The sequence below is a fragment of the Trachypithecus francoisi genome, unplaced genomic scaffold, assembly GCF_009764315.1.
Source record: "Trachypithecus francoisi isolate TF-2019V2 unplaced genomic scaffold, Tfra_2.0 Lachesis_group6, whole genome shotgun sequence".
Lineage (NCBI taxonomy): Eukaryota > Metazoa > Chordata > Mammalia > Primates > Cercopithecidae > Trachypithecus > Trachypithecus francoisi.
This window is the reverse complement of record NW_022681471.1, coordinates 32014769-32086857: the sequence shown is the minus strand read 5'-3', so window position 1 is coordinate 32086857 and position 72089 is coordinate 32014769. Positions and strand designations below refer to the sequence as shown.

General features: G+C 40.9%; 1 protein-coding gene and 1 pseudogene across 1 annotated transcript; one reads left to right on the top strand and one right to left on the bottom strand.

Annotated features, from left to right (window-relative positions):
• Positions 1-39779: 39779 nt before the first annotated feature.
• Positions 39780-40574, bottom strand: LOC117077273 (eukaryotic translation initiation factor 4E-binding protein 1-like). The gene is given in 2 exon segments (XM_033200923.1): positions 39780-40335; positions 40337-40574. Coding segments are annotated over 2 exon segments (348 nt in total). The 5' UTR covers positions 40537-40574; the 3' UTR covers positions 39780-40187.
• Positions 40535-58724, top strand: LOC117077674 (annotated as a pseudogene).
• The last annotated feature ends 13365 nt before the right edge of the window (positions 58725-72089 follow it).

The window sequence follows — 72089 nt, the reverse complement described above, 5'->3', positions numbered from 1 at the left end:
CTAGTCTTTTTCTATTACACACAATGCTCTAGCAAACATCCTTGCATCTGACTCTATGCCTCATGTCTTCAAACTTCTTTGTATAACTTGTCATCAGAAATGTGAATCTAGGACTTCAGGTAGTACCAAGACTGCTATGAATATTAGTTTTTTGGACTATGGCTATATTCCAATAAACTAATTACTTAAGGTAAATCATGAAAGAGTCCATGAATTATGGGGCTACACAAAGATATTTCACAAAAGAGTTACAGATTAGGGAAATGGAAATGATGAAGCATGGGTGGAGAAATGAGCTGAGATAGTGGGAATAGTCCAGATAAGCTTGACTATCTTGAGGAAGTGGTTAGATTTAAATAGCAATTAGGAGTGTTTTCACTAGAGGAAAAGTAGAATATTGAGGTAAGATAGGATTATGTGGCAAACACAGATTTGAATGTTTTGATAAATTAGGAGACTGAAGAGATGAGGCAAGGGATTTAAGTGAGGGTCTTAGTGTGCAATATTGGAAATCACAATCAAAATGCCCAAACTCAAGGGGTACACTTAGGAATGATCTGTTAATACATACACAGGCCTAAGAATCATTTTTATTGAACTCATTTCCTATAGGGCTTTTCTGAAAGAACACTGTGCTCCTTTCTAAGCTTATTTTTCTTTGTTCTGATCATCATACTGCCCTTACTCGTTATGTTTATTGCCAAGATCTAGGAGGCAAAAAATAGGCAAGAGAGCATGTCACAGTCCATGACTAGACAAGCTGTGTGACTCAGGAGGCCAAACAAAGGTCAGGGCAAGGAAACCTGCCTTGGCTGTGCTCTTAAGCAAATGAATGGGTCAGTTAGCCTATTTTTTACAAACATTTATCTGTTTATATGGCAATGTGCATTTTGTAATTGGTCTTTTCTACATGATCTTATGACATGCCGATTTTACTTCTGTTATACCACTGATTTTATTCTGACTTGTATTATAGTTACTTATAATTTGAGGATGCAAAATGGTAGCATATAGGTCACTTCTAGCTTATAGATATGCTTCATTTGGCTAAAAGAAGCTCACATTAAAAAATAGTTGCCAATATTTCAAAAATAGGAAGGTTCATACAAAAATATGCATTCCTGATTTCTCCTGAAAAAATGAAATCTGGCACACAGGGCCCCCATTTCCTCATAGCAACAACTGACTGGAACTGAGCAGTAACTGCCCTTACTATAATATCAACTGATGTTGAATCTGAAAGTTGGTTACCATTTTTCATGGAACTGACATTGTTATTCTTACAGTGACATTAAGAAAAAAGTGAAATACTTTTCTATGCCCGGTTTTTATAAAAATTGGGAAACAAAGGCTAGAGTAAGGAGGGAGGACTGTTGTGCTTTAAGAATTGAAAGATAGAGATGGGTTGAAAAATACGTGAGGTTAAGAATGGAGAGCTTGGGCAAAACTGCTGCGAAGGCAGAGTGACACACACAAGGAGGTGGTTAGGTCACTTCTCTTACCAGGCTTCTCATGGGGGGCATCACTCCTAGGGCATATTGTACTGCCTCTCTGCCTTCAATTGAAATTTTCATTGAGCATCTACATCATATCAGTCACTGGGGAGATTGTGGTGAACAAAGCAGACATAGCCTCTGTTCTCATGGAACTCACAATTGAACGTGGGAACCAGACATTAATAAACACCACGAGGGAAGTAGGAAAGTGCTAGAAAACAAACACTAAAGAAAATTTTCCTAATTTAGGGGATCAGGGAAGTCTTCCCCGAGGAAGTGACACTTAAAATGGGGCCTGAAGAGTAAGTAGGAGTTGGTTAGGTAAAGAGGAGGGGATCAAGTTTTACAGGCAAAAGGAATAGCATGTGCAAATATCACAAAACAGGCAGGGATGTGGGACTACCATAGATCTGACAGAGGCCAAGTGGCTATTGTTAGATAACAGAGAGAGTAGCTGGAAGGGTTAACAAGGCCATACCATGCAAGGCCTCGGAGGCTATGGAAAGGATTTGTATCTTCAGAGCAGTGAGAGTCACCAAAAAGTTTTAAGAAAAATCACCATGATTTGAATTTTGCTTTAACTTTTGCTTTGGCCACCCAGCAGTGAGCTCTTATCCACAGTTATAATTCTCATTTGTGTGTGTGTGTGTGTGTGTGTGTGTGTGTATGTGAGACAGGATCTCACTCTGGCACCTAGGCTGGTGTGCAGTCTAGTACAGACTAGGTGGCTTAAACAACAGAAATTAATTTTCTCACAATTCTGGAAACTATAAGCCCAGGATCAGCAGGGTCTCAGCAGGGTTGCTTTCTTCTGAGGCCTCTTTCCTTGACTTGCAGGTGGTTGTTTTCTCCCTGTGTCTTCATGTGGTCTTCCCTCTGTGTGTCTATGTCCTAATCCCCTCTGCCTATAAGGACACCAGTCAAAGTGGATTAGGGCCCACTTAGTGGTCTCATTTTAACTTAATCACCTATTTAAAAGCCCTATTTCCACATATAGTTACACTCTGAGGTACTGGGCAGTGAGAGTTCAATATATAAATTTGGTGGAGGTTGTGGTGGTGGGGGTGGAGGGCATAATTCAGTACAAAACAATAAATCATGTATACTAGAAGCATCTGAAGTACCTTGTTAAGAATGTTATGCCTCCTGTGCTCCATCTCAGAGTGACAGTGATTTAGAATCTACTTGTCATAAGTCTCAGGACACATAGGTTGTTCAGCTCCAGAAGCCCTCAGATTGGCAGGACTTCACTCTTCTCACCAGAGAACATGTGTCTGAAGGGAAGTCATGCTTCTACCTTTGTTCCTATAAATCCTGGGATGGGGGAATTCCACTACTTCATTCTGCTCCAATTAATCTATTGGCACAGGTCCTGGAATATGTACTACATCTGCTTTGTAACCCTGGACATATACTCCCATCCAGCTCTCACGAGAGCAGAAGGCATGTACTACTGTCCATTCTGGTTTTGGTTGTTTTAATGTACCTCACATTTTCACATATGTGGGAACATCAATAATAATACCAATAGTAATATTAATAAAAATACTATTCAACATTTATTGAATGCTATTGTATTTCAGGAATTATATTAAGCATTTTGTAGTATCTCATCTAATCTTTGCAACAAAGTTATAGGGGCAGGTATAGTTGTATTAGATTGCTCTCATGCTGCTATAAGGACATATCCAACTCACAGTTCTGTAGGGCTAGGGAGGCCTCAGGAAACTTACAATCATGGCAGAAAGGGAAGCAAACACATCCTTCTTCACAAGGTGGCAGGAGAGAGAAGAATGAGAGTCAAGCAAAGGGGGAAGCCCTTATAAATCCATCAGATCTTGTGAGAACTTACTCACTATCATGAGAATAGCATGGGGGAAACTGACCACATGATTCGGTTACTTTCCACAGGGTCCCTCCCATGACACATGAGGATTATGGGAGCTACAATTCAGGATGAGATTTGGGTGGGGACACAGCCAAATCACATCATTCCGCTCCTGGCCCCTCCCAAATCTCATGTCCTCACATTTAAAAACACAATTATGCCCTTCCAACAGTCCCCCAAAGTCTTAACTCATTTCAGCATTAACTCCGAGTCCAATTCCAAAGTCTCATCTGAGACAAGGCAAGTCCCTTCCACCTATCAGTCTGTAAAATCAAAAGGAAGTTAGTGACTTCCTAGATACAATGGGGCTACAGGCATTGGGTATATACATCCATTCCAAATGGGAGAAATTGGCCAAAACAAAGGGGCTACAGGCCCCATGCAAGACCAAAATCCAACAGGGGAGTCATTAAATCTTAAAGTTTCAAAAATGATCTCCTTTGACTCTATGTGTTACATTCAGGGCACACTGATGCAAGGTGGGCTCTCATGGTCTTGGGCAGCTCCACCCCTGTGGCTTTGCTGGGTACAGCCCCACTTCCAGTTGCTTTCATGGGCTGGCATTGTCTGCAGCTTTTCCAGGTGCACGGTGCAAGCTATTGGTGGATCTACCATTCTGGGGTCTGGAGGATTGTGGCCCTCTTCTCACAGCTCCACCAGGCCATGCCCCAGTGGGGACTCTGTGTTGGGGCTCCAACTCCACATTTGCCTTCTGCACTGCCCTAGTAGAGCTTCTCCATGAGGGTTCCATCCTTGCAGCAAACTTCTGCCTGTACATCCAGCATTTCCATACATCCTCCGAAATACAGGCAGAGGTTCCTAAACTTCAATTCTTGACTTCTATGCACCCACAGGCCTAACACCACGTGTAAGCTGCCAAGGCTTGGGGCTTGCACCCTCTGAAGCAATTGCCTGAATTATATGTTGGCCACTTTTAGCCACAGCTGGAGCTGAAGCAGCTGAGATGCAGGACACCGTGTCCCAAGGCTGCATAAAGCAGAGGGCCCCTGGGTCCAACCCATGAAACCATTTTTCCCTCCTAGGCCTCCAGGCTTGTGATGGGAGCAGCTGCCATGAAAACCTCTGACATGCCCTGGGGACATTTTACCCATTGTCTTGGTGATTAACATTTGACTCCACATTACTTATGCAAATTTCTGCAGTCTGCTAGAATTTCTCCTCAGAAAATGGGGTTTTCTTTTCTATTGCATAGTCAGGTTGCAAATTTTCCTAACTTTTCTGCTTCATCTTGAATGCTTTGGCACTTAGCAATTTCTTCCACCAGATACCCTAAATCATCTCTCTCAAGTTCAAATGTTCCACAGATATCTGGGGAAGGGGGAAAATGCTACCAGTCTCTTTGCATAGCAAATTCATCTGTACTACAGTTCCCAAAAAGTTCCTCATCTCCATTTGAGATCATCTCAGCCCAGATGTCGTTGTCCATATCACTATCAGCATTTTGGTCAAAGCCATTCAACAAGTCTCTAGGAAGGTCCCACACTTTCCCACATCTTCCTGTCTTCTGAGCCCGCCAAGTCTCTCAGAAGTTTCAAACTTTCCCACATTTTCCTGTCTTCTTCTGAGCCCTCCAAACTGTTCCAACCTCTGCCTGTTACCCAGTTCCAAAGTTGCTTCTGCATTTTCAGGTATCCTTATAGCAGCACCCCACTCTCTGTGGTACCAGTTTACTGTATTAGTTCTTTCTCATGCTGCTATAAGGACATACCCACGATTGGGTAATTTGTAAAGGAAAGAGGTTTAATTGACTCACAGTTCCACAGGGCTGGGGAGGTCTCAGAAAACTTACGATCATTGCAGAAGGGGAAGCAAACATGTCCTTCATAAGGTGGCAGGAGTGAGAAGGATGAGAACCTAGTGAATGGGGAAGCCCCTTATGAAACCACAGATCTTCTGAGAAGTTACTCACTATCATGAGAATAGCATGGGGGAAACTGCCCCCATGATTCAATTACCTCCCACTGTCTCCCTTCCACAACACATGGGGCTTATGAAAACTAAAATTCAAGATGAGATTTCGGTGGGCACACAGCTAAACCATATCAGCAGTCATCTCCATTTTACAGATGAGAAGCAGGATCAGCGAAGTTAAGTGATTTGGTGAAAGTGGTATAGCTAGTAAATGGCAGACTCTGGATTTTAGCCCAGGTGATATACCTTTAAAGTATGTTTTGTTACAAAGATAGGGATTTTTGCCACTAGGTTCATGAGAAATGTTGATCAGTAATTTTCTTTTCTCGTACTGGTTTAGTCTGGTTTTGGTATCAGAGTAATGCTTACCTCATAAAATGCATTGGAAAGTGTTGGCTTCTCTACTATTTCATATCATTTGAGGTCGGGTATAAAATTTTCCACTTGTGGTATCATGTTGACACTAAAAAGGTTTCAGATTTTGGAGCAGTTCAGATTTTTGGATTAGGAATGCTCAACCTATATAAGTATTCAATGCTACAAATTTCCTTCTAAGGATTGTTTTCATTGCATTGTACATTTTTTTTTTTTTTTAAAGATAGGGTCATCTTATGTTGCACTGGCTGGACTCGAACTCCTGGTTCAAGCTATTCTTCTGCCTCGGCCTCCTGAGTAGCTGGGACTATAGGCACGTACCACCACGACTAGCTGTATCCTACAATTTTGATGTTTTACTTTCATTTTCATTCAGCTTGCTCTTAAGCTTTGTTAGGACAGGTCTACCCTCCTACTAAGGTATCATTCTTCTAAGGATTCTACTAAATAATCTGTGTATTAGGAGATTTTTCTACTCTGACTGGTGAAGACATGTACTATTACCAGCCTTCTGTGAGCTCCAGGAATTATTCTAGTTATTCCTTTTCTGATGGTTCTTTCCTTAGCTCTTGGTGTTTTCTTCTCACTTCTGTGCAGACCAATACTTAGTCAAAGACTTAAGGGGACTCTTCTGCCAATCTCTGGAACATTTTCTCTATGCAGCTCCTTCCTCTCTGGTAGTCTGTTCCACAAATTATAGTTGCCTTGGCCTCACTGAACACCAGTCTCTGTCTCCTCAACTCGATGAGACTGCTGGGCTCTGTTTGGGTCTCTTCCTGTGCTGCATACTGGAAACTGCCTTATGCAACGGCAGGGTTAACTTTGTGTGTTTCCAGACTTTGAGGGTCACTATTCTTCACTGCTTCTTGCCCCAATGTCTAAAAACAGTTCTTTCATACATTTCATACAATTTTATAGTTTTAAGGTGGTAGGATAAATCCAGCCCCTTGTTTTCCCTCGTGGCCGTAGTGGAAGTTACATTAACTGAATTTTAACTTTTACTTTGCGCTCTCTCTCTCCCCTTCCTTCCTTCCTTCCTCCTTCCTTCCTTCCTTCCTTCCTTCCTTCCCTCCCTCCCTTCTCTCTCTCTCTCTTTCTTTCTTTTATGATACAGAGTCTTACTCTGTCACCCAGGTTGGAGTGCAATGGTGCAATCTCAGCTCACTGCAACCTCCGTCTCCTGGGTTCAAGCGAGTCTCCTGCCTCAGCATCCTAAGTAGCTGGGATTACAGGCGCCCGCCACCATGTTCAGCTTTTTGTCTTTTTAGTAGAGATGGGGTTTCACCATGTTGGCCAGGCTGGTCTCGAACTCCTGACCTCATGTGATCCACCCGCCTCGGTCCCCCAAGTGCTGGGATTATAGGTATGAACTACCGCACCCGGCCGTTTTTCTTTTCTTGTTATGCCTAGTTTTTAGGGGAATGAGGTAAACAATAAAAAAAGAAGGCTATATCAGGAATTTACTTTAAAAAATCAACTGTATAGCATGTCCCTGGTTAGTCCACACACAGTTAACCTGACAACTATATGCCCTAGATACCTAACTTTTCATAATTGACTTCAGGCCATTTGACAGCAGAAAAATTCTGTCTTAGTTAGAGTCTGCTCACTAAGAAGTGTTGCCAAATGCCAAGGTGGGAGGATTACTTGAGGCCAGGAGTTTGAGACTACCCTAGCCAACATAGTGAGACCCCATCTCTTAAAAGAGAGAGACCAGGAGATTCAATTTCTATGTTTATTTAGAAAAAACCATAAACATCAGTTTTTACATTTTTTTAATTCCTTTTTTTTCGTGTGCCAGCACATGTTCTCATCTAAAAAAACCATAAACATCAGTTTTCTGGGAAAATTGGGCTGGTTTCAAAAGGATGATGAACTTAAATTTTTTGTCTTTTTTTTTTTTTTTTGAGACACAGTTTCGCTCCATTGCCCAGGCTGGAGTGCAGTGTTGTGATCACAGCTCACTGTAACCTCAAACTCCTGGGCTCAAGTGATCCTCCTGCCTTAGCCTCCTGAGTGACTAGGACTATAGTCACCATGCCTGGCTAACTGTTAACTTTATGGTAGACTCATGGTCTATATTGCCCAGACAGGTCTCAAAGCCCAGGCTTCAAGCAATCCCCCAACCTTGGCCTTCCAAGGAGCTGGAATTATAGGCTTGCACCACCGTGCCCGACTCTTGCCTTCCTCTGTTGTTCCTATCAGTGCCTCTTCCCCATAGACACCATCTTCCTTCTGGCCCCTACATGTCAGGAGCTGGGCTACGTATCTTAAACTCCTATTAGCCATGTATCTTGATGTAACCCAAATCTCTCTAGCTGCACTTTTTACTGTCTCTGCCATGGCCCCTCTATAGGCTGGTTTTTTCATTGTCTCTTGAACATGTTGTACTTATTTGAAATTTTAAGTTCATACTCATATTGTTGCCACTGTCTATAATGTCCCTTGCCACTACAAAGATTGACCATCCTTCACGGATCAACACAAAGTTGCATGCAGCCATTTTTTTTTTTTACCTCAACTCCACCAAGTGCCCCCTTTCAATCTATATCATTCACTTGGCACTTAATACCTTGCCGGGGTTTCTGACACTATCACTCATGTGTACACCTTGTCTCCACAATCACATTGTGAAGTCCTGCAGAGTAGAGACTATTTAGAGGTGTTCTTATCTTTCTTTGTATTCCAATCCCCAGCCTCCAATGTCTAATATTTTGTTATGTTTGTGATAAAGTAAACACCCAAACTATCTATCTATCTATCTATCTACCTACCTACCTATATAATTTTTTTGTTTTTAGATGGAGTCTCACTCTGTCACCCAGGCTGGAGTGCAGTGGTGCGATCTTGGCTCACTGCAACCTCTGTCTCCCAGGTTGAAGCTATCTCCTGCCTCAGCCTCCCAAGTAGCTGAGATTACAGGCATGTGTCACCATGCCCAGCTAATTATTTCTGTGTTTTTAGTAGGGACAGGGTTTCGCCATGTTGGCCAGGGTGGTCTTGAACTCCTGACATCAAGTGATCTGCCCACCTTCGCCTCCCAAAGCGCTGGGATTACAGGCATGAGCCACTGTGCCTGGCCTAAACAATATTTTTGAGTGAGTAAATGAATGGAGTAATGAAAATAGAATTCAGAAGTCTTTAAAATAACAAAAGCTAACATTTATTGAACACTTACTCTGTGCTAGGTTTTTGCTAAGGATCATACATAGTCTATCTCATTTAATTTTCTCTCTTTTTTAGAGGGATCAGTATTTATTTTCTTTCCAAATGTTACAATGGAGCCAAGTAGGAATGATTTTAGCAATTAGAATGTATACATCTTCAGGATTTGGCCATTATATGTTATTTACAACAAGGGAGATAAAAAATAAGTTGTATTACATTAGACACTTTCTTCTCTCTCCCTGCCTTAGCCTGAAAGCCTAAACATTCCCCGACCATGTCTAAAATGGACACACAGTGATTCCCAGTCTGGAGGCATAAGCATAGGGAGGGTCAATGTCCCAACTCAGAGGCCCTTGGAAAGCACAGGAGATTAAAAACTCAACATAGGGTGGCAGAGGTGGATGCTCAGAGTCTGAGAGTGCAAACACTCCACTCTGGCTCTGGGATTTAGTGGCAGGAAACAAAACTTACCTGGAATAGAAGTAGGGAGGAGAATCGGAAATTGACCTCTGCAGGTGTAGAGCCAGGGAAAGAGGTGGAGACATGGACAGGCGTATTTTACATGACTAAACTCACTCAGAAAACTGTAAAAGATCATTTTCAACTGTCCTTGAGGAAGATAGATTATGGGAAGGTCCTCAGGAAAGAAAAAAGGAAAAATGTGGCTGGGGGGAAGCAGAAGACAGTTTTTCTTGTTTTGTTTTGTTTTTTGTTTTTGGCATGGGGAGAAAGTGAGGGTACTAGGTCTGGCTAGTCACCCTACAATGACAGTACAATTTTTGCAATTTAGCAATCACTTGTGTGCTCCCAACTCAGCTCCTCATTCTGCTTCCTGACCCTTGGTGTGGGTGCTGGTCTCTGGCCTGACGGGGTGGACAATTCTGTGGCTTGGAGCCCTGTCTCTTGTGTTTCCAGCATTACTGGTAGAGGTAGCCTCTGCTTGGGATTCCTGGTCCTTGGGAGAAGGTGGTGGTGGTGGCCTTTCCTTCCTGGCAGACTGTTCAGTACCACCAGCACAAACTTCCCCTTCTTGGTTGGTGAGGTGGGAGACACAATATCTTCAACCTCTTTCTGGTTTCTCTTGAAAGATAGGCCTGTATTTGAAGGGCTCCATCTTTGTCTATTCAGTCTGCTATAACAGAATACCATGGAGTTGGTGATTAATAAACAACAGAAATTTATTTCTCACAGTTCTGAAGGCTGGGAAGACCAAGATCAAGGCAATGGCAGATTCAATATCTGGTGAATGCCCGCTTACTGGTTCATAGTCAGCTGTCTTCTCACTATAACCTCACAGGGTGGAGGAGGAGAGGAAAATCTCTGAGGCCTCTTGTTTTATTTTACTTTTCTTGTATGTCCATCCAATGAAGGGCCTCTTTTATAAAGGCACTAATCCCATTCATGAGGGCTCGACCCTCATGACCTAATCACATCCTAAAGGCCCCACCTCCTAATACTATTACATTGGGGATTAAGTTTTAATATATAAATTTTGGGCCAGGAGTGGTGGCTCATGCCTGTAATCCTAGCACTTCGGGAGGCCAAGGTGGGCAGATCATGAGGTCAGGAGATAGAGACCATCCTGGTTACCACGGTGAAACCCCATCTCTACTAAAAATACAAAAAATTAGCCAGGCATGGTGGTGGGTGCCTGCAGTCACAGCTACTTGGTAGGCTGAGGCAGGAGAATGGCATGAACCCGGGAGGCGGAGCTTGCAGTGAGCCAAGATCGCACCACTGCACTCCAGCCTGGGTGACAGAGCAAGACTCCGTCTCAAAAAAAACAAAATAAAAATAAAAATAAATAAATAACATATATATATATATAAATTTTGTTGGGGGGGGCCACAACATTCAGTCTCTAGCAGGCTCCTATAAGGGGAAATATGTAGCTTCCTTCTCCTCCTCTTTCTCCTCCTCCTCCATCTCCTCATTTCCTTCCTCTTTCCTTCTTTCCTTTCCTTCATTATCCTTCCCCTTTTTTCTTCTTCTGAGTCTCTTTGGGGCTCTACATTGCTGAGTGCTGGTTTTGTGGCACCTGGGGTAGCCTGGCCTGCCTCATCCGTTCCATTTAAGGTGATGAGACTCCCCTTTGCCTGTGAGTGCCAGGTTTTAATTGCTTTTCAGGTGGCCATTCTCCTGTTTTTTGGCCTTGGTGATGGAATGGGGGTGAAGTAAGTGTTCACATTTCCCTAGAGCACCTAGGAGCTCTGGATGCTCATGCTAGGGGTTTGCTGTGGAGTACCCAGAGGCTTCTCAGATCCATACCTCTGGAGCGGGGCTAGTGAGGTCTGACTGGCCAGTGGAGTGATAGGCCTGCGTTACTGAGGGATGGGGGTTTCAGAGAAGGAACTGCACAAGATCTCTCATTTAATGCTTACAATGACTGTATGAGATAAATAGCTGTATCTATCTATTCCCTATTTACTGATTATGAAACTAAGTCTTAGAGGAGTTAAGTAACTTGTCCAAGGTCACACAGTTAGTAAGTATGCGTGTGTGTGTGGTCTCTTGAATAAAGACCCATGTTTGTCTCCAGAGCCTGTGTTCTTAACCAGGATAGTTTAGGCTAATTTGATTGCAAATCATTAAACTATTTGAATGCTAGTAGTAGCAAACAGGACTTTTCTTGCTGCTGACCATGGGTGTAAGAAGGTTTTTAAGAGATGAATATTTTAAAGATATTATTGTCCTCTCTGAATTGTGTGCCTTTGTGGACAGGGACTGAACCACCTACTGTTCAAATGTTGTGGCAGATATAAAACTAGGGCCCTTAGTTATATCTAAGGGGATGGAACAGTTGCCAATTGGATGACAAATTCAAGTCACTGTGGTCCAGGGACTGGACCACCTACTGTTCAAATGTTGTGGCAGATATAACTAGGACCCTTAGTTACATCTAAGAGAATGGAACAGTTGCCAATTGGATGACAAATTCAAGTCACTGTGTTCTGGCTAACAGAGTCACAGGAAATGCTGAAGGAAACATAACTAGTAGTAGCCAAAGAAGGAGAAACACATTTTGGAACAGAATTCCTCTCATTTGCCAATCTTCTTACCAAAGATTTTCCTGATGAAACTCGTCTGGACTTTGCTTCTTAAAAGAGTTAGGAGTGTAGAATGTGGACATCTGGCTGCCAGCAAGGTCCTGTGCCCCACTATCAGAAGGTGCCAGCCAGAGTTCTCCTGTGAATATAATAATTACCAAGCCATTATTGAAATGGTCTTTAGAAGAAAACTTGTTCAAAGGGTTACATCCTGGGAATTTTTGCTCTTCCAATGCTATTAAAACCTAGCTGCTGTTTTCTCAGTTAGGCAAATGTTAGAGGAAATGAAATATAAACAGATTAATTTCTTCTCTCTGACATTTGATTTGCATTAGTTCCAAGTTATACTATGTTCCTTTTATACTGTGTTCCTTTTAATTCTGTTTCACAAGTTAACATGCATATTTTTTCTTTTGAGATTCATAATGAACTTTAAAATGATGTTTTAAGGACAGAGCTTTGATGAGACCTGACTTTTTTTGTTTGTTTGTTTTTGTTTACCAAATGATGTATTCTTGAATACAACTTTTTGGGTGGAAAACAGCCACCAAGTCGATTCCTCCAAGCAGGGATAGACACAGTTGTGAAGGAGGCTGCAAAGCTGCCATTGGTGGTTCCCCATGTCTTCAGCCATTTTCTTCAATCCCCCATTCTTGCCTCCAGCCAGCTGTTACCTCATAATGCCCACCCCATTGTTACGTGCCCCACCTTCTTTCACTCTCTTTCAGGAACTTCACCCTTATCAAAATACCCTTCTTCAGGGTTTTCTACTTTGCCTTCTGGTTTCCTCCTACCATTCTCTTACTTTCATTCTGAACTGGAACTGATTCCTCCTTAATGTTTCTCCTGGTCTGACCCCAACATGACTCTTGTTTCAGTCTTCCTGTAACCTACATTGTGCCAGAGGCAGCAATAAGTATTGAATAAATGAATGGATAGGTAAGTGAATCAATTAATGAATTTGAGGAATTCTGATGATCAAACAGGATGTCAGGTCCTCATTTTTATTTTTATTGTTTTTGTTTTTTTTGAGATGGAGTCTTGCTCCATCTCCCAGGCTGGAGTGCAGTGGCACGATCTCAGCTCACTATAACCTCTGCCTCCCGGGTTCAAGTGATTCTCATGCCTCAGCCTCCTGAGTAGTTGGGACTACAGGTGTGTGCCACCACACCCACCTAATTTTTGTATTTTTTAGTAGAGACAGGGTTTCGCCGTGTTGACCAGGCTGGTCTTGAACTCCTGACCTCAAGATATCCTCCTGCCTTGGTCTCCCAAGGTGCTGGGATTACAGGCATGAGTCACCACACCTGACCTGTCAGATCGTTTATTTAATTTAATTAATTATTATTATTATTTTTAGAGACAATGTCTTGCTCTGTCACTCAGGCTGGAATGCAGTGGCATAATCATAGCTCACTGCAACCTCAAACTCCTGGGTTCAAGTGATCCTCTCTCCTAAGCCTCCTAAGTAGTTGGGACGACAGACGAGAGCCACGGCATCTAGCCCCTTTATTGTGTTTATTACTTCTAAATCATTTTAGTATGAAAAATTTCAAATATACAGATGAGTAGAGGGAGTGATACAAACAATCCCTGTGTATGTATCACACAGCTTCAATAGCTACCAACATGGAACCACTCTTCTTTCATTTAAACCTGTCTGCTTTTTGTCTGGCCCTTTAGCTGAATTCAGTTCAGTCAAGCAAGTGCATTATGGGTGCTATGATCTGAATATTTGTGTCCCTGAAATTCATATGCTGATACCTAGTTACCAGTGTGATGGTACTAGGAGGTGAGGCTTTTGGGAAATGATTATGTCATGAGTGGGACTAGTGCACTTATAAAAGAGGCCACAGAGAGCTAGCTTGCTCCTTTCACCTTGTGAAGACACAGCGAGAATGTACCATCTGAGAACCAGAAAGTGAGCCCTAACCAGACACCAAATCTTTCAGTGCCTTGATCTTGGACTTTCTCTTTCTTTTCTTTTCTTTTCTTTTCTTTTCTTTCCTTTTTTTCTTTCTTTTTTTTTCTTTTTTTTTTTTTTGAGATGGAGTCTTGCTCTGTCACCCAGGCTGGAGTGCAGTGTCACGATCTCACGATCTCAGCTCACTGCCATCTCTGCCTCCTGGGTTCAAGTGATTCTCCTGCCTCAGCCTCCCAAGTAGCTGGGATTATAGGTGTGCACCACCACACCCGACTAATTTTTGTATTTTTAGTAGAGACAGGGTATTGGCATGTTGGCCAGGATGGTCTCAAACTCTTGACCTCAGGTGATACACCCACCTCGGCCTCCTAAAGTGCTGGGATTACAGGTGTGAGTCACCGTGGCTGGCCGATCTTGGACTTTCTAGTCCTCAGAACTGTGAGAAATTAATTTCTGTTGTTTATAAGCCACCCACTTTACAGTATTTGGTTATAGCAGCCCAAATGGACTAAGACAATGGGAACATTTTAAAAACTGCTACAGGTATCTGCACTAAATTTAGACCTCCTGCTTACCCCATCTGTTACTCTTTGTTTGTAAGTTTCCTGCTTCCTTGTTTGGCTCTTGTTTTTTACTTCTACCAGGGGTTCTTAATCTGGATGCACAAATCCCCAAGGAGTCAATGGGTAAAAAATCAAGGGGTCTATAAACTTGTATGGAAAAAATACAGCTTCGTTTTCACTAAAGTCCAACTAAAATTCTATTATGAACATAAGCAACGAACCACAGTAGTATGTGTAGTATCTGCAACTTTGAAATGAGTAGAAATCTTTTAATATCAAATTTCAGAAGTTGTAGAGGCTTCAAAGTACCCTTTATTCTAATCACTACTTTGGAATTTTAATAGTTATTAGACCTTCCACTAGATCTTGTTATTGGATGTGTGAATAAGGAACACATACATTACTGTATCACATATTGATATTTTTATGATTGTACAGAGATATATCTGGTTTCATTTGTAGCTCATTATGTTTTAGTTTATACACTTAGGTATTATTCTTTAAAAAGAAATTTATGGTTTTTCCTAAACTGCCAAAGGGTCCTATGGCTCAAAAAAATATCTAGACACTTTAGTTGATAACACATTTGAATTCCTTATTCTAATTTTGACTTGCTGTTTCCCCACCATCCACAACCAGTATAATTGATTACTTGTCTTCTGTGTAATACACAGGAAAGAAGCACCTCTCTTCCAAGTCCTGTGTGCAGGGCTAGCTTCCCAGGACCTGTTCCTTTTACTCCCTGCCAGAGCAGGAGCCAGAGTAACTTTTGCCAGCAACCCCAGAAAATAGATTTAGCCAATTATAATTTACTAGCAACAGGAGGGCCTGATGGATGACTTTAATATATTTCAGTTTGCTACTTCTCAAGTAATTCTCATAACTCAGTTGCTTTTATATTATAATTATTTTAGCCACTGACTGTTGGGTAAATATTTAATCCCTGACTCTTGTGTGATTTTGGTAAGCCTAGCCTTGCCCTTTGCATTATAAAAGAAGCAGACTGAATTCTGTTCCCCTTCACGTTTTCTTTTATCAATCTCCCTCTCTCCTCCCTTTTTGTTAATACCTTCTCCCCTTTCTTACTCAAAGACTCATTCTCTCCAGGCCCAGATCTCTGCTAGGCAGCAAGAGATAAGTCTACTTGGTCTCACAATCTGATGACCTCTGCACGGAATTTACAAGCATGAGGTATAGGAACATCGCACAGATTGTAAGGGGTGGCCATCCCAGTTGTGTGATAAGTCTCTTGTACCACAGGTTTTTCTTTCTGACTCTTTGCCTCAACTTCACTCAGCTGTCCCCATTTTATCTACCTGCTACCACTCTTAGCCTTAGGACATAGACCTGAACTGGACAAATAGTACGTGGGTTTGGTTGCTCCATAGGTGGGGCTTCCATAGCAGGTACCAACACTCCAGGAGCCTCTCTGCCTCATATGGTATCCAATTTCCAATATCCAGGGGTCATGTAACAGACAATTGCTGTCTCTTCCATTTCTAAAGTCGCTGTGCCTATAATAAAGTGTCATCTACGTTCTTTTATTATGTCTGAGGAATGCTGTTATTTCTATTGATTATTTGCGGAGGAGGAAAGATTGACATGCCCCGATTCTTCCCTTCTCAGGCTAACAGCTCCTGTCAGTTTCCCAGGTTGCTTCTCTCCTTAAAAGGGAGTGTTCTTAAAAGAGTCTAATAATGATGGTTTATAATGCCAAAAATACCTTAAACGTTCCATTCTTTTCAGGCCCTTAAATGTAATGGCAGTCATGCGAATCCTCTAAAAATCTGAGGAAACAATTCAAGACCACCCTAACCCACTTCATGTGTTAGCTTCCCTGTCTTCTTAATTTTTGCTTTCATATCTTGGTTCTATATTTCTGGTAATCCTTCAGCCTTGGTGATTTATATTTTGTGCTCTATATCAATTAACATCTTGGCATCCTCAGGACTCCACATTTGGAATCTGCTCCTTGGCTCCATGTATTATAACCCTGGGCAACAAACACATTGGCTTCACCCACAGTCCTTAGAACATCTTCTTCCCTCCGCTAACAAGAATGCTGAGCTCATTCACTTCCAGAGTCTCCAGAGGTCTCCTGCGTAGAGTCGTGGATCATGCGTCTCACCCTAAAGCTCAACCAAGCAGCATCTGATGAGAATGTGACGAAGGCTGAACTAGCACAATGAACCACCATCATCCTTGTGCAAAAGCAAAACTGCAGTTGCTGGCACTGTTCTTTCAGGTCCCCTATCAGAATGCCCTTGAGCTGTGTCTGGTTCTGTTTTGGCTTCTCACTTCAAATAGAACCATTAACACAGACACAGCAACTGCTTTTTTTTTTTTTTTTAAACTGTGGTAAAATATGTATGAAATAGACTGCTATTTTACCCTTTTAAAGTGTAAAACTCAATGTCATTAGTTACATTCAAAATGTTGTACAACCATTGCCACTATTTCTAAATTTTTTTCACCCCCGCAAACGGAAACTATGAATCCAGTAAGCAATAGCTCCTCATTCTTCTCTCCCTCCTACTCCCAGTTTCTGATAACCTTTAATCTACTTTCTGTCTCTATGAATTTACCTATTTAAAATCTTTCATATAAGTGGAGTGACATAGTATTTGTTCTTTTGTGTCTCGCATATTTGACTCAGAATGTTGTAGTATGTGTCAGAGCCTTACTGCTTTTTATGGCCGAATGATATTTCACTGTATGGATATACCAAATTTTGTTTATTCATTCGTCTATTGATGGACACTTGGGTTGTTTCCACGTTTTGGCTGTTGTGAATAATGTTGCTTATGAACATGAATGTACAAGTATCTGTTTGAGTCTCTGCTTTCAATTCATTTGGGTATATACCCCAAAGCAGAATTGCTGGATCATATAATAATTCTACAATTAAATTTTTGAGTGAGTGCCAAACTGTTTTCCACAGTGGCTGCATCATTTTATATTCCCAACAGCAATGCCCGAGTGTTCCAGTTTCTCCAAATCTTCAGCAGTGCTTGTTATTGTCTGATTTTTTTTTATTATAGCCATCCTAGTAGGATAGAAGTGATATCTCATTTTGTGTGTGTGTGTGTGTGTGCATGCGTGTGTTTGAGACCGGATCTCACTCTGTCGCCCAGGCTGGAGGGCAGTGGCACAATCTCAGCTCACTGCAACCTCTGCCTCCTGGGTTCAAGTGATCCTCCCACCTCAGCCTCTCGAGTAGCTGGAATTACAGGCGCATGCCACCACATCCAGCTAATTTTTCTATTTTTAGTAGAGATAGGATTTTGCCATGTTGGCCAGGCTGATCTCGAACTCCTGACCTCAAGTGATCCACCTGCCTTGGCCTCTCAAAGTGCTAGGATTACAGGCGTGAACCACCACACCTGGCCCTCACTGTGGTTTCGATTTGCATTTTCTTAGTGACTAATGATGTTGAGTGTCTTTTCATGTGCTTCTTGCCATTTGCATATCTTATTTGGTAAAATGTGTGTTCAAGTGCTTTGCCTATTTTAAAATTGGGTTGTCTTTTGGTTGTTGAGTTGTAAAAGTTCTTTATATATTTTGGATATTAAGCCTTTGTCAGATTTGTGATTTGCATGTATTTTCTCCCATTCTTTGGGTTTTCTTTTCACTCTATTGATAATGTCCTTTATATACAAAAGTTTATAATTTTAATGAAGTGCAATTATATATTTTTTCCTTTTGTTGCCTGTGCTTTTAGTGTCAGATTTAAGAAACTATGCCCAAATTCAAAGTGTCAAGATTTGCTCCTCTGTTTTCTTCTACAAGTTTTATAGTTTTAACTCTTAAATTTAGGTATTTAATCCATTTTGAGTTAATTTTTGTATATAGGGTAAATTAAAGTCTACTGCTTTTGACATTCTCGATTCGTAAGTTTTCTTGGCTCTTTCTTCAAATTTGGTTTTATAAAATTCCTACCAATTTTTAAAAATTTACACTCTTGGATTTCCTATGCAGCTAGACCTTGGACCCATCATGTCTCTGAAACCATGGGTAAGGTTCACTTAACTTATGTACTCTCTGCCGGTGTGTCAGAGACAGATATCAGACATAAACATAGAGTATGAGATGATTGACTATCAACTCTAGGAGGAAGTTTTCTTACGTTATTATGCAGGAGAACCATGTGCTTAGCACATACCTGACTGAATCCAACATAGCAGACTATTGTAATACAGAATTCAAGAGGCTTGAAGAATCACAGGTTGCTTACAAAAGAGCTATAAGAGATGATATCTGGCTCTCTCCACTTAGTCAGATGATTCTAGCTCTGCTACGTGTTCACCCTTGATAGAAAAAACAAACAAACAAACAAAACAAACAAACAAACCCCCCCCCAATCCTTTAAAGAGTGAAAACTATACTAAGAAGATAAGGCAGCATGACAGGCAACTGTTGGGGGCCACTTTGGACAGGAAGCTCTTTTGGTGCTGTTAGGTGTCCACCATACCATGCTGCTTGACTGTAGAATGTTGAAACTGTCTAGAAGTAGTAATGACTTTGTATCTAATGTGAGAGAAGATTACTTGAATGAAAGCTTTGCCATATTCCCATTCATGCCGTAGATGACAACCTCTCTCAGATCCTTCACTGGCTGATGCTTTGGCATGTGCTAAGGAAGGTTGAGAATTGCTTCTTCCTTCTTGTGTTGTGTAATACAATGAAATTTCACTGAGCATCTATTTCAGGCCAGGCCCTGCACTAGACACTGGGGAATGAAACACGAAAAAGACTTGGTTCTGACTGGGCGTGGTGGCTCATGCCTGTAATCCCAGAACTTTGGGAGGCGAGGCGGGCAGATGACTTGAGGTCAGGAGTTTGAGACCAGCCTGGCCAACGTGGTGAAACAATGTCTCTACTAAAAATACAAAAATTAGCCGGGTGTGGTGATGCACACCTGTAATCCCAGCTGCTCAAGAGGCTGCTGCATGAGAATCGCTTGAACTTGGGAGGTGGAAGTTGCAGTGAACTGAGATTGCACCATTGCAATCCAGCCTGGGTGACAGAGCAGGACTCATCTCAAAAAAAAAAAAAAAAAAAAAAAAAAGACTTGGAAGGATTCTCATCATAGTGTGTTTTGTTGCTGTCTTTATGGAAAGTTGAGTGTTTCAGTTGGTACTGGCCTATGGGGACATTTGAAGGAACTTACATGGAATAAACTCAGGATTATATACCCAGGTTTCCACAGTGGAAATGGGCTTTAAGGATGCATGTGAGAAATACTTAGATATTTTTTACAAGTCTCAATAAATTTTTTATTTATTTTATTATAAATTGATAATTTATACCTGTATATGTTTATGAGGTACAAAGTGATATTATGATTTATGAATACAATGTGTAATAATTAATTCAAAGTAATTCAAAGTGATTAACATATCCATCACCTCAAATACTTATCATTTTTTGTGATGAGAACATTTGTAATTTACTGTCTTTACAAATTTGAAGTGTACAATACACTATTATTAACTATAGTTACCATGCTGTGCAATAGATGTAAAAAAAAAAAACCCTTATTTCTCCTAAGGAATAAGTTGGTGCTTATGTGTGTGAGTGTGTCTTTTTAAGACAAGGTCTAGCTCTGTTGCCCAGGCTAGTGCAGTGATGTGATCATGGTTTGTTGTATCCTCGACCTTCTGGGCTTAAGTGATCTTCCTGCCTCAGCCTCCAGAGTAGCTGGGACCACAAGTGCATGCCACTACACCAAGCTAATTTATTCATTTTTAGTAGAGATGGGGTTTTGCTATGTTACTCAGGCTAGTCTCTAACTCCTGGCCTCAAGCGATCCTCCCACCTTGGCCTCCCAAAGTGCTGGGGTTATAGGCATGAGCCACTATACCTGGCCTATTTATATTTTTTAACCATCATCTCCCCCATGCGCCCCACCCCCAGCCCCTGGTAACTACCATTCTATTCTCTGTTTCCAAGAGTTCAAATTTTTTAGATCCCACATATAATTGAGAACATGCAGTATTTGCCTTTCTATTCTGGCTTATTTTAGTCAGCATAATGCTCTCTAATTCCATCCATGTTGTTGCTGCAAATGACAAAATTTTCTTCCTTTTTTTAAAGGCATGGGGTCTTGCTATGTTGCACAGGCCAGACTTGAACTCCTGGGCTCAAGCAATCCTCTCACCTTAGCCTCCCATGTAGCTAGGACTACAGATGCATACCAACATGCGTAGCTAGAATTTCCTATTTTTCTTTTCTTTTCTTTTTTTCTTTCTTTCTTTCTTTCTTTCTTTCTTTCTTTCTTTCTTTCTTTCTTTCTTTCTTTCTTTCTTGACAGAGTTTCGCTCTTGTTGCTCAGGCTGGAGTGCAATGGCGTGATCTCCTCTCACTGCAACCTCCGCCTCCTGGGTTCAAGCAATTCTCCTGTCTCAGCCTCTGCAGTAGCTATGACTACAGGCACCCGCCACCACGCCTGGATAATTTTTGTATTTTTAGTAGAGATGGGGTTTCACCATGTTGGCCAGGTTGATCTCGAGCTCCTGACCTTAGGTGATCCACTCGCCTAGGCCTCCCAAAGTGCTGAGATTACAGGTGTGAGCCACCATGCCCAGCCAAATTTCCTTCTTTTGAAAGGCTGAATGATGGAGTTGGAGGTGGAGGGTAGTGTCCAAGATAGCCGACTAGAAGCGGCTAGTGTGCATGGCTGTCAGGTAGTAGAGGAAAAGAAGGGGCAAATAAATACAGCACCTTCAACTGAAACATCCAGGCATTCACATTGGGATTTCAAGGAAACAACCTGACCCAAGAGAACGAACAAAAGCAAGACAGGACAACAGTCTACCTAGGAACAACATGGAGCCAGGGGATCCCCCCGCCCCCCAGGGAAGCTGTGAGTGAATGAGCGACCCAGGGAAACCGTGCTTGTCCTACAGATCTTTGCAACCAGGAGATCTCCTTGGGAACTCACTCTGCCAGGGTCTTCAGTCTTCAGTCTGACAGACAGAGCTACCTAAAGTCTTGGCAGACTCGCTGCTCAGGCATGTGTGAGGAGCCTTGTATATCCGGGCTTTCTGGCAAAAGTAGCTGCTGTTCTGGCAGAATGGGAGGTTAGACTCCTGTACATACCCCTAGGAAAGAGGCTGAATCCAGGGGGCTGAGCCGCAACAGCCCACACACCCCACTTCCACGGCACCTCACAAGATAAGACCCACTGGCTTGGAATTCCAGCCAGCTACCAGTAGCTGCATTGCACCTCCTTAAGAAGGAGCTCCCATGGGGAGGGGTGGGCACCATCTTTGCTGTTTGAATGTCTTGGCCATTTCAGCCTTCAGGATTTGGAGTCTGAGCTGAAGACTGAAGGGATCCCCCAGCACAGCACAGCTCCTCTACCAAAACATGGCCAGACTGCTGCTTTAAGCAGGTGCCTGATCCCATTCCTCCTTACTGGATGGGACCTCCCAATGGGGCCTCTGGCCACCCCTGCCTGAGCTCTCCAGCTGACAAAGATCTTAATTCTCCCTAGGATGGAACTCCCAGAGGGAGGGGCGGGCTGCTTCTTTGCTGTTTGGGCGACTTAGCTATTCCAGTATTTGGGCTTCAGTGGGTCTGAAGCGATTGGGGGCTGAAGTGCCTCCAGGGGCATCTGAAAGCTTCTCTGCCATGTCCTTGGCACCCTCAGGCTAACAAAGGAACAAAGACCCTAAGTGCCTTATCCATACCTCCAAGAAGCTGCAGTCGACCCAAGGAGAGGTGGCCAATCTGTATCCCACAGGTCCCACACACCCACCATGGCTCATCACCAGGCAGGGAACCCCTGGCTTGGGTCCACAGCACAAACCCTCCATCTTGGGCTGACTGCACTGAGCAATTGCTGACCTGCATCTCTCTGGCATAGAGGCTCCAGGAGTTGAGCAAATGACCCTGGGCCACAACCATTACTAAGATCTCTTCCTTTGCTGCCTCTAAGCTGGAGAAGGAACATAAACACTGAGATTGCCCCAGAGCTGCAGTGGGCAGCCCAAGAGTGCCGAGTCATGAACTACAGCCAGCACTTCAGGGGGAGAGGACCCCACATTTTCAGGGCACTGAGAGGGAACACAGCCACAACTGAGAGGAAACATAGTGGAGCCACACAACCAGACAAGAGTCTACCAACTGAGCAATAAGCCTAAGTGTCACCTGCTGGATCACACCCCAAAGCTTCAACACCAAAAATACTTCACTAACATACCCCTCTTGAAACCAGAGACAAGATGTCAGCTTCAAATAAAGACTCTACACAAAGCCTTGGCCCAGTGAAAACATCCAGAAAAGAGGTCTATTGTCTGTACTCTATCTATACTGCAGTTTCATGTTTCTTACTTTTTCCTTTTCTTTGAAATGCCAAAGAGTTGCACAAATTGAAAATGTCAGGGTTGGAAGTCCCCATAAATGCTGTCAACTCCAACAGTGCGTCTGGCTTTAAATATCCTATACAGTTTCTCTAAGTGGTTGCCCATATTGTGATTAAACACTGCCAATGTGCAGAAAGCAACCACCTGATAAGTAGCCCGTGCCACCTCTCAGCTGCTGGGAAGCTGTCGTCCCCCTTTAGCAGCCATCAAATCACCACCCCTCCACAACTGACACCAGGCCCTGTCCATCTACCCTACAGGACATCTCTTGCAGGGTGTATTGGTCTTCCTGGGCATCTTTATTGCTACCAACATGCAGAGATGAGAAAGAACCAATGCAAGAACTCTGGCAACTCAAATGGCCAGAATGCCATATGTCCTCCAAACAACCGCACCTCTTGTTCTCTAACAAGAGTTCTTAACCAGGCCGAACTGGCTAGAATGACAGAAATAAAATTCAGAATATGGATAGGAACAAAGACTATTGAGATTCAGGAGGATGGCAAAACCCAATCAAAGGGAAATAAGAACCATAATAAAGTGATACAGGAGCTGAAGGGTGAAATAGCCAGTTTAAAAAAGAACCTAGGCTGGGCATGGTGGCTCGCACCTCTATTCCCAGCACTTTAAGAGGCCAAGGCAGGTGGATCACCTGAGGTCAGGAGTTTGAGACCAGCCTGGCCAACATGGCGAAACTCCGTCTCTACTAAAAATACAACAATTAGCTGGGCATGATGGCAGGCACCTGTAATCCCAGCTACTCGGGAGGCTGAGACAGGAGAATTGCTTGAACCCAGGCAGTGGAGACTGCAGTGAGCCAAGATTGTGCTACTGCACCCCAGCCTGGGCGACAGAGCAAGACTCTGTCTAAAAAAGAAAAGAAGAATAACATAACGGGTCTGACAGAGCTGAATAACACAATACAAGAATTGCACAATACAATCACAGGTATTAACAGCAGAATAAACCAAGCTGAGGAAAGAATCTCAGAACTTGAAATAAGAGAGTCAGACAAAAATAAACAAAAAAGAATAAAAAGAAATAAGCAAAACCTCTGAGAAGTATGGGATTATGTAAAGAGGCCAAATCTATGAATCACTGGCATCCCCAAAAGTGAGAGGGAGAAAGCAAATGACCTGGAAAATCCATTTTGGGATATCATCCATGAAAACTTTCCCAACCTTGCTAGAGAGGCCAACAGTTAAATTCAGGAAAACAGAGAACTCCTACAAGATTCTCCATAAGAAGATCATCCCCATGACACATAATTGTCAGATTTTCCAAGGTCAAAATGAGAGAAAGAATGTTACAGGCAGCTAGGGAGAAAGGGCAGGCCACCTATAAGGGGATCCCCATTAGGCTAACAGCAGATCTCTCAGCTGAAATCCTATAAGCCAGAAGAGATTGGGGGACTATATTCAACATTATTAAAGAAAATCTTCAACCAAGAATTTCATATCCAGCCAAACTAAGCTTCCTAAGTGAAAGAGAAATAAGATACTTTTCAGATAAGCAAATATCGAGGGACTTCATTACCACAAGACCTGCCTTACATGAGGTCTTGAAAGGGGCACTAAATATAGAAAGAAAAGACCACTGCTAGCTAATACAAAACCACACTTAAACACACAGACCAGTGTCATTGGAAAGCAACCACACAAACAAGCCAACATAATAACCAGCTAACAGCCCAATGACAGGATCAAATCCATACATATCAATACTAACCTTGAATGTAAATGGGCTAAGTGTCCCACTTAAAAGGTGCAAAATGGCAAGCTGGATAAAAAATCAAGACCCAATGGCATGCAGTTTTCAAGAGATCCATCTCACAAGTAATGACATTCATAGGCTCAAAATAACAGAATGCTGAAAAATCTACCAAACAAATGGAAAACAGAAAAAGAAGGAGTTGAAATTCTAATTTCAGACAAAACAGATTTCAACCAACAAAGGTCAAAAAAGACAAGGAAGGGCATTACATAATGGTAAAAGGGTCAACTCAACAAGAAGATCTAACTGTCTTAAGTATATATACATCCAACACAGAAGCACTCAGATTCATAAAGCAAGTTCTTAGAGGCCTACAAAGAGACAAATAGACTCCCACACAATAATAGTGAGAGACTTCAACCCTCCACTTACAGTATTAGATAGATCATCTAAGGAGAAAATTAACAAAGATATTCAGGACCTAAACTCAGCATTGGATCAAACAGATCTGATAAACCTTTACAGAAGTCTCCACCCCAAAACAACACAATATACGTTCTTCTCATTGCCACATGGCACATACTCTAAAATCAACTACATAATTGGACATAAAACAATCCTCAACAAGTGTAAAAGAACCAGAATCTTACACTCTCGGACCACAGGGCAATCAAAATGGAAGTCAACACAATGAAAATGCTCAAAACCATACACTTACATGGAAATTAAGCAACATGCTCCTGAATGACTTTTGGGTAAATAACAAAATTAAGGCAGACATCAAGAAGTTCTTTGAAAATAATGAGAACGAAGACACAACATACCAGAATCTCTGGGACACAGGTAAGGCAGTGTTAAGAGGGAAAATTATAGCACTAAATGCCCGCATTGAAAAGTTAGAAAGGCCTCAAATTAACAACCTAACTTCACAACTGAAAGAATTAGAGAAGCAAGAACAAATCAACATGAAAGCTAGCAGAAGATGAGGAATAACAAAAATCAGAGCTGAACTGAAGGAATCAAGACACAAAAAAATTCAAAAGATCAACAAATCCAGGAATTGGTTTTTTGAAAAAGTTAATAAAAAAGATAGGCCACTAGATAGACTAATTAAGAAGAAAAGAGAGAAAAACCAAACAAACACAATTTGAAATGACAAAGGGAATGTTACTACTGACCTCACAGAAATAAAAACAACCATCAGAAACTACTATGAACGACTTTACACACAGAAACTGGGAAACCTAGAAGAGTTGGATTAATTCCTGGACACGTACACCCTCCTGAGACAGGAAGAAATTGATTCCCTGAACAGACCAATAATGAGCTCTGAAATTGAATCAGTAATAAATAGCCTACTAACAAAAAAAAGTACCCAGGACTGGATGGATTTACAGTTTAATTCTACCACATGTACAAAGAAGAGCTGGCACTATCCCTATTGAAACTATTTCAAAAAATTGAGGAGGCAGACTTCTCCCCAACTTATTCTATGAGGGCAGCATCAACTTGATACCAAAACCTGACAGAGTCACAACAAAAAAGAAAACTCCAGGCCAATATCCTTGATGAACATCAATGCAAAAGTCTTAAACAAAATACTTGCAAACTGAAGCCAGCAGCACATCAAAAAGCTAATCCACCATGATCAAGTAGACTTCATCCCCAGGATGCAAGGTTGATTCAACATATGCAAATCAATACTTGTGATTCATTACATAAACAGAACTAAAGACAAATACCATGATTATCTCAATAGATGCAGAAAAGGCTTTTGATAAAATTAAGCATCCTTTCATGTTAAAAGCTTTCAATAAACTAGTTATTGAAGGAACATACCTCAAAATAATAAGGGTCATCTATGATAAACCCACAGCCAACATTATACTGAATGGGCATAAGCTGGAAGCATTGCTTTTGAAAACCAGCACAATAGCCGGGCGCGGTGGCTCAAGCCTGTAATCCCAGCACTTTGGGAGGCCGAGACGGGGGGATCACGAGGTCAGGAGATCGAGACCATCCTGGCTAACATGGTGAAACCCCGTCTCTACTAAAAAAATACAAAAAACTAGCGGGCGAGGTGGCGGGCGCCTGTAGTCCCAGCTACTCGGGAGGCTGAGGCAGGAGAATGGCGTAAATCCAGGAGGCGGAGCTTGCAGTGAGCTGAGATCGGTCACTGCACTCCAGCCTGGGCGACAGAGCGAGACTCCGTCTCAAAAAAAAAAAAAAAAAAAAAAAAAAAAGAAAACCACCACAAGATAAGGATGCTGTCTTTCACCACTTGTATTCAACATAGTATTGGAAGTCCTAGCCAGAGCAATCAGGTAAGAGAATGAAATAAAGGGCATCCAAATAGGAAGAGAGGAAGTCAAACTATCTCTGTTTGCAGACGACATGATTCTATATCTAGAAAACCCCATAGTCTCAGCCCAAAATCTCCTTCAGCTGATGAACAACTTCAGCAAAGTCTCAGGATACATAATCAATGTACAAAAGTTACTAGCATTCCTATACACCACCTACAACCAAACTGAGAGCTGACCCAGAAAGGCAATCCCATTCACAATTGCCACAAAAAAAATAAAATAACTAGGAATACAGTTAACCAGGGAGATGAAAGATCTCTACAATGAGAATTACAAAACCCTGCTCAAAAAAAATCAGAGAAGAACAAATGGAAAATCATCCTGTGCTCATTGATAAGAAGAATCAGTATTATTAAAATGGCTATACTGTGCAAAGCAATTTACAGATTCAATGCTATTCCTATCAAACTACCAAAGACATTCTTCACAGAATTAGAAAAAAGTATTTTAAAATTTATATGGAGTCAAAAAGATTCTGAATAACCAAGGCAATCCTAAGCACAAAGGACAAAGCTGGAGGAATCACATTACCCTACTTGAAACTATACTATAAGGTTACAGTGACCAAAATAGCATGGTACTAGTGCAAAAACAGGCAAATAGACTAATGGAAGAGAATAGAGAGCCCAGAAATAAGGCTTCACATTTACCACCATGTGATCTTTGACAAAGCTGACAAAGACAAGCAATGGGGAAAAGACTCCCTATTCAATAAATGATGCTGGGATAACTGGCTAGCCATATGCCGAAGATTGAAGCTGGGTTCCTTCCTTATACCATAAACAAAAATTAACTCAAGATGAATTAAAGACTTAAATGTAAACCCCAAAACTATAAAAACCCTGGAAGACAGCTTAAGCAATACCATCCTGGACATAGGAGTGAGCAAAGATTTCATGACAAAGACACCAAAAGCAATAGCAACAAAAGAAAAAATTGACAAATGAGATCTAATTAAACTTAAGAGCTTCTGCACAGAAAAAGAAACTATCAACAGAGTAAACAGACAACCTACAGAATGAGAGAAAACATTTGCAAACTATGCATCTGTCAAAGGTCTAATATCCAACAAGTATAGGGAACTTAAGCAAATTCACAAGAGAAAAACAAACAATCCTATTAAAAAATGGGCAAAGGACGTGAACTGACACTTCTCATAAGAAGACATACATGCGATCAACAAGCATATGAAGAAAAGTTCAATATCACTGATCATTATAGAAATGCAAGTCAAAACCACAGTGAGATACCATCTCATGCCAGTTAGAATGGCTATTATGAAAAAGTCAAAAAATAACAGCTGCTGGTGAGGTTGCAGAGAAAAGGAAACACTTATACGCTTTTGGTGGGAGTGTAAATTAGCTCAACCATTGTGGAAAGCAGTATGGCTATTCCTCAAAGAGCTAAAAGGAGAACTACCATTTGACCCAGCAATCCTGTTACTGGGTATATACCCAGAGGAATATGAAGCATTCTACCATAAATACACACACACGTGAATGTTCATTGCACCATTGCTCGCAGTAGCAAAGACATGGAATCAACCTTAATGCCCATCAATGACAGATTGGATAAAGAAAATGTGATACATATACACCATGGAATACTATGCTGCCATGAAAAAGAATGAGATGGCATTTTTTTTTTTTTTTTTTTTTTTTTGCAGGAACATGAATGGAACTGGAGGCTATCCTTAGTAAACTAATGAAATAACAGAAAGCTAAATACCACACGTTCTCATTTATAAGTGGGAGCTAAATGATAAGAACTTATGAACACAAAGAAGAAAACAAAAATCACTAGTGTCTACTTGAGTGGAAAGGGTCGGAGGAGGGAGAGGAGCAGAAAAGATAACTATTAGGTACTGAGGTTAAAACCTGGGTGATATAACATGTACAAGTAACCCTCGTGACACATGTTTACCTATGTAACACACCTTCACATGTATCCCCAAACCTAAAATAAAACTTAGCGTGCACACGCACACACACACACACACACACGACTGAATAGTATTCCATTATGTATATATACCACATTTTCTTTATCCATTCATCTGATGATGGACACTTGGGTTGATTCCATAACCTAGCTAATATGAACAGTGCTGCAATGAATATGGGAGTGCAGACATCTTTTGACAAACTGATATAAAATCTTTTGGGTAAATACCCAGAAATGAGATTGCTGGATTAGAAATGTATAGATATGAATGACACAAATTGGCTAAGCTCCTACAAGGAAATCTCTCTGCCAGCCACTATGTGGTTGTATCTTGTTAGATTGTTGGGCTTTGATAATGTATTAATCTAACACCAACCATAATAAATAATGAAAAAAATAGTTAATACTTAATGAGCACTTATTGTTGTCAGAAGCTGTACTCAGCATTTCACATGTATGAACTCATTAAATCTTTACCTCAACCATACGAAGTAGGTGCTGTTATCTCCATTTTACAGATGAGGAAACAGGTACAGACTGATATGTGGATTTTGCTGTCTGTAAGTTTATATAAATAAAGCAGCATTCTTGGGGATGGATGTTTTCTCTCAAGAGGATGCCAGTCCAGTCAAGCTTTGCCTAAACTGGAGTTGCGTTTATCATCTAAGAATCTCTGGTGGCCATGTTGATCCTGATGGTGTGGATGAAAGGCTGGAGACTATTTGAACTTTTTTAGGAAACCCTTCCCCTTCTGCTTTTACCAGGACTGCCTCTGCTTAAAGGGGCTATCAGAAGTCTTAGAAACATATTGGTTAATTTTAAAATGTTACCAGAAAGGTGAAGCTAATGTTATCTTTTGGGAGAACAGCCTTAACTCCACAATTTGTTTTAATGGACTTAGCATCAACTAAGAGATCCAGGACATAAGAATTTTAAGTCATGGATACTAACTCTGGAAACTCTGATTAACCAAGCAAATTTACCTCTAGTTGCGCTTAGGAATTTCTTACTTCAGTCACATTTCTCTGGCTATGAACTTGTTAACTATTAATGTTGAGTGTTTTTTTAATGAAATTAACATTGTAACCTATGTAACTATTGGCTAAAGGCTATCCTAGACAGCTCTTGGAGTGGGGATGAGGGGCTGAGTAACAAATTAAAACATCCCTGGGATAGACTGTTCCCTCTTTATCTTACTCCTCTTTATTCTCTCCCACTTCTTTTCTTTCAAGCAAATGCTCTCAGTCCAAAACTCTTACCAAAATACACAATCAGCTTTGTAACTGGATAGAAAGAAACTCTGCCTGTTTAGATAGCTTCCAATCTCCTTTTTAGTTGCAACGTGAAGAGTGAGCTAATGAAAGGTGGGAGACATTTTGCAAATTGTATCAATTGTACAAAAACAAAAGGTACACTTCTCTCTCTCTCTCTCTCTCTCCTCTCTCTCTCTCTCCCTCTCTCTTTCTTTCTTTCTTTTGACGGAGTTTCGCTGTTGTTGCCCAGGCTGGAGTGCAATGGCGTGATCTCGGCTCACCGCAACCTCCACCTCCCGGGTTCAAGTGGTTCTCCTGCCTCAGCCTCCCAAGTAGTTGGCATTACAGGCATGTGCCACCACGCCTGGCTAATTTTGTATTTTTAGTACAGACGGTGTTTCTCCATGTTGGGCACGCTGGTCTCGAACTCCCGACCTCAGGTGATCCACCCACCTCGGCCTCCCAAAGTGCTGGGATTACAGTCATGGGCCACTGTGCCTGGCCAACACAAGGTAAACTTTTAATTTGGAATAGAAAAAATAATTTTATTAAATCCCTGGGATGGAAATAAAATAGTGACCAAAAGAGTACCTCTTTCTCTCACATGCAAAGTGTTCTGCTTGATGCTACAGTATAAAACTATAAAGCACGGCTTCAGTCTTCCAGCAGATGTTAACCCCAATCCCCACTGTTGTTTTTCACCAAGCCTCTGGGATCACCTGTTCCACTTAATTCTCACTGCTGAGGGCAATGTGGTCTGCTATTCCACTATACCTGCTTTGCTGCCAATAGTCTCCTGGCTCAGGTTCATCTCACTTCAAATTCTCTTACACACCTTTGCCAGATCAACCCTCCTAAAATCCTGTTTCTCAAACTGTGCTTTGGGGAACACTAGCCCTGATACACGCTCCTCATTAAAAGGAGGATTTTGTGCTAATGTGAGTTTAAGAACCAGGGCACATTCAAATCCCTCCTGAAGATTCACTATGTTTATTACCATGTTAAAGGGTCTGAGAAGTCCTGCAATAACGAACCATCTCTAACTTTAACCCTACATTCCCCAAACTTAGTTGCCCACATAATTTTTTCATGTAACATCAATTAATATTACATACAACACCTTTTTTCAGAAATGCTGTACTTAAGCATTGCTTTAGTCATGTTATTTTCCCAGTTATAATGTGTCCAGTGGTTCCCCATTTTCCCATGGTGGAAATATTCACAACAAAAAGCCTTACTTCAAGGACCTTTGGAACTTGATCTGAACTTAATCCAGTCCAATTTCATCTCCCTTTGCTTCACTCCATGAACCATTTTTTTTTCCAATTAGATTGCTTTCTTCATCATTCTGTACTAATCAGATGCTGAGGGCCAGGTGAGGAACTCAGACCAAGAATTGTTAGGGACAGAGATCTGAGACTTTAGGTAGGGATCACTTGTTAGTAGGTATGCTTGGAAGGACCAGCAGCAGGAACATGGGATTGGGATAACACAAGTAGGATGAGGTGAAGGTAGAGTTCAGGGTGAGTAGGTGTGAGAATGATGTGGCTGGAAATGACTTATAATATGAGATATAACCATGGACACATAGTGCAAGGCCTTATAGCCAGAGAAGTAATCAAGACAGGGAAGATTCCTAAAGGAAGTGCCAGAAAAAGAAGAAAGAAAAGAAAGAAAGAAGGAAAAAAGAAAGAAAGAAGGGAGGAAAGAGAGAAGGAAAGAAAAGAAAAGAAAAGAAAAGAGAAAGAAAAGAAGTGGTAGGTGAGATCAGGTCAACTATTTCTCATGTGCAGAAGCAACTATAGTACCTGCCAGGATGAGATCAGAAACTGAAACATCCCTAAAGACAGGATATGTGTGTGTGTGTGTGTGTGTGTGTTGCCTTTGTTCAAGGCAGTGATTGTTGATATTCTTTGAGAATCTGATGGAAGTCTTCTTGCTACGGTTCAAATTTGTCCTCCAAGATTTATGTGCTGAAACTTAATCCTCAATTAAGTTTCTTTAATCCTTAATGCTTAATTAAGAGGTGGGGCTTTTGGGAAAGTGATTAAGTCATGAGGGCTACACCCCCTTGAATGGGTTAGTGTCTTTTAAAAGGGCTAGAGGGAACTAGCTTAGGCCCCTGGATATACATCAATAATGTTAAAGCTGAGAATCAAATCAAGAATACAATTTCATTTATAATAGCCACAAAAATGTAAATACCTAGGAATACAGCCAACTAGGGAGGTGAAGGAGGTGAAGGATTTCTACTAAAAGAACTACAAAACATGTTGAAAGAAATCAGAGACAACACAAATAAATGGAAAAACATTGCATGCTCATGATTTGGAAAAATCAGTACTGTTAAAATGGCCATACTGCCCAAAGCAATTTGCAGAGTCGATGCTATTCCTATCAAACTACCAACATCATTTTTCACAGAATTAGTAAAAAATTATTGTAAAATTCATATGGAACTAAAAAAGAGCCTGAAGAGCCAAATCAATCCTAAGCAAAAAGAACAAAGCTGGAGACATCGCACTACTTAACTTCAAACTATACTAAAAGACTAGAGTAACCCAAAGAGCATGGTACTGATACAAGAACGGACATATAGACCAATGGAACAGAATAGAGAACTTAGAAATAAAGCTGCACACTTACAGGCATCTGATATTTGACAAAGTCAACAAAAGTAAGCAATGGGAAAGGACTCTTTATTCAATATATTGTGTGGGGATAACTGGCTAGCCATTTGCAGAAGAATGAAACTGGACCCAGAAATTTTACCATACACAAAAATTAACTCAAGATGGATTAAAGATTTAAATGTAAGATCTTAAATTATATGAATCCTAGAAAACCTAGGAAATACCATTCTGGACATTGGCCTTGGGAAATAATTCATGACTAAGTCCTCAAAAGTAATTGCAACAAAACAAAAATTGACAAGTGGGACCTAAATAAACTAAAGAAACTGTAGTTAAACTAAAGAAACAGGCTGGGCACGGTTGCTCATGCCTGTAATCCCAGCATTTTGGGAGGCTGAGGTGGGTGGATCACCTGATGTCAAGAGTTTAAGACCAGCCTGCCTAACATGGTGAAAACCCGTCTCTACTAAAAATATAAAGATTGGCTGGGTGTCGTGGCGGACGCCTATAATCCCAGCTATTCGGGAGTCTGAGGCAGGAGGATCTCTTGAACCCAGGAGGCGGAGGTGGCGGTGAGCCGAGATCGTGACACTGCACTCCAGCCTGTGTAACAGAGCAAGACTTCATCTCAAAAAAAAAAAAAAAAAAGACATGCAAGTGGCCAAAAACATATGAACAAATGTGCCACATCACTAATCATCAGAGAAATGCAAATCAAAACCAAAATGAGATATCATCTCACAACAGTCAGAATGGCTATTATTAAAAAAGTCAAAAATCAACAAATATTGACAAGGCTGCAGAGAAAAGGGAACACTTACATACTGTTGGTGTGAATGTAAATTAGTTCGGCCACTGTGGAAAGCAGTTTGGTGATTTTTCAAATAACTTAGAACTACTATTTGACTCAGCAATCCCATTAGTGGGTATATATCCAAAAGAAAATTAATCATTCTATTATACCAAAAAGACACATGCACTTGTATGTTCATCACAGCACAATACACAATAGCAAAACATGGAACCAACCTAGATGCCCATCAATGGTGGATTGTATAAAGAAAATGTGGTACATATACACAATAATATACTATACAGCCATAAAAATGAACAAAATCATGCCCTTTGCAGCAACATGAATGCAGGTGGAGGCCAAGATCCTAAGCAAATTAAAGTAGGACCAGAAAACCAAATACCACATGTTCTCACTTGTAAGTGGGAGTTAAACATTTGGTACACATAGTCATAAAGATGGGAACAATAGACATTGGGGACTAGTAAGAGCAAGGAGGGACAGAGGTGGGCAAGGATTGAAAAACTACCTATTGGGTGCCATGCTCACTGCCTGGGTGATGGGATCGATTGTACCCCAAACCTTAGCATCATGCAATATACCAGTGTAACAAACCTGCAAATGTACCCCTGAATGTAAAATAAAAGTTGAAACTATAAAAAAATAAAAAATCTTATCTATTTACCTATCTATCTATCTATCTATCTATCTATCTATCTATCTATCTATCTAAGGAAACTTTAAATTTCACTTATGGAAAAGCCCATGTTCTATCACGAAAGTATATGGTCAAATTCCTCAGACTCTGGGTTTTTTTTTTTGGTACGTATACTTTATATTTTCATTATGATACAAAGGTAGACAGAACAGTATAAAGAAACCCCATGTTCCCATCACCCAGATTCAATAACTATTAACTAATGATCAATCTTGTTACATCTATATCCCCACTACTTTCCCAACTCTACCCTACCCTATCCCACACTTGCCATCCACACACTGTTATTGGTTGATACGTCTCTTATATTCACTTTAATTTATAGGTTACCCTCCTGTCTCTTTACTTTTGGCAATTTATTTGTTGAAGAAACTGGATGGTTTGTTCAGTAGAGTTTTTCACATCCTGGATTTTGCTGAAAGCTTTCCCACAGTGTTTAACACTTTTCTCTGTCCTTTTTATTTCCTGTAAATTAGTGGTTGACTGTTGATGCTTATTCAGGTTCAGGTTCTTTTTTAATAGCCTCAATTATTGAACACTTGGATCAACTCATAACCGATAATTGAAAAAAGACCCTTTAATGCATTTATTCAATTCTACTATTATAATTAGTACCCAACAACTCATTAATATACAGAACATGGAAAAACTATCATCCATCCCTTCTTCATACTAGCAATTTGCCACTCTTGAACAACAGTGTTTACGTCACTGAATCTGAGTAGTTACTTTTCACACCATCTTGAGTGAGGGGACGACTTAAGCTCAAATGCAATATATAAATATTTCCTTGCAATAAAGTCACAAGTTAAAACAAAACATCTTGCATAATTTACTACTAAACACCATAAAAACTGCCTTAATTTAAGCTCTTTTTCACCATATCAAGCAGGCTAACAGGGCATCCTAAGGCATGTTAGAGACTCTCTCATCACAGGTGACGCACATGTTAAAATCTTCAAATAACACGTATGCTTCACCAGTCTTCTGAAGCACTCTGTGGCTGCACTCTGGAAACTGAAATCTATTTTGAAGTCCTGGATGATTTCCCTCATCAACTTCTGCATCAAAAGCCTTATTGCTTTCCAACCTGTAAGACAAGGCTTTCTAAACCCTTGGCAGCCTTAGTGGCCAGTTAATTTTGTGGGGCTTTCAAGTGGTGGATTTGTGAACAATACAGTGTCACTCATTTTATTTAACCCAATAATAAAGTCTTATAGAAATATTTAATAGACTAAGATTTAATATAATCAAGGTGTACAGTGTGATAACTTAATACACATATACATTGTGAAATGCTTCATAATCAAGTTAATTAACACCTCTCTGACCATGACAGATGTATACCATGGTGTATATTAGAGCCCCAGAACTGGTTCATCTTATAATTGAAAGTTTGTACTCTTTGACCAACTTCTCCCCATTCTTCCGGCACAGGTTGCCCCTGGCAACTGCTGCTGTACTCTCTGCTTCTGCAGTTTTAACTTTTTAAGATTCCACATATAAGTGAGATCATTCAGCATTTGTCTTTCTGTATCTGGCTTATTTCACTTAGCATAATGTCCTCCAGGTTCATTCATGTTGTCATGAGTGTGATGTTTTCTTCATCCATTAATCCATTGATGGACCCTTAGGTTGATTTCATATCTTGGCTAGTGTGAATATCTTGGCTAGCTGCGATAAATATGGGAACACAGATATCTCTTTGACATAGTGATGTCATTTCATTTGGATATATACCTAGAAGTGGTATTGCTGGATTGTATGGTAGTTCATGTTACATTTTTTGAGTGATGTGATGGTTAATACTGAGTGTCAACTTGACTGAATTGAAGGATGCAAAGTATTGTTCCTGGGTGTGTCTGTGAGGGTGTTGCCAAAGAAGATTAACATTTGAGTCAGTGGACTGGGAAAGACACATCCACCCTCTGTCCAGGTGAGCACAACCTAATCAGCTACCAGCATGGCCAGAATAAAAGCAGACAGAAGAACGTGGAAAGACTAGATTGGCTTAGTCTCTCGGCCTATATCTTTTTCTCCGACTGGATGCTTCCTGCCTTCGAACATTGGACTGTAAGTTCTACTCTTGGATCTTCGACCACAGACTGAAGGCTGTTGCACTGTCAGCTTCCCTACTTTTAAGGTTTTGGGACTCAGACTGGCTTCCTTGCTCCTCAGCTTGCAGACAGCCTATTGTGAGACCTCACCTTGTGATCACGTGAGTCAACAATCCTTAATAAGTTCCCCTTTACATATACATATATCCTATTAGTTCTGTCCTAATACAAGAGACCACTATATTGTTTTCCATAGGGGCTTAACACATTTACATTTGCACCAACAATGCATAAGGGCTCCTTTTACTCTATACCCTCTCCAACACACGTTACTCCTGTCTTTTTGATAATAGCCATCCGAACAGGTAGGAAATGATACCTCATGGTGATTTTTATTTGCATTTTCCTGATGATTAGTGATGTTGAGCATCTTTTTATACACCTCCTGGCCATTTGAATATCTTCTTTGGAAAAATGTTTATTCAGATCATTTGCCCATTTTATAATCAGGTTATTATTATTAATTTTTGCTATTGAGTTGTGTGATTTCCTTATATATTTTAGATATTAACTCCTTATCAGATATATGGTTTGTAATATTTTCCCATGCTGAAAGTTGCATTTTCATTTTGTTGATTGTTTCTTTTGCTGTGTAGTCCCATTTGTTTATTTTTGCTTTTATTGCCTGTATTTTTGGTGTCGTGTCAAAAAAAAAAAATTACTGCCAAGACAAATATTGGGCTTTTCTCCTATGCTTTCTTCAAAAAGTTTTGTGATTTCAGACCTTGTTTCAGATCTATTTAAGTCTTTAATCCATTTTGAGTTAGTTTTTGCACACGGTGTAAGAAAAGGGTCTGATTTCACTCTAGCATTAAAAAGAATAAAATACTTAGGAATAAATTTAGCCAAGGAGGTGAAAGACCTGTACACTGAAAACTATAAGACATTGATGAAAGAAATTGTATTATTAAAATGAATGGAAAATGTATTTAAAACATGGAAAATTATATTACAAAAATAAATGGAAAATATCTCATATTCATAAATTGGAAGAATTAATATTGTCAAAATGTCTATACTACCCAAAATGATCTACAGGTTCAATGCCATCAATCCCTATCACATTTCCAATGGCATATTTCACAGAGATAGAAAACACAATCCTAAAGTTCAGATGGAACCCCAAAAGACCCTGAATCGCCAAAGCAATCTTGAGAAAAAAGAACAAAGTTGGAGGCATCACACTCCCTGATTTCAAACTATATTACAAAGTTATAGTAATCAAAATAGTATGGTACCTGCATAAAAACAGACACATAGACCAATGGAAAGAATTAGAGACCTCATAAATAAAAAGAAAACCATGCATATATGGTTAGCTAGTTTTTGACAAGGGCACCAAGAATACACAATGAGCATAGGAAAGTCTCTTTGATAGATGGTATTGGGAAAACTGGATATCCACATACTGAAGAATAAAATTGGACACTTATCTTATACCATATTCAAAAATTGACTCAAAATGGATTAAAGGCTTAAATGTAAGTTCTCAAACCAAAGGCTTAAGGTGCTTCTGTATCTCTCTCTGCCGCTGCTTAGCAACCTAACTTAGCAACCAAACTAAGAAAAAAAAGCTGCTCTTTCAATCAATAACTAACCTTTCCACTCTTAGAATCCATGTATTTGTTTTGCTTTGTTTTGAGACAGAGTCTTACTCTGTCGCTTAGGCTGGAGTGCAATGGCACAATCTTGGCTCACTGCAACCTCTGCCTCCTGGATTCAAGTGATTCTCCTGCCTCAGCCTCCTGAGTAACTGGGATTACAGGCACGCACCACCATGCCTGGCTAATTTTTTTGTATTTTTAGTAGAGACAGGGTTTCGCCATGTTTGCCAGGCTGGTATTGAACTCCTGATCTCAAGTGCTCCACCCGCTTGGCCTCCCAAAGTGCTGGGATTACAGGCATGAGCCACCACACCTGGACAAAATCAATGTATTTTTAAAGAAAATAAAAACATATATATATATATATATATATAATGTATATGTGTGTCTGCATGCACATGACTATGTACACATAGACACACATATATAATTTAAATAACTTTCTAAAAATCCAATAAGGAATTAAAAAATACAATCACAATGATATTATCACTTCTATCAAGATCAATGATAATTGACTAATATAATCTAATATGTAGCCCATATTCAAATTTTTCTGTTTTCCTCAAAAATTGTTCATTTGAATCAAGATCCAACTAGGCCACACACATTTTTGTGACTGTGTTTCTTAAGTCTTTTATATTCTATAACAATTTTTCCTTCTCCTTTTCTTCCCATGCTGTTGAATAAATTGGGTCACTTGTCCCTTAAAATGCCCCACTTACTGCATTTACTTGATTACCAGGTACCATTTAATTTGCTCCTCTATCTTTTTTATTTCTTATAAAGTAGTATTTAGATCTAGACTACAGGATTAATTTGTTTCATTTTCATTTCTTTTGGCAAAAATACTTTGTAAGTGGTGCTGTGTGCATTCTGTTGCATCAATCAGTAGATACATCATGTCTGGTTGTCTCACTTTTAGTGAAAAAATTGATTTAGTGATGAGATGTAATTGGTCCATTCCTTATTAAATTTTGTTCCCAATGGGTTTAGCATTCATTGACGACCTTTGCCCAAGTCTATTATTTCCTTAGGAGTTGCAAAATGGTGATTTTGTAATCTCATCATTCCTTTTGCATTGATCAGTAGAATTTTCCATAATGAAGAACTTTCCTCATCAACTATTTAATGAAATAGTATTTAACTAGGAAACACAGAATTAATGTTTAACTCTTTACCTTTATTTATTAGCTTTTAGTGTAATAAAGTATTTCTCTAGAAACTTCTAATGATGATCAACGAGTATTTTTTCTTGAGTATAATAAACTTGCAGAATTTTATATATTTTATATGCTTTGGTCAATCACAGTCATTATTTATTTTATGTTTTGTGACTTTTTTTTTTAAGAGCAGTTTTAGATTCACAGCAGCATTGAGCAGAAGGTTCAGAGAGTTCCCAAATACCCCATGTCCCCACATATGCATAGCCTTCCCAATTATCAACATCTGCCACCACGGTGGTACATGAATACAAATGATGAGCCTACATCAACACATCATTATCACCTATAGTTTACATTAGGGTTCACTCTTGGTGTAGTACATTCTATGGGTTTGGACAAATGTATAATGGCATTTATACACCATTATAGTATCATACAGAGTAGTTCCACTGTCCTAAAAATCCTTTGTGGTCTGCCTATTTATCCCTCCATTAACCCCCGTTTTTACTGTCTTCATAGTTTTGCCTTTTCCAGAATGTCATATAGTTGAGATTATACCGTATGTACTCTTTTCAGATTGGCCTCTTTTGCTTAGTAATATATATTCATGTTTCCTTTATGTCTTTTTGTGGCTTTCATAGTTGTTTCTTTTTGGCACTGAATAATGTTCCATTGTCTGGACGTACTGCAGATTTCTTTCTTTCTTTTTTTTTTTTCTTGGCCCTAGGGCAAAGGTGGCTTTTATTTCCTCTCTTAGGGAAGGAGGGGGAGGGAACTTTCCAGGCACATCAACCTAAGGAAGGGGTGGTTGTGCCCCCAGCAGCGAGAGGCTGGAATTGCTCATCATTTGGAAGGAAGGGTTTGTTCTTGTCCACTTCCTGGCCCTCAGCTGCAGGGTGTGCTGGCAGGGGTCACTCCCCTTGGGGCGGCAGCTCCTGCATCAGTGGAGGCACAAGGAGGTATCTGCTGGTGTTCACAAAGAGGAGGGGTCAGGTGCCCTGAGTGAGGGAGAAAGGGCTGGGGTGACCGACCCCACGCCAACACCTGCCCAGTATGATCACTTTCATAAGGCCTGGCTGGTGGGACTCCTCCCAGGAAGGCCCTGAGGGGCTGGTGCTTTAAATGTCCATCTCAAACTGTGACTCTTCACCGCCTGCCCGCTTATCTTCTGGGCTATTACGCAGGTGGCTCTGGCTGGCTTCGGTGGGGGGCTCATCACTGGAAGGGCTGGTGACCCCGGGAATGGCAGGCAGATCCTTCGGGGGTCACAGGTGAGTTCCGACATTCCATCAGGAATTTCCGGTCATAGATGATCCTGGTACCTCCCGGGGTGGTGCTGAAGAGTGTGACGCCGGGGGTCGTGCTGTAGTCCCCGGGCGGGAGTTGCACGCCGTCGCCGAGCACCACCCGGCGAGTGGCGGGGATGGCCTGACTTGGGGTCTGGCTGCAGCTGCTGCCCCCGGACATGGTCTCCTGTGCGCTGCACCAGCGAACCTCTCGCTGCCCTCCGTACTGCAGATTTCTAATGTAATCACCCACTGAAGGACATCTTGGTTGCCTTCAAGTTTTGGCACTTGTGAATAAAGCTGCTATAAATATATGTATGCAGGTTTTGGTGTGGACATGAGTTATCAACTTTTTTGGGTAAATACCAAGGATCTTGTTTGCTGGATTATTATGATAGAAGTATATTTAGTTTAGTTTTTTTATTTTTTTTGAGATAGGGTCTTGCCCTGCCTCCCAGGCTAGAGTGCAGTGGCATGATCATAGCTCACTGCAGTCTTGATATCCTGGGCTCAAGTGATCCTCCCACCTCAGCCTCCTGAGTAGCTGGAATCACAGGCGCATGCCACCATGCCCCACTAATTCAAAAAATTTTGTTTTGGTAGAGACGGGGGTCTCACCTTGTTGCCCAGGCTGATCTCGAATTCCTGGGCTTAAGCAATTCTCCCACCTCAACTTCCCAAAAGAGTATGTTTAGTTTTGCAAGAAACTGTCAAATTGTCTTCCAAAGTGGCTGTACTATTATGCCACCAGCAATGAATAAAAGTCATTATTTTTTTAAATGCTTGTGTTGATACTCTTTGGCCAGAAGCCCCTTCAAGTTGGCTCTTGAGTCCTTTTAAAACATCTTCAGTAGTCTTTGATTGCTTTGTGGTATGATAATATCCTCAAGCTCATCTCGAACATTTCCTGCCCCAGACTTGGAATCAGCCATTTCTTCAGGGAACCATGAATCCTTTTAGTGGGAAATGCTATGAGCATAAAATATAGACTTTGTGTTTTATAGTAGTTTTGGGTGTAAGTACAAAAGGAGCAAAAAATACAAAGATTTTCCATATATCACTCTTCCCTACCCCTCCCAAAGTTCCCCCTATTATTAACATCCATTAATTAATTGTGGTAATTAATCCAATGTACCACATTGCATTAATGTGGTACATTTATTATAATTGAAGAACCAATATTGATACATTATTACTAACTAAAGTCTGTAGTTTATGTTAAGGTTCACTGTTTGTGTTGTATAGCTTTGTGTTTTGACGAACACATTATGTCATTTGTCCACCATTATAGTATCATAGAGAATAGTTTCACTGCCCTACAAATACCCTGTGCATCACCTATTTATCTCTATGTCCGTCTCTCTGAACTGTTAGCAAGTACTGATCTTTTCACTGTTTTGTCTACATATATATATATATATATTTTTTTTTTTTTTTGAGGCAGAGTCTTGCTCTGTCGTCAAGGCTGGAGTGCAGTGATAAGATCTCAGCTCACTGCAACCTCCGCCTCCCAGGTTCAAGTGATTCTCCTGTCGCAACCTCCCAAGTAGCTGGGACTACAGACGCTTGCCACCAGACCTGGCTAATTTTTGTATTTTTAGTAAAGATGGGGTTTTGCCATGTTGGCGAGGCTGGTCTCAAACTCCTGGCCTCAAGTGATCCACCTGCCTCAGCCTCTCAAAGCGCTGGGATTACAGGTGTGAGCCACCGTGCCCGGGCTTCCATAAATATTTTTTAAAGTTCCATCAGATGAAAGAGGTTGCTGAAAGGTCAAAAGTGAGGATGAATTATTACCCAGAGGAGAAAACCGAAAGCAGCAAATCTCTATGGGCGCAAGAGCAGATGAAATCTAGAAGGGATCGGCCTCTGTTTGAAGCAGCTAAAGGCACCATGAATGTTGACAAGGATTAAGGTGGAGAGGACAACTAAGTCTAGAGGGAAACACTGCCCCAAGCAGAATTTCTACTACTACCTCTGGATTTCAAGTGGAGTACAGAACCCAGATTCTCTCAGAACCTGCCTCCCATATCTTTGTGTACCCTGGCTCAGGGGATTTAGCTCTTCTCTCTCCTACCCTCAGAGTCATCAACTTTCCTCCTACTCTTGGAGCCCTCTATTTTCAGACAATCCAGTTGTAGTACTTATCTCTAGGATAGCTTTGAAGCCTAAATGCGATAATATGCATAATATGCTTTCCACACAGCAAACACTCATTAATAATCAGCTTTATTGTTGCTGTGTTCAAGTCCCAGGACTTTCAGATCTTGAGGTCCTTCACCCTTCTATCTATCCTCAGATTTAATTAGTGTCACGACATTTTGGATTTTTTTTTTTTTTTTTGAGACAGAGTCTCGCTCTGTCGCCCAGGCTGGAGTGCAGTGGTGTGATCTCTGCTCACTGCAAGCTCTGCCTCCCTGGTTCACACCATTCTGCCTCAGCCTCCCGAGTAGCTGGGAAAACAGGCGCCCGTCACCACGCTTGGCTAATTTTTTGTATTTTTAGTACAGACGGGGTTTCACCATGTTAGCCATGATGGTCTCAATCTCCTGACCTCGTGATCTGCCTGCCTTGGCCTCCCAAAGTGCTGGGATTACAGGTGTGAGCCACGGTGCCAGGCCCAATTAGTGTAACGTCTTGTTGGGTTTTAATTAGAATCAATCTTTTTGATGAAGCTTCACCCAATTCCACTGCTTATATTTGTCTCTGTACATTAGCCCATATTTGAGGACTCCTTTTGCTTAAGGCCCAGGCCAAATGGCCACTGCCTTCCTACTACTTCCCCAGCTTTGCAAAGGACTGATAGAATGCCAAATGCCTTTGCCCATTACTGCAGTGTAGGTGAACTTTCTTTTCTACAGAAAGTAGGTCAATGAAACAACCAGGCGGGCAACATATATACCAATCTCACAATTGGCTCAGTTGTATTTGAAAGGTTGTACTTTTGTGTATGTGTGGGCAAAGTTGTAAATATTCTTCTACTCACTGGTATTTATTTACTTTAAATATGTATGCCATCCCTTCAGGATTATCCAGCCGGTTGGAGATGAGGTATGTGGATACTTGTCCCTTTACTATTACCACTCAGGCTATAAACAGTGGGATAAAAACAGGGCAAATTTGGAGGTTGCTGTTTTATTTTTCTGGCCATGAGAAAGTGTATTTATTTTGAGGAGACTCAGACCAATGGTGCAATTTTATGTTCTTGGGGAAACAATGCCTGAACTTCCATTTCTGAGAATGTACCCAGTAAAGAAGACACAGAACTACTGGAAATAATTAAATCTAGTCGGGGTGGGCTGTGCTGCTGCTATTGCTACAGGCCAGAAATAGGCCAAGATGAAACATACCGCTCTTCGGAGCTCCACGTTTGGACCTAGAACCAGACATTTAACAGGTGCGAACACAGAAGAAAAGGATAGCAATTCTGCTTGTTTCTCTACATAGGTGCCTTAGATTTTCAGAAGCAAGATCCAGGTCGTGCCAAGTCCCTGCAGTGATGAGATGCTCCCACAGAAGTACTGTGTGCAGACAATGCTTCTGGGGCTGTTGCTGGAGAGGTGGATATTTGTGTCTATAAGATCTGTCTTTGCCAACTACTTAGTAGACTGATGCCATCAGTCAGAAAGTGGTAGCTTCCTCTCTCAGCTCTTATGATAACTAGGATTAGGAAAATGACAGCTGCTTTGAACTCTTCCAGGATGATGTGGTTTGAATCTGTATCCCCACAAAATCTCATGTTGAATAGTATTCCCCAGTGTTGGTGGTGTGGCCTGTGGGAGGTCGTTGGATCATGGGAGCAGAGTTCTCATGAATAGGTTAGCACCACCCCTTTGGTGCTGTTCTTGTGATAACGAATGAATGAGTTGTCATGAGATTTGGTTGTTTAAAATTGTGTAGCACCTCCCGCCCCCCTTCTTCCTGCCCTGGCCATGTAATATGTGCCTGCTTCTCCTTCACCTTCCACCATGATTGTAAGTTTCCGGTGGCCTCCCCAGAAGCAGAAGCTGTTATGCTTCCTGTACAGCCTGTAGAACTGTGAGCCAATTAAATCTCTTTTCTTTATAATTACAAAGCCTCAGATATTTCTTTATAGCAGTGCAAGAATAGACTAATGCATAGGAGGTGTCTCTAGGACAAGTGGTTCATGGACTGATGTCTAGGTCTGGCCAGTGAAAGTGAGGCAGGCTGAGTATGAGAGCTATTTTGGAAGGAAAAAAAATGACTAACAGCATATTGAGGTTGAGGTCAGGCTGGAATGGGGAGATACCCTATTAGTGGGATGGAAGGCCAAATATAACACTGGAATACTAATCTGAAAGCCTAGTTTGGACGCTACTTCTGGCCTTAGAGTGGTGCGTTTCTAGTCTTAGGTTTTTATAACTTTCCAGACTAGAGGTTGTGTGTTTTTCCAAAATAGAGAGAGGTTGAAGCTGAAGGTAAAGGGACCAGGCTACTAGGATTTAGAAATCTGCAGAGGAAAAAGCTAGGTAGGATTGAACCTAATCGGTTTGGGTGTACTTTTAAGAATTGTTTAAGTGGCCCAATTGGCATCTTAAAATCTAGGTTCCCTTCTGCCTTCCCCCTTTTCTGGACAGCTAGTTATTTGCAATTAGCAATGAGTTAATTGCTTGGAAATATTTACTTGACTGGGCTGATATTTATTTTTATTTAAAATTTTTTTTATTCCCATAGGTTATTGAGGAACAGGTGGTGTTTGGTTACATGAGTAAGTTCTTAGTGGTGATTTGTGAGATTTTGGTGCACCCAACACCCTGAGCCAATACTTAAACTTGCTTCCAGGAAAGCATCTTGGAGAGTCAGAAATCTTTAATGGGTAGTTGGCTACAAAATGGAAATTAGATGGAGAAAGGATCCTTTTCTATTAATCTCCACTTAGGCAGTGATTAGACTTGTAGATAGAACTAAGAATTTAATTGCTCAATGTCACCAGGAAGTCAATTACTTTAATCTCTCTTCAATAGTTAGCTATTAATTAACTAGAAATAAAGAGGACAATAATTGGAGATGAATTTGTTCAGCTATCTTGTGCCCTGTAGAGTCAATATTCTTGGCTGTTAATGACATCTTGGACAAAAGAAAGTAGTCACAAATAGACATTTTAAAAAGAGGCAACTAGCTGGAGGTGAGGCTTGGTTAAGAGCAATATGATGGACTAGATAGACATAGGGTATCTATCCTTCATTCTCTCCCAACGTTTTCCAGCAACCTTTTTCCCAGGACCCCACATAACAGTCCCAATCCTGAGACTACCCTGCTTGTAGGCATCAACCCAAGGTTTCATGTGTAATGATTGAGAGTAGAAGTTTCATCTCAAATCTCAGCTAAAACCTTAAAATGGCCACTTACCACCTGTGTGATCTTGCATAAATTAGATAATCTAAGTCTTAATTTCCTCAGGTATAAAATGGCAATAATAACAATAATTAACACTCTAATGTTTTACATGTATTTATTCCTGTAAGGCTGCTACCAAGAAACTCTTACTGCACCATTGGGCCCTCTCCGGGTTATAACCTGGAGTAGCCCATCTGTCTCTGACAAGCCCATCCCTTCCCTTTCCAATATGGCATCATTTTTTTTTGAGTGTGGACTCTGGAATTAGATAGATCTGGGTTGGAATCCAAGCTCACCTACTTCGTGGCTGTATAACTTTCGGCAAATCATTTAACCCATCTATGTCTCAATTACCTAGACTATCTGTAAAATAAAGTTAATAATATGAAGTTACCTTTTGGGATTATCGAGATAATCCAATGATTGATACATGTAAAGAATTCAGAATAATGTCTGGCACATGGTAAGTGCCCCAAAAGTGGTAGCTATATTGTAATCTATATTATTATCTCCATGCCAGCTCCTATTCTCTCAGGGACCTGATGGGTATCAAGTGGCTCATCTGACAAAATCATATAAACAGACACTTAGGTTTAGGTGTCTCCTCCCTACCTGCCCCATAAAACCAAAGGTACCATTAGTACCAGAGTATGGGTACTAAGATCATTTAAAAACGTGATCACCAAATTTTTGACACTCCTCTCATTGACAGTTGATGCCTAGTCCCTTCCCCTTGAATTTGGATTCTGTGAATGTCTGACCAATAGGATATGGTAGAAGTGACACTGTGTCAGTTTCTGGGCCTATATCTCAAGAAACTGGCATCTTCCTGTTCTGGGGGTGTTTGCTCTTGGAATCCAGCCACATGCTATGAGAAAGCCCATGCAGAGTTTCCTGTGGAGAGGAATCAAGGCTCCTGGCTTTCCACCCTGACTGGACTGCCACCTGACAGCCAATACCACTTTGCCAGCCAATGTGAGTGAGCCATCTTGGATACAGGTCCTCTGGCTCCCAATTGAGCTGCCCCAGCTGATACCACATGATACTACTGTGACAAACATTGTCCATGTTGTAGATCAGTGATCAACATAAATGTTGTTATTTTAAGTTACAGGAATAGAAAATCAAAATATAGGCTATGGGCATCTGGCCAGTAGATCGGGGGAGATCTTTTGGGGACATGCTGTTCCGTGCCTTGCCAACTATACCATGTAAGTGGTAATTGGTTCTATACATTTGTATGACTGATCTTTGGCTGAATTATGAGATGACATTGTCATGGGATGTAATTCAGTGTAATGTTTCAGTTTTTAGAAAAAACACACAAAGATTTTTGACCAAATATTTGGACATTGTTAATTAAATATTGATTCCTTCAATGCCAAATCTAATTCCTCCCCCATAACCTATATCTCAGAAATAATATAACAGTCTATTCAGTTACTCAAGTAAAAAAATGTAGGGGTCACCCAGGAATCCTCCCTTTCTCTGAGTCCTCACATTCAGTTCAGTAGAAAGTGCTGTTGGCTCTATCTTCAAACTGTACGCTGAATCTGTCCTTTTTTTCCATCCCCACTGCCACCAACCTAGTCCAAACTACCCTTTTGTCTTATTTGGACTAACCTTCTGTATTGGGCACAAACTTGTGTACCTTCTTAGATTCTTTTCCAAGATGCTATCTGCTTTACAAATTGTGCTGCTACCATTTCAGGTTTTTTTGTTGTTGTTGTTGTTGTTGTTTTCTGTTTTTTTTTTTTTTTGGCATCCCTTGTGAGCTCCCAGAGCACCATTTGTTGAAAAGCGTGTCCTTTTCCCTCTTTATGTTTTCGTTTGCTTTGCCAAAGATCAGTTGGCTGTAAGTATTTGAGTTCATTTTTGGGTTCTGTATTCTGTTCCATTGGTCTATGTGTCTTTTTTTTTTTTTTTTTTTTTTTTTTTTTTTTTAATAGCAGTACCATGCTGTTTTGGTGACTATGGCCTTATAGTATAGTTTGAAATCAGGTAATGTGATGCCTCCAGATTTGTTCTTTTTGCTTAGTCTTGCTGTGGCTATGCAGGCTCTTTTTTGGTTTCATATGAATTTTAGGGTTGTTTTTACTAGCTCTGTGAAGAATGATGATGGTACTTTGATGGGAATTGCATTGAATTTGTGGATTACTCTTGGCAATATGGTGATTTTTCACAATATTGATTCTTCCCTCCATGAGCATGGGATGTGTTTCCATTTGTTTGTGTTAATCAATGATTTCTTTCAGCAGTGTTTTGTAGTTTTCCTTGTAGAGATCTTTCACCTCCTTGGATATTCCTATTTTTTTTTTTTTTTTTTTTGCAGCTGCTGTAAAAGGGGTTGAGTTCTTGATTTGATTGTCAACTTGGTCGCTCTTGGTGTATAGCATATAGCAGGGTAAATTTATTTTGTAAAGGAAACTTTACTGAATTCATTTATCAGATCCAGGAGTTTTTTGGATGAGTCTTCAGGGTTTCCTAGGTATATGATTATATCACTGGCAAACAGTGACAGTTTGACTTCCTTTTTACTGATTTGGATGGCCTTTATTTCTTTCTCTTGTCTAATTGCTCTGGTTAGGACTTCCAGTACTATTTTGAATAGAAGTGGTGAAAGTAGGCATCCTTGTCTTGTTCCAGTTCTCAGGAATGGAACAACACTTTCAACTTTTCCCAAATCAGTATAATGTTGGCTGTGGGTTTTTCATAGATGGCTTTTATTACATCGAGGTACGTCCCCTGTATGCTGATTTTGCTGAGGGTTTTAATCATAAAAGGATGCTGGATTTTGTCAAATGCTTTTTCTCCTTCTGTTGAAATGATCATATGACTTTTGTTTTTAACTTTGTTTATGTGATGTATCACATTTATTGACTTGCATATATTAAACCCTCTCACCATCCCTGATATGAAACCCACTTGATCATGTTGTGTTCTCTTTTTGATATGCTGTTAGATTCAATCATAGCTAGTATTTTTTGAGCAGTTTTGCATCTATGTTCATCAGGGATATTGATCTGTAGTTTTCTTTTTTTGTTATGTCCTTTCCTGGTTTTGGTATTAGGGTGATATCGGCTTCATAGAATGATTTAGGGAGGATTTCCTCTTTCTCTGTCTTTTGGAATAGTGTCAATAGGATTGGTACCAATTCTTTTAATGTCTGATAGAATTCAGCTGTGAATCCATGTGGTCCGTGACTTGTTTTTGGTTGGTAGCTTTTTAGTTATCATTTCAATCTCGCTGCTTGTTATCGGCCTGTTCAGAGTTTCTATTTCTTCCTGGTTTAATCTAAGAGGTTTGTATATTTCCAGGAATTTATCCCTGTCTTCTGGTTTTCTAGTTTATGCCCATAAAGGTGTTCATAGTAGCCTTGAATAATATTCGTATTTACACCAATCTGAATAGAATTTCTTAAGGCATTTCTGGCTGACTACACCAGATTTTACTATGTAGACACAACATACAACATAATACTTGTACATATGCATAAACAAACACACACACACACATATATATATACACACACACTCACATACAATCTTATAACTTTCATTTTAGAATTTTAGCTATGAGATAATAATAAAAACTCATCAGTTTATAAATGGTAATTAGATCCAAATTATACTTCTTAAAAAATGGAACCTGTTTATAAGGCTAAACTTTATTTGCCCTAATAGGTAGTCTAATTAAGGCTGTGGACCAAAATCTTGAGTAAAGCAGCTTTTTTTTTCCTTTAAATCCCTTTTGCCTTTTACCCCTTTTTTTTTCAGTTTCAAATGAATGTAACGTTAAAATTTTAATGTGTACGTTCTAGGTAGAACTGGATAAAGTGTATGAGGAAACTCAATCTCCAAGTAGCCTTAAATTTTTATTAACAAACCTGTCTTTTGTTTGTTGGTTTGGTTTGCTTGACAAGTTAATGTGGGCAGGGAAGCATCTTACCAGTTTTTTTTTTTACTGGCTTTTTTTGGCCTCTGCATGGCAGACAAAGCAATTTTTATGTTGGACAAAGATAGCTTATATTATAATTGCTCTGAGCTTAAGATTTTGTCCTATTTGAGTAGAGAGGCTTTTATAGATATTTAGCTAGTTCTATTTCTTATAGAATATTAATTCTTCAATTAACTGTTCCATCACCCTAAGCTATTGTTATTTAGGCAAACCTAAATTTATATTAAAAGGGATGTCTCTTAGGTCTAGGTTGTTGGTTGCCATAGAGATGTTGTAATTTGTAAAGCCGTTAATTTGAAAGCCTTTTAAGACCTTTTATTTCTTGGCTGGAACGCCACAAGTTGTAAGTTAATCTCAATACCAGCAGAAAAGTCAGCAGATTCAAAATAGGCAGAAAAACAGTAGAGAGAGAACTTAGAAGGCTCTATATATTAACTCTATAGTTGGTTTCATTTTTTTAAAAAATAAGCTCAGACAGTTTATATAATGGCCATTGATCTCTGAATTTTTCTTGATGTAATTTACCCATTATTTTAAACATGTGCACTAGGCCGGGTGCGGTGGCTCACGCCTATAATCCTAGCAGTTTGGGAGGCTGAGGCAGGTGGACCACTTGAAGTCAGGAGTTCGAAAGCAGCCTGGCCAACATGGTGAGACCCCCCCCTGTCTCTACTAAAAATACAAAAAATTAGCTGGGCGTGGTGGCAGGTGCCTGTAATCCCAGATACTTGGGAGGCCAAGGCAGGAGAATCGCTTGAACCTGGGAAGCGGAGGTTGCAGTGAGCCGAGATTGCACCACTGCACTCTAGCCTGGGCGACAGAGCAAGACTCCATCTCAAAACAAAAACAAAAACAAAAACAAAAACAAAAACAGAAAAACAAAAAACCAAACCATGCGCACTAGAATCTCTAATATACCTGGCTGGAATCCTAGAAAACCTGGATGCCTTAATGTTTAAGAATCTCATTCCATTTCTTATTAATCTCTTGAAAGCAAAGAAAATCTTATAAATCCTATTAGAGACTGTCAGGAGTTTGGACTGATGTTTTAGATGGTGGTAATCACCCTAGTGGCTGTTAAATAATTTTAGTTTTATTAGTTTTTTGTTTTTGTTTTTGGAGAGATGGGGGTATCTTGGTTTGTTGCCTAGTCTGGTCTCAAACTCATGGCTTTAAGTGATCCTCCTGTTTTGTCCTCTGAAACTGCTGGGATTACAGTCATGAGCCACCATGCCCAGTCACCCTAGTGGCTTTTGACCAGCCTCCTTGTGCCCACCATTTACAATTTTTTATTTTTGCTCTCAGAAGATTTTTAGAAACAAGCAAGGGAAAAGAGAGAAATCATTTATAGAGATGCAGAACCAAACCAAAATGAAATCAAAATTAGAGTGCTCATAAGAATTTTAAATGAAGCATGGAGATTAAATAAAATATTAAATTGGGTGTGTAGAAAGAACCAAAAGTAAATTCACCAGAAAAGACATGTCTCACAGACAGGGTGTAACTTCTATAGAAGCTAGAGTACTCAAACCAGAAGGACATTGTCTTTATACCAGAAAGACAAAAAGTCTTTTATCATCCTAGGAGGCATGCAAGGTCTTTTATTAAGGTGGCTTTATTACCAAGTCCTGAATAAAGTCAAAATCATCTACCAAAAAGAGGGAGGCTTGGCCTGGCAGAAGACTCACCAGGGCAGAAAAAGTAGGCTGCAGAAGCAGAGAACTCAAAGGGCTCAAGTGAGTACTGTACACTAGTTCCAAGAATCACCAATTCCTTCTGATAGAGATCTTTTTCAGGTCCCACTTCTGGACACCATTTATGTCAACCTAAATAACAAACAGAGAGAGGCCCTCCAAAAGAAAATTATATGTATTCAGGAATAGAGCATTGCAATGATAATATGTGTCATAGTAAACTATGTGCGTGTTTGGGGAGGCAGATGAAGACAAATATTTTAAAAGAAAAATGAGGATTACTTAATTGTTTGGAGATACTTATCCTTGGCTACAAGGATCAGTAACAAGGGTAGCATCACTCCAAGGCTGGACAGGCAGTTGCTGGGCCAATATCCTTGCAGAAGTATTTTTTGTGTGTGTGAGGTTGTGATGGGCTTTGTGCAAGGTTGTGACTTTTGCAGTCTTTTCTGAAAGTTCTTGTTATCTGTCATTTATGCATGAGAATCCTCCCTTCGTGGTCTTCCCTGGCTCTATTTGTCAGGTGTTTGTTTTTGTTTTTGTTTTCCACAGTGATGCCATTTTCATTCTGAGAACTTTCACAGGAGTTCCCTACTCCATCATTTTCATAGATGTCACCTGGAATTTTTTCCTTATTTTTTTATAAACTTGACAGTTTTGGGGAGTACTGATTAGGTATTTTTAGAATGTTCCTCCACTGATATTCGTATTATGTTTTTCTCATAATTATGCTGGGGCTGTGGGATTTGGGAGGAACTCCACAGAAGTAAAGGGCTATTTTGACCACATATATGACTGGTATGTACTATCAATATGACTAAACACTGTTAAGAAAAGTGGAAGTAGAATGTAGTGGTTTAGGGGTTTGGGCTCTCAAGTGAAACACATCTGAATTCAAACCCTAACTTCTCCACTTGCTTGGAGCTTTTCTGAACTTTGGAGCTTTTCTGAGCTTCAGTTTTCGCATATGTAAAACAGATGTAATAATAGTAGCTACCTCATAGGGTTACTGTGGAGAAGCACATGAGAAGAACATCAAGTTAATCATGTGAAGTGATTAACTTGATGTCTGGCACATAGTAAGTACTCAATATAGGTGAACTAGTAGAATAAGAGGATGCGTGTTTATGTGGGTAGGTGGGTATATACAAGAAAGATTTATCAATTAGTATTAGGAGGATCTGAAATGATTTTTATTATTTAAAGCCATAATTTTATTGAAAGATTTGATGGGAAACCCAGAGTTCCATGGGGAGATAATAGATAACATGGGAAATTTCGTACAATGGGGCATTACTCTGGAGGAGAGGCATAGATGGTTACTGTAGTTTTAGTTCCTAGGTACCTGGGGGCTAGTATAAGGAATGCCTGATATTATATTATATTTTTGGTCAGGGAGGGACCCTAGAAGAAAAGAAAGGGGTGACAACTATGTAGTAGTTCAAACCACTACTGTTGAAATCATACAAACCAGTGATCAAGTCCTAGCTTTCCATTCATAGGCTTTGTGGCCTTGGGTAAAGTGACTTAACTTCTTTCGGCTCTCGGTTTCCTCATCTGTAAAATGGAGACAATAAATTGAGTATTAAATGAAATAATCCATGTAAATGACCCAGAGCATTTGGTGTCCCATAGTGCTCAGTCGATATTAGCTGCTCTTTACTACTTTACAATTGTGACTTAGTCTGGGGACACCCAATAGAAGTCATAGGTCTTCAGGTCAGAGAGGATTTTCTGCCAAGAACTGGCTTTAGGAAGCTTCGCCTTTCAAGATGGAGAATGTTTTGAGCTCCTCCTCTTTCTAGTCACAGTTTCTGGCTCAGGCCTGCTGCAAGCTGCCCTAGGGGCAGGGTGCTTTGGGGATATTTGCGATGGCTAAAAATCGTTTTCTTAAAAAAAAAAAAATACTTTTGATGTACAATAAGAAAGAAAATAGAAACCACATGGAAAATTTAGCCCATTCCAATATGTTCTTAGTCTCCCATTCTACATATTGCTAGGGCCTCTTCTGCAGATGATGGCTGAGAATATCCTCTGTAGAGCAATAAATCACAGGATCATTAAATGCATCCTTGCAGCTGCACCAGGGCTAGTTAGAGGCCTATTCAAGAAAAGGGCTTATGTGGAAGGGATTTTTCCTCCTTCTTTTAAAAAGCCACCTGTACCATTTTTGTCTTGGTTTTTAAGTGGATGATTTAAGACATCATTTTCTTCCTCTACTTCTATTTATGATGTACAAATAGTCCTTTGTTAATAGGGAAAGAAAAAAACCACAAACTCAAATGCCAAACCTAATTAAGGCTCCTTAGAGAAAGTGTGCCTGTTTAACTTTCCAACTTCCTTTCTGAGTTAATAATTCAGGGACTGGACAAGACACAGGTGGAAGGAATTGTTTCATCAACAGCTGGTGCAAAATCCCTCACATTCCTGGAGGTGCACCAGTTCAGGGTACAGAACTATCTGAGAGAACTAGGGCTAGTCTGGAAAGAGCACGTATTGTAATCTAAATATTTTTCCTGTTGATTGGCAAAATCTCTAAAGTTCTTTGAGGCTAGGAGTGATAGCTTTGAGGAAAAAATTGGAACCAGATCATGTAATCCAGATGTTGAAAACAAGGCCTTGAGAATGAAAAACAAACAAACAAACAAACAAAAAACCCTTTTGTTATAAATGAAGCCTTGAGGGGAAAATTCAATTTCTTTATAAACTGGACCTTGAGCAGGAAAAATCCTTTTATTGTAATCATATCAATTCTAGTTAGATTCACATAATGAGGCTAACTGTGCAACTTGGTGAAGATGATGATCAGCCATGTAGAATGATTTAGAGTTCCAGAAGCACTTTCTCTCTACAATAAAGTCATCCCTACTCAGAGGTCATAGTGCCCGATATCCCTTCATCAGTGGTTCTTAACCCTTTTTTTGTCAAGGACTTGCTTTAGAATCTGGTGAAAGCTACTGACTTTTTCCTCCAGGAAAATGACTGAACATGTGGATACACACATCAGCATACATTTTCCTGAAGTTCACAGACTCCTGTGAACAGCCCTGGGGAGTTTTTGAACAGTCAGCATTTCTCATCACTTTTGTTTGTTTGTTTTTTTGAGACGGAGTCTTGCTCTGTCACCTAGGCTGGAGTGCAGTGGTGCGATCTCGGTTCACTGCAACCTCTGCCTCCTGGGTTCAATTGATTCTCCTGTCTCAGCCTCCTGAGTAGCTGGGATTACAGGCATATGCCACCATGCCTGGCTAATTTTGTGTTTTTAGTAGAGACAGGGTTTCACCATGTTGGCCAGGTTGGTCTCGAACTCTCAACCTCAGGTGATCCAACTGCCTTGGCCTCCCAAAGTGCTGGGATTACAGGCGTGAGCCACTGCACCCGGACTCATAGTTCATTTTCAAGAGCCACATAATGGGCATCCTGGGCTGGGCATGGTGGCTCATGCCTGTAATCCCAACACTTTGGGAGGCCAAGGTTGGAGGATCACTTGAGGCCAGGAGTTTGAGACCAGCCTGGGCAAACATAGAAGACCCCATCTCAACAAGATACACAAAAAAATTAGTTGAGTGTGGTAGTGCACACCTGTTGTCCCAGCTACTTGGGAAGCTGAGGCAGGAAGATCACTTGAACCCAGAAGTTTGAGGCTGCAGTGAACCATGATTGTGCCACTGCACTCCAGCCTGGGTGAAAGAGCATGACTCTGTCTCTGTCTCAGGGAAAAAAAAGGGCACCCTGCTGACACATACCACCCTTGAAGTAAACTAAAATGAAGCTCCATCATATTTTTCATTTCACCATCACATTAAAGTATTATTTAAAATAATGTACTTAATAATGATTTTATATTAAGGAAAGAGATGATATTTAGGGGCAATAATTCACCAAGGTATATAGGTCTACCTTAGTGATACACAGCTTGATCACAGATCAGCTTCCATGTTGAGTTGATTTCTTTCCTTCCTACTTCTATTAAATTTTAGAAAGTCAAGCTTTACAACACTTTAAAATGCTTTAAATGTTCCACAATATTACAGGATAGGTGAAATAAGAATTCTAAAAAATTTCAAACTATTTGTCTTAATTGGATTCCTCCACAGCAGTCTGAGGCAAGGACATGGGTGCAGTTAGTATATTTAGAGTGTTATTCTAGGAAGCAGGAGTGAGGTAGTAAGGAGAATTAGAGAAAGAAAAAAAGTCAGTGCAAAGGTGCATTATGAGGTTGCTGCATTGGGCAACAAGGGCTGAATTCTGGTTAGACTGCTTGGGGGAATATATAGAACATCTCCCAGAACTCTCCCTTTGATGGATGAGAGGCTGCAGCTTTCATCCACCAGTTCTTGTCCCCCTCATTTGAGGGTTATCTCCAAGGTTGGGATGTGTTTTCATGTGGATTGGCTTTCGTGAAGGCCTTGAGGGCAGAAGCAGAAGAGAGAAACTTGATTTTGGGGCAGGATACTGTTTGTTAGGCTGATGTGAGTCTGACCTTACATAGAACTGTCTATCCCAGCTCTGCCTGAGCAAGGCGGAGAAAGAGGCTGTGATGTAGGGCGCCAGAAGCATTTATTCCACTATTGAATCTGGGTAGCGAATACCTGGACATTCATTATCCTATCTACTCCACTTTTGTACATGTTTGAAGTTTTTCATAATAAAAGTTAAAAATTCTAATTCAGAATCCTAGGTCATTGGGAACTGCCTCAAGTATTTAGTGGCCTTATCAAAATTATAGATATTATACATCCAAAAAGCTAGATATCACAAGGACAGTTCCCTGATAATATTTTGAAGCACTCTATCAGATACTAAAGTCCCTGAACAAATCACACTCAAAGGTTGGAAGACAGAATAGTTGAACTTGGGAAATAGATGGGTATGCATTCCTAAATTACCACTTTGATTGCACTTGGTTCAAGAAAGTGTGGTTACAAGTTCTACTGAAAAACTTGAACATGATATTTACATATACCCAATCATATATAGTCGATTTCTTTCTTCAAGAAGGGCATAAAGTCTCCACATGTTGGGACAGAATCAAATTCTTAGTGATAAGACTGTTTGCACCATAGTTCAGTCTTCTTAAAAAATTCTGATTATTTTATCTTTAACATCAAACATGGCAGTATTTCACCACTGAACTAATAATTACAGGTTCTTTAATATTCTGAAAATGTGGCTATAAAATATGTCTTGAGCAAGGCATTTGAATCTGAGAAATGCTCTTTAGTGGCATTATCATTTTCATAAGGTCCCTTTCCCTATCCCTTGTATCAAAAAATTATGGGAGAGCAGCTTCTCTCAACAGTTGGCACGCTTAGTGTGGAAAAGTGGAGATTAGTATTTACTGCTTATTTCTTTGTACAGCATGCTGGGAAGACATCTTCTTAGGGGCCAAAATTTTATTATACTCACAATCTTTGTTTTTTTCAACACCGAATTGTGATCAGAAGGCATATTGCTGATCGTTGTTAATCAAGTCGTGAGTGGCTTCACATTTGGGTGCAACCTCTATTATTTGCAGCATATTTCTGGGCAGCAGTCATGGCTAATGCTCTTCAGAATTGGCCGCAGTGCCCCTTTTCCAATCTACTTCATGACTCATTAAAAAAACCACTTGTTAACTAAATTAAAAACCTTTCCTTTTATGAGGAGAAACTAGAGCTCTCCTATATTGCTGGTGGCAATGTAAAATGGTACAGCTACTCTGGAAAAGAGTTGGACAGTTTCTAATGAAATCAAACATGCAACAACCATACAACCCAGCAATTACACTCATGGGCATTTATCCCAGTGATAAGAAAACTTATGTTCAAACAAGAACCTGTACACAAATGTTCACAGCAATGTATTCCTGATAGTCCCCAACTGGAAACAACTCAAATGTCCTTCAACATGTGAATGGTTAAGCAAACTATGGTATATCCATAGCATAGAACACTACTCACAAATGAAAAGGAACATGTTATTGATATGTACAACAGCTTGAGTGGATCTACAAAAATTGTACTAAGTGAAAAAAGGCAATGGCAAAATTATATATGATTCCAAATGAATAACATCCTTGAGATGACAAAATTATAAAAATGGAGAACATGTGAGTGGTTGCTAGGGGTTAAGAAGGGGGTGGAGGTGGGGATAGTGGGTGTGGCTATAAAACAGCAACATGAGGGATCCTTGTGTGGTGGAACCATTCTGTATCTTGACTGTATCAATGCCAATATCCTGGTTGTGATACTGTATGGTGTTGCAAGACACTGTCGTTGGGGGAAACCCAGAAAATGGTACATGGTTTCTCTTTGCAGTATTTCTTACAACAACTGCATGAAAACCTGTATCTAAGGTAACAAGCATATATTTTTTAGAAAACCCTTTTCTCTTATAGCATGGGATTTCAGGGTCAAAAATGTGGAGCACTTCTCCCGTGTGTGTGTGTGTGTGTGGTGTGTGTGTGTGTGTACATACTACTCCTATGTCAAGAGTCTGCATATCAGTGTTTTTGCCTGTCTCTAAAGTAGAATATCTGCTGGTGTCCACATGTGATAATAATTGCCTTTTATATTGTGTGCCATAGATATTACGGATGTCCTATGACGTTGTTATAAAAATTCTGCTAATGACTCACTCTGCTTTCTCTAAGTCATTTTGTCATTGATATTGTGCCTGGTTTTATAAGCTTCTTGGCAATGAAGTGATTTGTACTTGTTTTGCCAAGAGGTCTAATAATGTTGAATGACACCCCCATAGCTTTAATATCTTCCCTGCCTTCGTCACGATATTCATCAACTTCATACAGCAAAGAATTACTTCGTGCTTGCTTTCAAAATATTCAATTGGCTTATCACAGGGTTAACTGTACTTTGATTAATAATTATGTAAAAGTGGCCGCGGGCCGAGGAGAGCTCTGGGTGGCCAGCCAACGACCTGGGCCGTCGTGGGCTTCCGCGAGCTTGCGGGGATGAGCCGGTCCCTGGGCCGAACGGCGGGCTCGGGTGCCGGCGGTGGTGGCTCGGCGGAGCAGCTGGACGGGCTGGTGAAGAAGGACAAAGTGGTTGTCTTCCCTCAAGGGGACAGCGGAGCAACCCCAGTGCGGCTTCAGCAACGCTGTGGTGCAGATCCTGTGGCTGCAAGGCGTCCGTGACTACGCGGCCTACGAAGTGCTGGACGAACCCGAGCTGCGACAAGGCATTAAAGACGCTTCCAACTGGCCCACCATCCCGCAAGTGTACCTCAACGGCGAGTTTGTGCGGGGCTGTGACATTCTTTTGCAGATGCACCAGAATGGGGACCTGGTGGAAGAACAGAAAAAGCTGGGGATCCACTCCGCCCTTTTAGATGAAAAGAAAGACCAAGACTCAAAGTGAGGGCGCCCTGAGCAGAGGAGGCCGTTCGTGTCAGAGACTCACTGCCAGAAAAACCTTACCGATTTTGGTTTTCACTACTGAGACAACTGCCTTGCACTGATCATTTCAGTTCATGAGCAGTCGGGTGATTTTAGTTTGTCTGGTGTTTGGGCTAAGAAGATTTTATTGTGAACTTAATTGTAACCACTGCACCGTAATAATTCAGTGCTGTATTATGATAGTGCTGTAAACAAAATTTGTTCTTATATTGCCATTTATTTTTTGCCTGATTCAGGAGTTAAACTAGGAGCTTTGGAATCATTATTCATGACCCCTCTGCAAATATGTCAGTCTGCAAAGACATTATCTTCCCCCAAATTATGTAGAGCTTCCTCTGTTATGGAAAACGATGGACAAAGAAGACACTGTGATAACTGGTTTTTTTTTTTTTTTTTTTTAATAAACTGCCAACACAGGAAAAAAGTTATATAAAAGCTTTGATGACTTGGTGCTACAATTTGATACATTTTATTATAAAGAGCATGCTGGAGACTGGGGCAAATGGGTGGCAGGTCTAATAAAATCAAATTTTCAGACATTTATCTTCTTACTTCATATTTGCATTTTCGACTGCTTATATGATATTGTCACTCACACACGGGCTTATTTCTCTTAGGACATAGAGATTCACATTCTGTGTTTATACTGGAGACCTGTTCACTATTTATGTTTATGGTGTTTACTGAGTTGTAACATTTAAATCATTATTTTTGTTGTTACTTTAATATTCAACAAACCTTTTTTTTCTTAGTAAACTTTATTTTTCCAACATAAAAGTAATATAAAACTTGGAAAATACAGCAAAATAAAAAGAGGAAAAATCAACGTAATTTTACTGCCCCCAAAATCCCATTGACATTTTTGTCTTCTGATAGAGATTTTGTTCATTTTTTTTTATTTGTTTGCTTTGTTGATAGCTTGAGAGACCTCCAAATTTCCATGTACCTGAGTGATCAAAATTCTAACCCTGGTGGGTTCTTCACCCTAGAGTCCCAAGAGTGCCATAAGATACATCCTGGCCGGGCAGTGGCCAGAAGGACTGGTCTGGAAAGGGTGACAGAGGCCCTGAAGTCTCAGGGAAAAGCACTCAGCATGAGCCAGTATTCTGCACAAGGGTCGACCTAGTCCAGAAGGAACTTTTCCTGGGCACGGTTCCCACCCTCATGGTCACATCACCGTGACACAGCAGGAAGAGGACTCCCCAGAGCCCAGGTCTCTCTCACAGTTAAGTGTTGTCAGAGGCTGCTGCATGGGCCGGTAGTCCATCTCATTGGGTTAGCAGCAGCATTCCAACCCACAGGATTTGTTCACAGGCTGGAATGCTGGCCTCAGGGCTGGTCAGTTGCACTTCCTCCGCTTGGTCCTGATGCTTGCGGTGATACCTTATGGTGGTGCCATAAATCAGCTCTGCTCTGCGCTTTCCCAGAGAGATTTCCAAATGAATTGCCCTCCAAGCAGGCAGCATGAGATATCTCCTTTCAGATGTCATGAACTAGATGGAATTTTGTTCTTAGTAGAGGGGGGTGAATAGCAACGCCAGACTATGGTGTTGGAGTCCATTCAGTTTGCCTCACTTGACCCACGTGTCAGTTATGAGCTAATCAGTTATGAGCTAAACCACAGGCTGTCTCCTCAGCGTTAGTAGTTATTTTTCCTCAGCTAGAGGGAAGAACAAAGGAATGGGGCCCAGATGCACCAGAATGGGGACCTGCTGGCAGAACTGAAAAAGCTGGGGATCCGCTCCACCCTTTTAGATGAAAAGAAAGAGCAAGACTCAAAGTGAGGGAGCCCAGGTCCTCCCTGAACAGAGGGAGCCGTTCGTGTCAGAGACTCACTGCCAGAAACTGACACGGCAGCTGCCGGTTTACACACTCAGTGCTTGATGTTAGGCAAATCACCTCATTTCTTGGGGTCTTCGACTTCCTGAAAAGTTTATTCTTTTTTTTTTTTTGAGATAGAGTCTTGCTCTGTTACCCAGGCTGGAGTGCAGTGGCATGATTTCGGCTCACTGCAACATCTACTTCCTGGGTTCAAGTGATTCTCTTGCTTCAGCCTCCCGAGTAGATGGGATTGCAGGCATGTGCCACCATGCCTGGCTAATTTTTGCATTTTTAGTAGAGAGGGGGTTTTACCATGTTGGTCAGGCTGGTCTCAAACTCCTAACCTCAAGCAATCCACCCACCTTGGCCTCCCAAAGCGCTGGAATTACAGGCGTGAGCTGCTGCGCCCAGCCGAAAGTTTATTCTCTTAACTGGAGCTCAAGAGTTCAAGACCAGCCTGGGCACTATGGCTAAACCTGGTCTCCACAAAAAAATACCAAAGGTAGCCAGGTGTGGTGGTGAATGCTTGTAGTTCCAGAAAATCAGGAGGCTGAGGTGGGAGGATTACAGTGAGCCAAGATCGCGCCACTGCACTCCAGCCTGGGTTTGGGTGACACAGCAAGATCCTGTCTCAAAAAAAAAAAAAAAAAAAAAAAACAACATAAGGATTGTTAAGAATATGTGGAAGGTATGTAAAGAAATAATATTATTGTTTTTTCCTCTGTCACTGGCTAGGTTTCTGGGAATGATCAGTGGCCCTGGATCACCCAGAGTCCATGCACCACACTTTGAGAAACAGTGCCTAAGGGAAAAGTATATGCCTTGCTTTAAACACATTTATTAATATATTAAGTTTGATTCTATTTAAATTGGTTGAACTTTATTATACTTGATCATCAAGTTTCTAGCTAGGGTAAAAAATTATGACAAAATAAATGCTTTTTACTGATAGTTTGGCATCTTCCTTAATAATAGACCTGTAGCTGGGGTGAGGATGTCCATCTAGGTGCTTATGTACATTTTCCAGTACCCCTTATGGTCTGGTGTGGCTCTGTGACCAATGAAATGTAAGTAGGAGTGATGTGTGCTTTGTCTAGGCCCAGCCCTTTAAACTTTGCACATGTGCTCCCTTTTACTTTTTTTCCACTAACAGAAGAAATATGGATGTGCCCATAACACACATTACTCAGCTTTGTTTATATAGCCTGAAACTGGCAGATAAGGCTGTTGCCTTAGAGAAGGGTAGAGAAACATGAAGGAATCAACCCAAGTCCAGGAGTGACTGAATGAGCTGAGTAGGCTACCTATGTGCCCTGGACTGTCGAGTGGAGAGAAACTTGACAAGTGGTGAGTTCTTTGACACCCTATACTGTTAGGTTTTTATATTATAGCGGCTTAGCCCTTTAAGCCTGATAAAGCCAGGGAAACTTGGAGGTCTGAAAGCTCTGACTGGTAGCTTGTGGGGAAGAGTGGACCTTGGTGGCACAGGGCAGGTGGGAAGGAAAAGGGAGTCAGGACTTGGTGCAAGACTACCAACCATGGTAGGTGGGTATGGCAAGTGAGTGTCCAGTTGATTTCTAAGGATGATTTTGGTGGTACTGCCAGGCAGGGAGATAAGAAATAAGGAATAAGCTTGGTTGTGAGTCATACAGAAATGTAGTTTTCCTATGAGAAAGAATAACTGAGTCACGGGAACTGGTACCATTTAGTCATCCAGTTTAGGATGAGCGGGAAATCAAATCAAGGGAGCCACATCAGGTATAGGTCATCTCTGGGTGACCTCATACAGGATCCAGGAAAGTGACAGTTCTAAGCTCCCTGAAGGGTCCCTGGGGCTCTTGCTACTTTTCCTACTTTAGTCATGATTAGTATAAAAACTGTGGTGGAACTGTGGTGGCTTCATTAGTGGCTTCAGCTGTAAAGACTTGAAGCTGGCACAAATCAGAGATAAATCTCATTTACCTCACTTATTTACCTTTCATCTACATATGATTTAGTGCCTCAGCCACTGCTAGGGTACCTTTCTGTAAACTGGAAAAAGTGCTCCTTTTTGGGTTGGGGGCATGGCCTAGCAAGCACGCATGTATCAAATAAGGAAAAGAACGCATTACTTGGTGAGTACAGTGCAGTGTGGATTTCAGCCCCCATTCACCTCCATGACTGGGTATCCTTTGTGCAGTGAACAACATGCACAACTGTACATGGTGGACTTGCAGACTACCAGAGGCACAGTGAGCATGAAGAGTGAGATTGGAGAGTAAAGAAACAATTCAAATTTGACCTGCTGGCCAGAGGTACTTACAGGAAAGGCAAAAGAGAAGCAAAGGTGAAGGGTGATTTAAGAACAGTTTTAAACTTAATATCTAAAGGGCCATCCCCAAATAGACAATATACTTTCTTGTGTCTATACCTTTGCTCATGCTGTTCCTCATCTGAAGTATCCTCTCTGGTTATATGGTTCCTACACATACTCCAAAGCTTACTTCTAGACTTAACTTTCCAAAAAGTCTTCCTTGAACTCTGTAGCTTACAAAGATCCCTCCCTCCCTCTTTACACTAAACTCTGACCATACTGCGCTTAAGTTTCTGCCTCACATCACGCTTAGTGATTAACCTGGCCTGCTTTCCTTTTGGTTGATTACTTCCTTTCTGAAACCATCTCTTGTGCCCCCTCTATAGCTATGAAAGTTTATTGAACTTATGTATTTATACATCAGTCTCTCCTTAGTGGATTCTAAGCTCTGTCAAGGCAGGGACTGTGGGTTTTAAAAAAATTTCTATCCCCACCCAGCACAGGGCTCAATAAGTGTTTGTTGAATAAACAAATGGGTAATCCATGCTCAAAAAGATGTCTATTTGTTTGAGTGACCGAGAGCTTGGAAAATTTCTTCTCCAGTCCTAAGCTATTTTTATTCAGGGAACCTCTGCTAAGCTCCCCACAGCAGGGTATGGGGACCACTTGTGGCCAATTAACTCAAAATCTTTCCCCTGTTCAGACACTATTTTAACAAATCCTCGCAGTAGAAAGAGCATTGTGCTCATTGGGTGGTTCTAGTTCAGTTCTGATACTAACTAGCCATGTGACTTTGAGCAAGTTGAATCACCTGCCTGGCCAGCTTTAGTTTCCTATACTGTAAAATGAAAAAGTAGCTTTAATAGCCTACAATGTTGTAAAGCAACATGATAAGCAATGTGATAGTTGAGCTGAACTGTGAAAATATATCCATATCCATGGCAATACCTAACTCCTAGCTCAGCTTGAAGCAATTTTTCTTCCACAGTGAAACATTCATAAGATGTTTTATGTGTCCCATGACCAATAAACAGCTGTAGGAAACTTGGGGAAAATATAACGCTCCCTCTTGGCCTGTATAATTTTACTGTTGTTGTTGTTGTTGTTAATGGGCAGCCACCACTTCATCTCTCTCCTGCATGGGGTTTATGTGTTCATTCTATTTAGGGTTGCCAGGTTCATCAAATAAAAGTCCAATATGATTCCTTCATATTTGTTCAGCACTTCACAGGTCATGAAGAAGCAGGTTAATGTATTAGAATGCAGAATGGCAGAAATAGCCTTGCTATCTAAAGTGTGTCCCCCAACTGATAGCATTAGCATTACCTTGGGGAGCTTGTTAGAAATTCAAACCCTTAATCCCACCCCAAAACTACTGAGTCAGAATCTGCATTTTAACAAGACCCCCAGGTGATCATGTGCACACTAAAATTTGAGAAGCCCTGAGCTGGTTGCTACCTGCCTTCTCCATTTGCTCAACAGCTGTCCATAAGCTCTGGAATAGGAAAAAGGGAGTAGAGTTGCCCAAAATACGAACTCTTCCATTGGCTTCTATATCGTAGGGACTATCACACATTCAATGGTCTTACAGGGCAGTGCGTAATAAATAGCAGATAATGTTACGTTTTCTGTCAGGGCCATGTGCTAAAATAAAGTCAGAAACCACATCCAAAAAGAAACCACATCTGTAGTATGATGAAGGCAGTATGTCTAGGCAAGGCTGGACCTGAGTCAAGCTGTCGTCTCTGCCTGGTTGGGATATCTATGCCTGTGAATATTCTTGAACTCTCCCTTTTGGCTACAATTCTTCACTACAAGGTTCCCTCTTTTTTTCTTTCAGATACTGAGTGTCCTCCTCAACCAAAGTGAACATTTAGAAAGGCATGTACTCTACTGTAACGTTAAGCACAGTAGGTGTTTCTCCTCACTTGGGCTCTATATTCTCAGTTCTTTGCAAACATCCTCTAACAGGAATTTCATTCCCCAAGTAGCTATAGGGTATTTTGGAAGGGTCTGGGTCACATACTCCACCTAAGAATAAGGCCAGCTCTGCTTCTAGGTTCTCAGCCTCAGCCCTACCCATATTCCCAAATCTCTCCACTCACTCAGCCTGTCATACAGTTGTCCTTCCTGCCTTCACAAGTCTCTGTCTCTTTCCACTTCTCTCCTCCCAATTCGTGTCAGCCTAGACTGAGGATGGCTAGACCTTAGAGTTCGGCCAGAAATACAGAGACACAGAAGCGATCTGCGGATGTCAAGGAAACCAGAATAGTAAGAAATCCAGAGAAGTAAGCATAGTGTGATACCAGTTGGTCTGATAAGAAGGGACTAGGAACTAGGATTCAGAGGCAAGAAAGACTTTAGTTTTCATGAGAATTAGGGAGTCAGTCTCAGCTCTGGGAACCTGGAATGCTGACCAGGGATCTAGGGGAAAGGGAGAGTCGTGACTGGGCATGAGTAATTGGCAAGAAATCAGGGACTGCACAGAGGTTCTGAGGTCAGAAAAGGGCCAGAAGCTGGGATAGATTTGGACCTATGGCTGGGGTTGGTGGCTCCAGGAGTGAAGGCTAGAGTCCTGTGCTGAAGTTCTACCATTTGTTTTATTCATTTGAGATATAGATTTGGCTTTATAGAGTGGAGGTTAAGAATGTTGGCTTTGGAGTTAGATGGCTGGGGTTCAATTCTGGCTTCATCTCTTACCAGAGGTTTGACTTTGGTAAGGCCCTTAATCTCCCTGTGCCTCATCTGAGGGATGCTGTGAGGCTCCAATGAGACAATGTATGCTAAATGCTTAGCAAAGCACTGGCACACAAGACATCCTAGATAAATGCTATGCATGATGATGGTTACCCTCGAACTCCATGCTTCCCTTCCTCTACTCCTCAAACTCCCTTCTGGTCACTGGGACATGTTCCCTTGCTTAAAACAGCTTTTTTTCCCCTTAACTCCTTTTCATTGTTTAGGCCTCAGTTCAGACATCAGTTTCCATGGGGGTCCTTTCCCAGATGCTCTTGGAATGGGTAAGGGGTTACTCCTTGTGCTCCTATAGTACTTACACTTGTTTTTTTTTTTTTAAGACAGAGTCTCACTCTGCTGCCCAGGCTAGAGTACAGAGGTGCGATCTCAGCTCACTGCAACCTCCGCCCCCCGGATTCAAGGGATTCTCCTGCCTCAGCCTCCTGAGTAGCTGGGATCATAGACGTGCACCACCATGCCCGGCTAATTTTTGTATTTTTAGTAGAGGCTGAGTTTCACCATGTTGGCAATAGTGGTCTCAAACTCCTTACCTCAGGTGATCCACCTGCCTTGGCCTTCTAAATTGCTGGGATTACAGGCATGAGCCACCGCGCCCAACCAGCACTTACACTTATACATCAAGTATTGTAATTGCTCATTTCCTTGTCTGTGTCTCCCATTAGTCCCTCAGCTCTACAAGTTTGGGGATTATATCAGTTTTTCCACTGCTCCCTCAGTTCTGCTGACACACAATAGAAATTCATTAAATGTTTGTTGATTAAATGAATAAAATGGTGAGAGACTTCAAGCTTAGGTGCCTTGGGGGAGCCATAACCAGACAGGATTCCTCTGTTAAAGCTTAATCTATGAGCTGCTGACAATTGTAGAGCCAGAGCCCCAAGGCCTGCGGTCACTTTCAGATGATGTCCCTTTCAGGAGGTGTCAGTGAAACCCACCTGCCCACCGCCTTACCTGTCTCTTTTCTGTGTGCTGTGTGGGCCAAGTAGTACTGGGAGGAGCAGCTTTAAATCTGAAAGTGTCCTATACATTTTCTAAGCCTCTGTAGCAGTCACCATTTTTCCCAAGCTAGTTTGTGTAATAATGCCTGGAGGCTACTAAACAGTGAACAGTCCAATACTTTTCAAAGCATCCTGGAAGTATAATATTTGTGCTCCTTTTGTGGCATGTAAATATGTCTTATATCATGCAATATGCTGCTTTTCTGAATACTCATAAACTCTTATCTTAAATTTCTTTTATTTTAATAAAATGAAAATCTCAGTCTGTCTTTGTGAGCAAAATGATGTTTCCACCAACAAAGCTACTGGAGCCAGGCTGGGGATTGCAGGCTGCAGCGGCCTGAAGAGATGGACTTAGAAGTCACAGGGGAAAGGCTGGACAATAACTCCCTCCTTCTTCCTCCTGAACTCTGCTGATTCCATGGGGAGCAATCAGAGAACATTCTTGGAGACCTCTAAGTGACTATCTCCATGCTTAGCCTCATGAAGAGACATTCTACACATTTCTCTAAAACTTGCAGATGGCAGAGTTCACCTGGGAAGAGTTCATTTTGTGTGAGAAAAGTGGATAGTTAACCTAGGGCAAGTGAAAATTGGAGCCAGGGAGATAGCCAGCTGCTCTTAACATAGAAAAACTAGTCATGCATTTTTATTGCATGTTTGGGGACTGGGGTTAGGGCTGGAGAGTTTCACTCTCATTAGACAATTTGAAAAAAGGAGATTTTAGCTTAGGGGACCCTTATTTCTTACCTCTTATCAGAGGACAATTTAGAGCTGCATATGGGGTCTCTGGATAGGGTTTTGCTTAATCTGCCAATTTGCCAGATTTTGCAAATACAAATATAGGATGTCCACTTAAATTTGAATTTCACATAAACAAGAGATTTTTTTAGCATTTGCATATCCCAAATGTTGCATCCTGTAATGTATCTGGCAACCCTATTCCCAGGTAATTATCCCTTGGAGCACCATGTTGTTGGTCTGCTTAATAAGGCAAAATGCCTAAGAAGCCTTCTGCTACTGGGACACCCTTAGCGGCTGGAGTTAGATCATCTCCCTCAGTACTGCTCGAAGCTATGAGAAGCCAGTAGACCCCCTAATGAGCTGAATTGTGTGTAGGGGTGGAGGTGGAATGTTGCCTTAAATAAGCCCCTACTGATAGTGTGCATAAGGATGGAGTTGGATGGAACAGCTGGTCTTTCAGGAGCCCTGTCCCCTACTTATCTTTTCTCCTTTTTGTGTGCCTTAGAAAACCCTACTACTTTATTCTACCTTAAACCTCTTTTCCCAACAGCCAACCCAAATCAGTCAAGGCCTTTGAAACTTTCAACCTAAAGTCAACTTATCCTGATAAACAAAAATGTAGGACCTTTGAAACTTTCAGCCTAAAGTCAACTTATCCTGATAAACAAAAATGTAGGACCTTTGAAACTTTCAACCTAAAGTCAACTTATCCTGATAAACAAAAATGTAGGACCTTTGAAACTTTCAGCCTAAAGTCAACTTACCCTGATAAACAAAAGTGTAGGACTCAAAGGAAGCCACTACATGTAGAATATTCAATAGGAGAAAGCAAAAAGGACACTTGCTTACAGGCCTCATGCTTATTCCCATGGAAATAAAGAAACCAAATATGGGAATTAGAGAGGACCACCAGGGCCTCACTTGGCTATTTAAATAAGAGAAATGATGCAGATTCAAATGAAAGACAGATATAACCGGAAGCAGCATTAATGCTTGGCAAAAGTTGCTTTTGGACTAGTGAGCTGAAAGAAGGGGCTGTTTGTTTCCCTGCAGATGTCTTGCAGGCTCCTGTAAGGAAGTTTTTCCCACATCCTCTTTGGAGTTGGACTGGGAAGGCTTAGTGCTAACTTACCTACCCTAGCCTATTCACAGCGCAAAAGGGCAAGTTGGCCTACTTGAGAGTGAGGCCCCTGAGAAGAACGCAAACCACCCTCAATAGACTTTAAATACCCTTCCCAGGGTTTTGTGCTCAGGAGTTGTTTGAAAGGCACAGACACCTGGGTGGTTCTATGGGTTAATAAAAAGATGTGGAGTGGAGGTGGGTGTGGATCATTTCTGCCCCTCTGTTCTGCTCCCAAGAAACCCTGAAGTACAATGATTCTGAGACACTGTTAGGCTACCTGTGGTAGACATGAGTGGCCTTTTTTCAATTACTTCCTTTCCTCCAATCTCAAAAGATATGAGGGCTGGGTTCACACAAGCATGGTAGAGGCAAGGCTTAAGAAGAGAGGCCCAATGGGCTTGAGCCAGAATGTTGGCCAGACTGGGGCTAAAGACTCATCAGCATTGTCAGACTAGGACACTCCGGCGTGTGGTTAACCATCTACAGTTAGGGCTGGAGGAGTTTTAGCTGGTATTTGGGCAGCACTTTATAAAATGATCTTTCACACACAACTCTAAAATCAAGTCTGGGGTCTGAGGCCAGCCGTAGATCAGCTCTCACTGAGGTACTTTGCACTGGCTGCCTTTTTCTTTTGGGAGGGACAACTGTAGCCTTTGAGGTGGGTCCTCATAGGCTTTCAGTAGTGTGAAGCTTTGGTCAAATCTGGGTGCCTAGCACTATATTGAAGCACATACATATCTGCTCAACATCACCCAGCTAGTAAGTAGTAGAGTCAGTGCTGGAAACCAGATCTGTCTGACTTCAAAGCTCAAGCTTTAAACCATTATCCCACCATTTCTCAGCCTTCAGCCTCTCAAATACAACCTTCATGATTTTTGCCATATCATATACTGCCTACACTATTATTTTTTAAAATTTTTTAATTTTTCATTTTTGTGGGGACATAGTAGGTATATATATTTATGGGGTACATTAGATGTTTTGGTACAGGCATGCAATGTGAAATAAGCACATCATGGAGAATGGGATATCCATCCCCTCAAGCATTTATCCTACGTGTTACAAACAATCCAATTATACTCTTTAAGTTATTTAAAACTGTACAATTACATTATTATTGACTATAGTCACCCTGTGGTGTTATCAAATACTAAGTTTATTCATTCTTTCTAACTATTTTTTTGTACCCATTAACAATCTCTACCTCCCTCCCTTAGGTTCCCACTACCCTTCCCATCCTCTGGTAACCATTCTATTCTCTATGTCCGTGAGTTCAATAGTTTTGATTTTTAGATCCCACAAATAAGTGAGAACACGTGACATTTGTCTTTCTGTACCTGTCTTATTTCACTTGACATAATACTCTCCATTTCCATCCATGTTTTTGCAAATGACAGGATCTATTTCTTTGTTTTGGCTGAATAGTACTGCATTGTGTCTACACTATTATTTCCTTAATATTTTTGAATAAACTTTTAAACTTTCATTAAAAGGAAAATCTATGTCACTGCCATAAATTGAAATCCAGTATCAAGTACCCTAAATAGAAGAAAATTATAATAATATATCTGTAACTGCTTATTGTAAATGTTCATCTGGATGTGACTAATAATCATCCCATATCTCACTGGTGGTTTGCCTACCACACTTTGGAAAATACTGCACTGTTCCAGGCAGCAGGATTATAACAGGCCTTGAAGGCTACTCTGGACTAAATGTTTGTGTCTCCTCCCTGCCCTCCCAATATGGTTTGGCTCTGTGTCCCCACCCAAATATCATGTTAAGTTATAATTTCCAGTGTTGGGGAAGGGATCTGGGTAGGAGGCAATTGGATCGTGGGGGAGATTTCTCCCTTACTGTTATCATGATAGTGAGTGAGTTCTCATGAGATTGGATAGTTTAAAAGTGCATGACACTTTTCCCTTCTCTCTCTCTCTTTCTCTCTCTCTCTCTCTCTCCTGCTACCATGTGAAGATGTGCCTGCTTCCCCATTGCCCTTCTGCCATAATTGTAAGTTTCCTGAAGGCTCCCCAGCCATTCCTCCTCTATAGCCTGTGGAACTGTGAGTCAATTAAATATCTTTTCTTCATAAATTACCCAGTCTCAGGTAGTTCTTTATAGCAGTGTGAGAACTGACTAATATAACACTCCCTGCCACTTGCATACATTGGAGCCCTAATCTCTGATGTGATGGTGTCTTATTCTGTTTTCTGTGGCTACAGCAGAATACCTGAGGCTGGGTAATTTATAAAGTAAAGAAATTTATTTAGCTCACAGTTCTGGTGGTGGGGGGTCCAAGATTGGGCAGTTGCATCTGGTTGGCTTCTGGTGAGGGCTTTATCAAAACATGTCAGAGAATGGAAGGGGAAATTAGTATATGCAAAAAGGGCAAAACACAAGAGGCAAGCTAAGAATGAATCCATTTCCCCAAGAACTAACCCAGTCTCATGAGAAAGACATTAATCCATCTTAATGAACTAATCACCTCTTAAAGGCACCACCTCCCAAAGCTGCCATATTGGAAACCAATCCTTAATATGAGTTTTGGTGGGAACAAACAATATTTAAAGCATTGCAGATGGGATTTGGAAGTGAGGCTTTTAGGAGGTAATTATGCCATGAAAGTAGAGCCCTCATAAATGGGATTAGTGTCCTTATAAGAAGTGACACAAAGAGATGATCTCTCCCTCCACCATGTGAGGGCACAGTAAGAAGGCAGCCATCTGCAAACCAGGAAGAGAACCCCCACCGAGAACCTTGATCTTGGATTTTCCAGCCTCCACAAGTGTGAGCAACAAATGTCTACGGTTTAAGCCACCCAGTCTATGGTATTTTTGTTATAGCAGCGCAAAGTGACCAAAACAAAGGCCATCTAATGAACCTTCCTCCCTTATTCAATTTCAAAATAGCCTATGCAATCTTTTAATTAATATCCTCTTGCCTGAGCTTGAACTTCTCCTGTGAGGAGACAGAAAACATTTTGCTTCTGACCAGAAACTGCTATCACACATGTTTCTTGTTCTTTGATGTTAACACAAGTATATAGCCTTTGAAGAACTTTTACTACTATGGCAAACTAGACGTAAGGCCACTTGTGTGCCCTCGCCTTTGCACTCTCTTTTTCTCATCTTTTAAAACTTAGCTCTTGTGGAGAGAAGGACAAAGAAGTGAACAGGTGATGTTGGTGTGTTGGAGTATATACAGGATTGAAGTCTGATTTATGTACTTCACTCTGAGGGAAACACAAACCAAGCACAGAAAGTTGGATCCAGTAAGAAATCCTTAGTATTTGGAGGGAAGGGGAAATTCTGAATGCAGATGTGTATGTCTTCTGGTCCAGCTGCCTTTGAAATAATTTCAAACTCTTCTGTGAAAAAGGAGGTGGAAGAGAAGAGGCATCTCTTTAAAAAACCTTAGTAGGACATCAGCACATAAGCATGCCAGTTTGGCTGTGCCTCTAACAAAAAGTATCACAAAGTGAAGAGAGACATTTCCCCCCATCCATAATAATACATTACCTAGCTTTGGCATTTCAAGGGCCCCAGTGCCTCAGCTGTAGCAGCAGATAGCAGTGCCCAGTGGATGCAGGGTTGCTT